This window comes from Gracilinanus agilis, chromosome 6 (assembly GCF_016433145.1).
Source record: "Gracilinanus agilis isolate LMUSP501 chromosome 6, AgileGrace, whole genome shotgun sequence".
NCBI classification, from domain to species: domain Eukaryota; kingdom Metazoa; phylum Chordata; class Mammalia; order Didelphimorphia; family Didelphidae; genus Gracilinanus; species Gracilinanus agilis.
Genome location: NC_058135.1, coordinates 231,182,617 through 231,253,426, shown reverse-complemented (window position 1 = coordinate 231,253,426; position 70,810 = coordinate 231,182,617). Strand labels below are relative to the sequence as shown.

At 43.5% G+C, this 70,810-nt stretch overlaps 3 protein-coding genes across 3 annotated transcripts in view; 1 reads left to right on the top strand and 2 right to left on the bottom strand.

Annotated features, from left to right (window-relative positions):
• Positions 1-32,724: 32,724 nt before the first annotated feature.
• Positions 32,725-38,896, top strand: TMEM86A (transmembrane protein 86A). Its single transcript, XM_044681805.1, has 5 exons — positions 32,725-32,841; positions 32,904-32,985; positions 33,044-33,294; positions 36,592-36,856; positions 37,132-38,896. The coding sequence occupies exons 1-5, from the start codon at positions 32,725-32,727 to the stop codon at positions 37,566-37,568; spliced, it is 1,152 nt and encodes a 383-aa protein (XP_044537740.1). The 3' UTR covers positions 37,569-38,896.
• Positions 38,897-39,438: 542 nt separating this feature from the next.
• Positions 39,439-59,443, bottom strand: IGSF22 (immunoglobulin superfamily member 22). Its single transcript, XM_044680621.1, has 22 exons — positions 59,332-59,443; positions 58,229-58,360; positions 57,386-57,522; positions 56,840-56,939; positions 56,567-56,606; positions 56,188-56,365; positions 55,309-55,422; positions 54,205-54,367; positions 52,018-52,290; positions 51,070-51,354; positions 50,686-50,810; positions 50,448-50,589; positions 49,829-50,125; positions 49,025-49,327; positions 48,538-48,711; positions 48,135-48,263; positions 47,353-47,649; positions 43,132-43,220; positions 42,677-42,869; positions 41,210-41,509; positions 40,452-40,781; positions 39,439-39,874 (listed from the first exon to the last, which is right to left on the bottom strand). Exons 1-22 carry the CDS (start codon positions 59,441-59,443, stop codon positions 39,804-39,806), a joined length of 3,984 nt encoding a protein of 1,327 aa, XP_044536556.1. The 3' UTR covers positions 39,439-39,803.
• A 5,410-nt stretch (positions 59,444-64,853) lies between these two features.
• The window catches only part of PTPN5 (protein tyrosine phosphatase non-receptor type 5), a 33,486-nt gene continuing 27,529 nt past the window's right edge, over positions 64,854-70,810 (bottom strand). The window contains exons 7-12 of the mRNA XM_044680010.1: positions 70,476-70,555; positions 69,627-69,764; positions 69,405-69,515; positions 67,255-67,415; positions 67,059-67,172; positions 64,854-66,140 (exon numbers count right to left, since the gene is read on the bottom strand). Of these exons, the coding sequence (XP_044535945.1) occupies positions 66,047-66,140; positions 67,059-67,172; positions 67,255-67,415; positions 69,405-69,515; positions 69,627-69,764; positions 70,476-70,555 (698 nt within the window). The 3' untranslated portion in view covers positions 64,854-66,046. The remainder of the gene's footprint in view (positions 66,141-67,058; positions 67,173-67,254; positions 67,416-69,404; positions 69,516-69,626; positions 69,765-70,475; positions 70,556-70,810) is intronic.

The following is a 70,810-nucleotide window of genomic DNA, read 5'->3' as shown; positions in this document are numbered from 1 at the left end:
AGAAGAGCTGGAAAAGACCTAAATGAACTGATGCAGAGTGAAATAAGCAGAACCAGGAGAACATTGTACACAGTAGCAGCAATATTGTGGAATAATCAACTGTGATAAATGTAGCTACTCTTGGCAATATAAAGATCTAGGATCAATTCTGAGGGGCTTATGACAAAGAATGCCATCCACCTCGGGAGAAAAAGAAACTGTTGGAATGAGAATAAAGATGAAAGCATACAATTTTTCATTTGTTTATTTGGGTTTGGGTTTTAGAATTTTGGTTTTATATGATTATTCTCTTGCAAAAATGAATAATATAGTGGAGTGAGAGTCAGGCCTAGAGACAGGAGGTCCTAGGTTCAAACCCGGCCTCAGCCACTTCCCAGCTGGGTGACCCTGGGCAAGTCGCTTGACCCCCATCGCCCACCCTTACCAATCTTCCATCTATAAGACAATATCCCAAAGTACAAGTGTTTAAAAAAAATGAATAATATAGAGATGTATTTTGCATGATAATACCTGTCTAAACCAGATTGAATTGCTTGCCAGATCCAGGAGAGGGGAAGGAAGGGAGGGAGAGAGACAATTTGGATCATATAACTTCAGAAACCTTTTGTAGAAATTTGTTATTACATTTAATTGGTAAAATAAAATATCTTTATAATTTAAAAAATGTGTATAAGTGGAGTGAGAGTGCTTTAACGAAAAAGATGGAAAAGAAATGAGAACTATGGAAGAAAGAATTGGAAATGAATTTATTAGTTTGTCACAAGAGGAACGAAAACTTGCTAAAGCCAACAGCCTGAAAATTCAAGTGGACCAAACAGAAGCCAATGACTTGGCTTGAGATTAAAAAAATTTTGTAAATGCAATAATAGATATAACAAATATATAATAATGTATATACATAATACATAATGTGCATACATAATGTACATACATAGTAAATTAAAATAAATAGATATAATATAATAATACAAGAACCAAAAATAACTGACCTGAAAAACAGATGGATTAAAAATTTTCAAAATCCCTGGACTACCTGAATGTCATGATTAAATAAAGCTTAGATTTCCTATTTCAAGAAATCTTAAAGTTCTCCATATATCTCTTAGACCCAGAGAGTAAAGTAGAAACAGAAAGAATTAACTGGTCCTCCTGAAAGAAATCCCAAAATGTAAATGTAAACTCCTAGAAATATCATAGCCAAATTCTAAAGTTTCCAGGTTGAAAAAATACTTTAAGCAGATAAAAGAATTCAAATCCTGAGGAATGACAGTCCAAGATCATACATGATTCAGTACCCACAACTATAAAGAAACAGAGAATTTGGAATGATATTCCAGAAGTCAAAGGGTATGTGCTTATAGCCAAGAATAACTTGCCCAGTAAATGAGTATAATGCTCTGGGGAAAAATGTAACTTTAATGAAAGAAAAGATTTCCAAGTCCTCTTGATGAAAATACCAGAGCTGTGGAGAAACTTCAAAGTAGTGAAGAGAAACATAAAAAGTGAATAATGATAAAAGGACCAAATAAGGATAAATTGATAACAGTTAAATATGGGGAGATGACACATAAGTCTCTCTCCTGATTCCTGTTATGATTAGATTCATAGATAAAGTCTAATTAGACCAGATTTGGGAATGCTTTGATCCTGATGATCTAAAGAAAAGACGGGAAGGAGAGGGGAAGAGGAATACATTTGGGGGAAAAGAAAAGGAAGTGTTCATATAATAAACAAATATAATAAACAAAAAGGATAAACAAGTAAACAAATGAGAAATTGTGGAGAGCAGTTAACTTTCCTCTGAACTGATGGAAAGATGAATACATACACAGAATTAGATAAAGAAATAAATTTCATTTAACAGTGAAGGGGGTGGAGTGTGAATTAAAAAAGAGAGTAGATTAAGTGAGGGATTATTCCTAAGCAGAATAAATTTTAAGTACAATACATACAAAACTATTTATAGCTCTTTTTGAGATGTTAAAGAATGAGAATCTAAGAGAGGTGCCCATAAATTGGGGAACTGATGAATAAGTGATGTTATAAAAGAGTGATGGAATTCTGTTGTGCTCAATTCTTATTAGCATAGTGACCAATTAGGATTCCAGAGTACTCATGATGAAATATGCTATAGGCAGAGTGAAAAAATCAGATTATAGAATGAGATAAATATTTTTTAGGTCAGGGTGATTTTGGAGATTTGCTTTGGTTAATTATGTGTGTTTATAACGAATTTTATTTTTTTCTTGTTCATAGTAGGGGTTGAGGGGTTGGGGTTAGGGGTTGGTAGAAAGCCAAATCTTGGTTAATTAAAACAAAATGTACATATACATGTATAAACACATAACTGTATACATACATACAAACACATATATAAATATGTATGAAAACTTTGGAACACTGATTAACACGATGACAGAGTATAATTCCTAAAGGGTCATAATGAAACATACTGCCTCCCCCTTGACAGAAAGTTAATGAACTCAGAGTATAGATTGAGACATATTTTTTGGATGTAACCAATGAGAATTTTTGTTTTGCTTGACTATACCTGCTTGTAACAGGGATTTTATTTTTCTTGCTTTCTCAAAGAGGGAAGAGGGAAGGGAAGTGGGAAGGAGAGAAGTTTGTTTGAAAATTAGATATAATTTAATTAAAAATAATAATATAAAAGACAGGTCTAAGAATCAGGACATATTGATTCTATTTGAGGCTTCGTAGCACAATGGGGAAAAAACACTGGATTGGGAATTGGGAGGCTTCTTCTATGCTGTTCTCCACCACTAACTTGCTGGATGTTCAGTACTCGCCTTTCTCTGGGCCTCTTTTTTTTTATCTGTCAAATGAAGATAACATTTATTTCATTTTCCTCCCAGTATTATTTGGGTCAGACGAGGATAAAAATAATGATAGCAAAGATTTATATAATTCTTTAAAGGTTTACAAAATGCTTGATAAATAACTCATTTATCTTCACAATAATCTTGGAAGGTAGGTGCCATTATATTCCCATTTTACAGGTGAGCAGACTGAGACAGAGATTTAACGTGATTTGCCCAGTGCCACACTGCTGATAAAAAGTCAGAGGTCAGAATTCCAGTCTTCTTAGTCCGGGTTCAGCACTATCCACTGTGGCACTTAACTGCTGAGATCATGGATGTGAAAATACTTGAGCGTTTCAAATATTCTATGAGTTCATCAACGTGGATTCTCCTTCTTCCAGTGTACATTACAACTCCCCTGTGTCATAGTAGGTGGCCTTTATTGTCATGGACAAAAAATTTATTTCCCTGTGATATGAAAAATACAAATTGGTGGCTAGAATAGTCCTGCTAGTGTCATATCTTGTACTTAACTATTTTGTGTTTATTTTATTTATTCTGAGCAAACAGATATGTACATATTGTCTCTCATAATAGATTGTAAAAGTACTTGAGGGCAGAGATTGTTGTTTTTAATTTCTATCTCTAGCATCTAGCACACTGTGTGGCATATAGGAGGTTGCTTAAGAAATACTTATTGGTTGTTTGGTTGAATGATTAATTATTCAAAGTCTTTTTGACTGGAGATAGGCCCTCTCAGAGCTTGTAGTTCTCTTACAGAGCTTTCAAGAATCTTCAACCCTTTACCATCCAAGGAGGGCATTAATGGAAGTTATGATCATAAAGCCCTCTACAAATACGAGAGATTATTTATATTACATTATGATACTTAAAAAAACATGTATTAAACAATAACCAAAGTACAAATTTGCCAATAGACAAGCCGGCTCTGCTCAAGTCTAGAGAATGCCTCCTTGTGCACTTGCATTTACAAATGAGCTTGAGACTTGTCTAAATTAAGACCTTTTCTGTCATCTTTATTAGGAATTTTACTTTTTTTAGATGATTAGTTTAAAAAGAAAAAAGTGCTTACTTTTTTAAATACTAGGAAAGGTTTTCAAACTTTTAATCAAAGCTTTATATTTGTGTTTTGTCCCTTTTTTGGGAAATTGGGGGTGAGAAGGAAGATGAGTTAATGAGAGAGGGGAGAGAAGACAGGATGTTTACTTAATAACTTGGAAAAAAGTCTTTGTTTTTTGAGATGTAGAAGTGTGTAAATAGAACCCCCTCCTCCCCAGAGTTGTAGACTTCCTTCCCATCGGATCCAGCTCATCCCATTTGAGTGTCTATGCTGTGTGACTGGATGTTACCACACAGGTAATGCATGTGGGATAATAAAGGAGGAGGTGTGGGAGAGTCTCTATTCCCTTGGACAGTGGTGTGGGAGGCTGGCTGAGTACCATGTGGGAGGAGCAACACTTGGTCATACTTAGAGTAGAAAATAGGCTTTAATATCTATCTGCTTTCTTTATTCAAGTAATTAATGAATTCTATGGAAACTAAGAACCTGGAGTTTGTAATTTAATTGTAACAAATGACGATCACAAAGGGACCGCTAACATGTTATTTTTGTGGAAAAGTGGGTCACATATTATGAATTGTAGGAAGATGAATCAGGAAAATAGAAATAGAAGTTTGAGGAATAATAACAATAATAGAAACTCAAATAGGAATAGTAATTTGAATGAGGCAAATCATAACTCACACCAAAACATCCAATGTAGGGTTTGTCCTCACTGTCCTCAGTGCAGCACTCCTCCTCAGTGTGGGGGACCCCAAAGGTGTGACCAAAGTAATTTAGATGAATGATAGTATTCAGGAAGGGAAGGGACCTCAAAGAGTTTGGAGGTGAATTTTAAGCCTTTTCAGACCCCATTACCTTATTAATGTTAAATGTATCAGTTTGTTCCCCTCCCCATAGTGCCAAGTTAAAAAGGAAATAGATCTCAATTTTGAGTGAGAAACCTTTATGTTGTGTCTCTGCTTGGTTGGCACATTTTTATCACATGGAATGTGAACTATGAATTCTTGATTTTTACAATTTTTATTATTGTTTTTTTATTTGCAATAGGACATTTGATTTTTTCTTTCTTTTTTTTTTGTACTTGAAGTACATGGAATCAGTATTAATGTTTTTGATTTTGAAAGATAAGTTTACAATATCTATTAGTTCCAATACCAATGCATATCCAAAAGCTTTAGACTATGGAAACCTGCCATTGACTGTTAAGTATTATGGGACTTTAACTAATAATTGTGTCTGATTTCAGAAGAAGGGATCACAAAAGAGGCACTGCACAGTGCCAAGAAGCACAAGGTCAAGGAGACCAACAGTCCCTGTGGATTGATGAGGATCTGAGCCAAGACAGAGGACTTGTTTTGAGGTTTGAGGAAGCAGCTGTTTGACAATTTCAGATGCTGGACTTCCCTATGCTAGATGCCCACAAGTACCTTAGTTTGGCTTTCATTTGGTTTCCCTATCCCTGAGATTGAAGGTAAAATCAGACCAGGGAATCAAATACTTCCCTTTTACCTCAGAATCTAGTTCCTTTGCATTTATAGAATGACAATTTTCTGTAGTCCTGGATGCCAATGAGTAAGTGCTATATTGCTACAATTGTCCTTTAGGCTTATAGGACATAAATCGCTTTAATTGGGCCTTGCTGGTGATTTAAGGATCTGTTATGAGTTTATTCTTTTTCATTCATAATTTTACACACTAACATTTTGATATTTTATTTTTTATCCAGAATTTAATTTTTGTTCTTTTATTTGTTTTTGTTTTTAGATTTTGATTTTCTTTTGACAATTGATTCTGTGAGGGTGAAGGGAGGAAGAATGGATGGAAGAGAGGAGAAAGGAAGGTAGAGGAAGGGAAAGGAAGGTAGTGGTCCCCAGCCCCGGCAGGGGGAAATTGACCAGAGCCCTTCAGGGCTCAAATAAAAGATCAGATAGCAACTTAGGGTTTAGAATAGCTAGGTTTCATTTAAATTAGGAAAGGAAAGGTCTAGGGAAAACTAGGAGGTAGAAAGAATGGAGAAAAGGTGCCGAGAGAGCTACTAGCCGAGAGCTCTGCAGGGTTTAGAGCATCAGCCAGCCTCCGGGCTCAAGCGAGAGAAAAGGTGCCAAAACCCTCTCTTTTATATTTTCTCTGACACCTCTCACAAAGGAAGTGGGAGGTATTGGGGGAAGTTGTAGCAGGGATCCGTGGGACAGGGCTTAGAGTAATTTTAAATGACATAATTCATATACTTCATAACTCAGCCATGTATCCTGGGGTGATTCTGATGTTGATCAAAACCCTCCTCAAAGAGGTTTGTATAATTATCCTAAAATTCAAGGTTTAAAATCTTTTGGAGAAATTTTAGGAAAAAAAAAAACTCTCCAACACCCCGAATCAAGAAAGCGGATCTTTTGGAGAAGGTGCCATAAGGATGTCTGCAGAAACCATACACTGCATCAAAAGATCCAGAGTGAACTTTGGGATATGTTATATTGAATCTCTGGGAGCTTGAAGTTCACTGTTGATTGACAGGTGAATCAGTTGGATGGAATGTTCCCAGAGAGGCATGCGGACTCAGGAGAGAGCAGTTGAGAACCATGACAGAGGTTCTGAGGTCTTTACCTGCCCCTGAGGCTGGAGATCAGGGTGTGGATCCTGGTCTTTGGGGAAAGAGAGACTTGCATGCTTGCAGGATTGAGTTTGGAACATTTGCCTCCTTATTATATTATAATTATTTTTATTTATTTTATATTATTATATTATAAACTTTATTATATTATATATATTATATTATATATACCTATATATAAATATGATTATATTATAAGCTGGTTGTAGTTGGTGAGGGAGAAAGCTCACTCTCCTCTCATAGGCCTCTGCACAATTGTTGTTGGTATAATCTATGCCTCTCCTCCCTGACAGGCTTGCTTGATTAAGCTTGTCAGTTATTCCATTCTAACAGTTTGCCCAGGCAGGGAACCCCTGAGAGGCTGTGTGAATGGTTAACCTCTCTAGGTCCCAAACTGAGGTTGGAATATTTGTTGATGAGGGCTATTGATTAGCTATTGGATAACGGTATAATCTGACTGTGTATTGATCTCCCCTTCCCAAGGGCTTTGGTATAATCACCACCCAGGAAAGGTACTTGATGGTAAACGCTGTATTTGAATCTATTGATTGGGTTAGGAAACAAGGGAATGGGAATGAGGATTTAGGAACCCTATTGCTAATTATTTAGGCTAGTAATCTAGGCTATTGATCAAGGCCTGAAGATTGCTAGGTTTGGTAGAAACTGGAGGTTCTTCACCTCACTAACTCTGACCTGACTTGGTGACAGCCAACCCAGAGACTAGGGAAGGCTATTTGATGATGTTGATTGATGAATCAGTAAATTCTCTCAGCTCTAATAACAATGATATTGATTGTTCTCTAGCTCTCTCAGTAGGATCACAGGTCACAGGTTTCAGGCCTACCCTTTTACCCTTCACCTCCCACCTTCCCAAATCCCTGCTCCAATCTGAGTTCCCTTGTCTTTGTCACTTGGGGGTATTTATAGGGCTGAGACCAACTGCTTTTTGCCCTTGGCTCACAGCACCTGGGGACATTCCAGGAGTCTCAACTGCTGGTCCTGTCATTCAAAGTGGCATCCCAGATAATGGGATAATATCTTGTCCCAGATAATGATTTTAACACTAGGTAGATGTTATTTCTTAGCTCCATACAAAATGCATGTTTCTTTATGTTTTATTTTCAATTCATTTGCATCTATTTATGCACTTATATGCATGCGTTTATTAAACCTTTACAGTGTTTAAGAGAGATAACTAGAGGGGCAAATGAATTGAATATTTGTTATATATATTTGTATATTTTATGTTTTCAGATGTTTCTCTCTCACATACTTTGGAGGTAGTAGAGATGAGTTCCAAAGTGGGAATATGGAAGAATGGAAACTTCTAAGGGCTGGTTTTGGTTTTCTAAGCTTTAAGAAACTCATTTACAATCTTGGATTGGTAGAGGATTTTTTTTTGCCTTTCCTTTATGAGAAAGCAGAATGTTTCTGAGGCACAATTTTAGGGTTCCCTAGATAACTCAGTAGTTCCATATGCCTGCCCTCTCCAGATGCCACAGGATCTGAATTTCTGGAATGGAAGATAAAGAGTTAAGATCCTTTACTATTTTATATTGTAGATATCCCTGGGAGTTTACACATGAAGCTAATTTTCATAAGGTGTTGGCCTTCATGGCAACTTTAATGCTAGTTTTTATTAGCTTTCCTGACTTAAAGATCAGTAGGTGTGAATTGGCAAGCAAAAAGCCTTTGGGACTTTGAGGTGTATTAAGAAAATTGTACTATTCAAAAGCTCTTCAGTGTTGAATTTTTTGGCCAAGAAAGTATTAAAGTCCAGTGTCTTAAAGAGATATAATGGGTTGAGATCTACTTATGTAAAAAAATATACCTATTCAATTACAAATGCTTGACATATAGGAGAAGTGTCCAAAATGATGGAGATGACAACATGAAAAAAATACAGATGTGTGGAGTAGAAATTGAGGGGACCTTGAACATTTCAAAGTATACCTTTTTAAACCAGTATAAAAAATATGACTAGGGGAAACCATCAGTTAAAAATAATGCTTTATTAAGAGAGAGAGAGAGAGATTGAGAGAGAGAGAGAAATGGTGGGGCATTATCTCAAGTCATTGACCTAAGACAAATAATCAAAAATTCACAGAAAATCCCTTATTTATAGGAGAATCCTGATGCAATCAATACTTCCTGAAGGGATTATAATATTTTTACAATGGTTGGAGACAGAATGTTAAATAGATTTACAATGTACACATTCCAGCTAATTAACATCTTCAAGAAATTGGAGAATGGCATTACAGTGGGTACATTCAAGCATTTCAACATTTTAAGGAAATGATAAGGAAGTTGGAGACAAATACAAAGAGAAGAGTTCAGGACTGGTTTATCTGAGAGGGGCTAATATGAGAATCAGTCCAGCCTTTGGGCTGGACCTCCTGAAAGAAGCTTCAGATATAATAAGAGAGACTTCTAAGACAAAAGGGTACTCAAGATCGACACTTAATATTTGTTCATGGGTACTTCAGGGTCTAAGAACAGTCCAGCCTGGGACTCCTGCCTCAAGCAAATCCCTCCCCCCCCCCAAATCCAAAAGACCCAACCCAAATTTGTCCTGCTTGAAGGAGGGGGCAGGGTAACTTTGAAAGAGAAATGGATGGGGGGTGGCACACACCAGCTTTTAGTTATTAATAACTGTAAAAGGGAATTCTTAATCCCTTGCTCTAATTTAACTGGGGAAAGAGCTGGCTGGTTCAGAGGACAGAGAGCCAGGCCCAAAGAGAAGTTCTCTTACCATGGAGACCAGCCCACGTTTTTCCCCAGTTAAATTAGAACAAGGGATTAAGAATTCCCTTTTACATAACTCTTAATAACTTGAGAATAACTCTAATTTCTCACTCCACACACAGAACTACAATATATATATCAGGCCTTTAATTGGGGAAAAGAAGTTATAATTGAGAAAACCACACAAAGTCAAAACCCTGGGATTATAACCTGGAGAACCACACAGGGTCTCAGTGTTAGGACTTCCAGAACTACAAAAAAAGTGCTTAAATAGTTTTATGAAAAGGGGGAGAGCAATAGCCAGGTTACTTGAGTTCACAAAAGTTTAGGAAAGGGGGCGGCTGGGTAGCTCAGTGGATTGAGAGCTTCCTAGAGGAGGTCCTGGGTTCAAATCTGACCTCAGACACTTCCTAGCTGTGTGACCCTGGGCAAGTCACTTAACCCACCTTGCCTACCTTTACCACTCTTCTGCCTTGGAGCCAATACACAGTACTGACTCCAAAATGAAAGGTAAAGGTTTAAAAACAACAACAACAAAAGTATAGGAAAGAAGATGGCCAGAGGCTAGTGTGTCTGGCAATGGTTCTCTGGTTCTTCAGATCTGATTGTCTTCTTTCAAATTCAGCACTCTGGGCAGAGGGGTATTTTCTGGAAACTAGGCAAGGACTAATTCACAGTCAATTCAGTGTCATTATCTGCCTTTTGAGTTCTTTGTTTTAAGACTCTGGGAGTCCTAGTCAGGAGATTCTGAAAATAATTTTGTTAGAGGTGTTAGTCCGATGATCCTTTGTCCTGGTTAGACACATCTAGAACACTTTGACAAAGATCATTGATGAACTGGAGTGATTACAGAAGGCAGGCTTTCAAGATGGTGTGAGAACTAGAAACTAGCTGAAGGAATCAAGGATGTTTAGCCTGGATAAGAGAGAATTTGAGAGAGACATGATCATCATCTTGGTGGTTGTTTAGAGGGTAGGTATGATTTACAATAAAGTTTGGATGAATGAGATCTCTTACAATCATTAAATCTAAAATGTTATCATATCTCTTTTCTCTCTGGAAAAGAACAGAAGATAGGAAAGAGTTGAACTCTTAGGAGGGTCTAGGAAAAGAACTGCTTAAAAGATGTGAGAATGATAGAGAGTGTCTGAATATGATCACCACTACGTCACACATTCAGGAAGTCTTGGCATTTCTACCCAAGGTAATCCAAATATCTTATAGCCCCACCTTGGGTTCCCAGCCATGCCTGAGGGGATGTTGGCTCAAGTTGTCTGGAGAAATCAATAAATATGTTTCTGTCTTAGAATCAACATACTGGAGACAGTCTTCTACCCTTCACAGACTTGGATTTTTCTTTAGGTTTTTAATGAAATGTAATGAGAGGCAAGAGAAGGGTAAAGGATTAGAGAGCTGACCTGAGCTTCAGAAAGACCTGCAGTCACATCCCTTCTCTGACACTGGCCAGGTCTTTAATGTCCCAGTGTTCCAAGACAACTAAAACTCTAAATGGCATCTTATTGGTAAAAGAATTTTCCTTAAATGAGAGTTTCCTATACCTAATGATTAGGGAATTGCTTAAGGCAGTGATGAGCAAACTATGGCCTGGAAGGTTTGCCCATCACTGTCCTATACCATTAGTGATGAAGGAATAGGTCTAATAAGAAATCGGTGAAGTTTAGATAAAACTTGTTCAAAGGAGGAATTTTTGGATAGGAGAGAACAGCACAGCTAGGCTGTGAGCTGAATACCCTTACACTCATGTAATCAGTTTGCTTACACCTTGGATCCAGGCTTATTGAACAATTCTGTATCTTTATCCTAGAAATCTCCAGTTGTTCACATTTTGTTCTCCTATTGTCAGAAACAAATTTCTCTCCCCATTGTGTTGCTTTTTTAATGTCATCTCTCAGTGACCTGAAGGTCAAATACTACTGAGTAAATTCAGGTATAGATTAGTCCTCAGAAAGAGGAAGTTAAAGAACCAAGGAATCAACAAGACAGGAAACTGATTCCATAGGCACTGCCCCCTGGGTGACCCAGGCAAATTAAGAAACTATGATTGGTTCCTGAGATGTACCATGTGAGAGTTAATGCGTAGAGAAAAGAGTTTATAAGGTTAGACTAGGGGCCTAGCAATGAAGTCATGAAGAGTTGGATGCCATTGAAATGATGCAACAACAACAATAATACTTCCTGTTCCCTAAAGTGCTATGACAAAGATAGGTTGATTCATTTATCCTAGAGCTACTACTCCTATTTTCCTTGCCCTTTCCAGTGCTCATTGCTCCTCTTGTATCTTTACCTTTCTTTCTCCCATCACTAACCAGGTTAAGAAAAATTTTTTCTAAATTAAACAAAAAATATTATCTCAGGGTGTGAAACTAAAAAAAAAAATCACAATTACCAGAATAGTCTTTAGAACAGCTCTTTTAAACAAGATAAGGAAGACAAATCTACAGATCTAAGATATCATGCTGGGAGACCTCTCAGGAAATACTGACAATAATATAATTACTGAGAATTTCCATTGAACTGTGGCAAGATCCTTATATAATTTTAGGGAGAGAAAGGGAGGGATGTTATATGAGTTTACAAACCCCTGGGAACTAAGGGTAAGCCAGTTACAGATGCTTGGGAAAGATGCATTAGCCTAGTCTTAGGTGTTTTGGTGATTGAGAGGTGATTATAGGTGCTTAAGGGGTCACTGTAATTTTTTAAACTAAGTCCTTGGGAAAGAAGTAAACCTGAGTTGTAATCTTTGTCTGTCTTGTCAAGTGCTACAATGGCTGGGAGTGTATCTCTGGTTCTTCATATTCGATCATCCTCTTTCAGATTCAGTCTCCCAGTTTCTGGGGAATGGGTAAGGCTGACTCAGTCAGTTTACTCCATCAAATCCTTTGGTTCAGCTTCTGGGCAAGTCAGGAATGGAATTAACTAAAATAACACTGACAAAAGTCACTACCTGGGAAAAAGAATGGAATTAGTAGGTATTCAGTTAGAAGGTTCCCACTTAGAAGCAAGGTACCAATTGTTATTTTAAGCCATAGATCTTATTACCTATCTTAAATGGTTTCTTAAATTGTATTTAGATTTTTCACCCCAATCCCATGACAATTCCCTCAGTCAATCTCATTCTATATACTGCCTGTGACCTAAATATTCACCATTAAGAAGAAAGAAACCTCATAAAATTGCTTTATCCCAATCACTCCACTTTTGTTCCTCAGTTCCCTAGTTTCCTTTGGCTCCTCAGTCAGGAACCATAAGTTCTTAGAGCTTTCTAAATGTTTATAAATTCAAGAAAACTATTTTTCTTTTTTGAAGCCTTATTCTTGTAAAAGTGAAATTTGGGAGATGCCATCTTTAAGTATATATATATATATATACATATATATATATATATATATATATATATATATATGTATTTTCTGGACACAGGGAAATTATCGAACTACATTTCCCGTGGTCCAATGAGTTTCCAGTTCCGGTTCTTTGGGCGTGGGGACACCTACGTCTTGACGCAGAGAAGAGTTTATAATCTCCTGGGTTAGGGGAGAGTGGTCTCTTGGCCAGCAGACTCGGGAGGAGACAGGAGATAGTAATGGCGAGGGCGGCGGTTTTGAATTCTAACAAGCGTGTGGTCCAATGATAAAGGCTGCTATAATAATATATATTAGTATTTTAATTAAAGCCATGCTGATAGATAAAGTTATTAGACCACGCGCTTGTAAGAATTCAAAACCGCCACCCTTGCCATTACTGTCTCCTGTCTCCTCCCGAGTCTGCTGGCCAAGAGACCACTCTCCCCTAACCCAGGAGATTATAAACTCTTCTCTGCGTCAAGACGTAGGTGTCCCCACGCCCAAAGAACTGGAACCGGAAACCCGTTGGACCACGGGAAATGTAGTTCGATAATTTCCCCGTGTCCAGAAAATACATATATATATATATATATATATATATATATATATACTTAAAGATGGCATCTCCCAAATTTCACTTTTACATTCTCTAACCTAGCCAAATGGTTCATGAAATCCAAGATGGGAATCTTTTGTTAGTTCTGATAATGGGCTGCAAGAAGAGATATGAATAAGATAAACTTGTACATTTACCTTCCCTGTTTAGATTAGTGAATCTTTTTAGATTAGGGAGGGTGCTGGTAGGGGAGGAGGAGAAGGAGAGAATAAACAGGAAAGAGAGGGAGAGGAGAGAAGACTGAAGACAGCTCTGGTATTCTGAAATTAGATATCTCAAGGGAGTCTTAGGGTCTTTCTGATCCATTGGCCTTTATGGTTGCAGATCTTGGGGCTCTCCTGATATAGGAACAGTCTTCCTTTGATTCAGTTTGATTCAACAGTTATGCTTAGCTAGGGAATAGAGAAACTAAATAAGACACAATTGGATTTGAGATTTTTAGTGTTTCTGTAGAACTTAAGATTCCCAGGTAAGGTCAGAATACTTGTGGGTTCTAGATATTCTCTTTACACAATTTCTTGAGTATTTTATTAGACAGAAATTAGAAGTTACAAAATCATAGATTAGTCTGCCATTCACCTAACTTCCCAATATTAGCATCTATTATTATTTTTGTCTCCATCTCTCATATCCAATCTACCCAAAGGAAGGCAAGTTCATCCCTTGTTAAGGAAATATCATTAATGCTAGAACAAAGGGAGGAGTTAATGGGGCATTCAGTATCCAAGTCAAAACAATTTCAAGCCTAGTCAAAGAGTAGATCTTATCCTGGGAACTTCAAATCTTATTTGGCTGACAGGGAGGGAAGGGGCATACCTGGATACTCTTCAAAATGGGCTGGACAGACACTGCAGATGGACCATTAATTTGTCCCAGAATTGAAAAGAAAGAATATCCAGCCGGATTGCATTTGCAAAATTGTGTAGTTCTTTCAATGGCATTAAGTGTCAACATAAAACAAAATAAAAATCTCTTTTTAGTGTCAGGATTCTTCCAGTGATGGTAGTGGGTTGTAAATCATGGAATATCACAATGTCTAAGGAATTAAAATTGCAGGTCACCTAAAAAGGCAATATAAAATGCACAGTGGACATAAATAGGCTGCAGCTGCATGTTACTAATGGATTGTGTATAAAAAGAGACCTAAAATATCAACAGCACGTGGGACAGTCATGTAATCAGATCAAGAGAAAACAGATGGATGGTCCACGTGCTGCCTTGGAACCCAAAGGAATAAAATCAAGAGACCTGGGGAAATCTGTTAACAGGTGGATCTCCAGTGGATAATTTAGTAGAGGTCTTGGGCAAGAGTTATTGGACCTTTATAACTAGCAACCTGGAGCAAATGCCCTCTAATCAACTTGATAATTCATGTTGTGAAAATATATAAAAAATAATATTAACTCAAATGCTAGGGAAGAGGAATTAGTTACTATTGACTTTAATATTGACTTTATTGACTAATGAGTTAATATTGACTGTTAACCACTAGAACTAGGCTCTCACAAGTCTATTATTAAAAATGATAGCTTCTCATTTTGACTGATGACTCTTGCTAAGTAGTGTTATTTTTACCATATTGTTTTTGGCTCTCCTAAAAGCTACTCTTTTACCCCGGATTGTCCACTAGGACACAGTTTCTCAGGTAGGAAGGAGCCTTTCTTGGACTCCTGAAATCCCCATTTTTTGGGTGATATCTTTGTGGGTCCTCTTTCCACTCTCTCCCATCGGCTCCAAAAGTCAGTCCAGCCTGGCCACTGGTTTTGGGGTCTATTGTTTCCCCATTTCAATACCAGAAGACATTCTAGTTTGGGGGAGTCTCTTGCCTCAGTATTACACTGAGTGATCTAAGTCAGGTAGCCACTGTGGATGTACAGTTGTTGACCCTCTGGTGTGGAATTGGCCATTATGCATCAAAATGGGGCAGAGACAGAGTGTACCTCGAGGTTCCCCTTTGGGGTATATACTTGAAAAATTGGTAAAAATTGGCTCTATACAACTTGAACAAAAAGAAATGAATTTCTTTTTGTATGTTGAATGGCCACATTACACCTTTGATAAGTAAGAGACATGGCCTATCCATGACACCCTAAATTTTAATACCATTCTCTACTTACAAATTTAACAATTTTTTTTAATTGGGCCTAGACAGTTTGTATGCTCCTTTGGGTAGTGGCTGTGATAGACTTTCTCCCTTTTTGGTGTGGGAAACCTCAGGTGTGGAGTGGCTACCAAGCTTGAGGTTGGAGCCAGAAAGGGACTAGCCAACCCAATTAAAACAAAGGGAAAAGCATCCTCGCAGGTCCCTTTTGTTGGGATGAGATCAAGTCTAGGCAGCCTGAGAGAAATTTCAATTTTTTTTCCCTCATGTTGCATAGATAAGGAACATCATGGAAAAATGAGCAAATTGGTTTTTTTTTTTAATTCCCTAAATTCTAACACCAGGTGACAATTGGACGTATTTTGCAGGAAAGAGGACATATGGACAGAAGCCCCTTATGTTTTAGCTTTATCCCCTCACTAGGTTCTCAGTTCTTCAAACTCTACTCTTTACTTGGATTTTAAGGCAAGGGCCTGCCCAGAATTCCAGGCTAAGATAGAAAAGAAGGAAACTGGGCAGCTCTCAGTTCACTGTTCAGATCTACCTTCCTCTTCTGCTGCAGAGAGGAAGAGGGTTGATTTTGAACAGAAAGACAATTAGATTTGGTGAAACACCCCTACTTTTGGGATTTTTAAATGTCTTACACTTTTAAAACTAAGGTTTTTTTTCCAACTCATGGAACAATCTATTCTCAATTATCCTCTGTTTTTGGATAAACAGAGATAGATAAGAAATTCTGATAAATCTCCTTCCCTTGTCTGCTAGCCAGAAGGAAGCAATGCTTAAATCTCTCTATTAGAGTTCTTTATTGGTATTTTATTTCAAAATTGTCATCAGGTATATATGCGGGTTTAGAAAATAATATCCTAATTTTAAGGTTTATAGTGCTTAAAAGGTTTCAAATCTCTAAATTTAAAATAGACCCTATAATACTAAATGCTTTATGAAATTGTTATTTTGAAATATGCTACGTGAATTGCTGCTAAAATATGTGTTTTAAGTATTGTTTGGATGTAAGCAAAAAGCTCATCGTAAACCTGACTGTATCATAGATTTTGTTCAATTCTCAGTGGTTACCTCAGTTTACCAATTTATACTATGACCTGAAATTTATAACTGATGAGTACTATGCTAAAGATACAGTGTTTCAATGACGTAATCCTTTAAATCAGGATTCTTTTGGGTTACCGATTATCAATTGAAGTGATACCGAATGGAATATTTATTTGACTTATAATGGTAAAAGCAAGTCAAAGAAAGTGAAAAGGGATGTTGGGTTTGAAGATGGAAGACAGAGAGACTTTGACCTAAAGTCCATAAAGCTTGAATATGCAGATCTGTGAAGGGAGAATGGAAGTTCTGTTCTGCTTTTTAAGCAGAGGGTTTTGAAGGAAAAGAAAGAGAGAGAGAGAAGGTGAAAGAGAATAGATAGATGTTCTGCTCTCATAATTGAATCTTTAACTTAGGGATAATTTCTAGAATTGATGTATGTGGTTTTGGAAAATCACAAATGATTCTTGAATTTCTCTGGAAAGTTACCCTAGTAAGATTGATGACTGACCTTGTCTTAGTCCATTGTATTTATTGTGGAGCTAATCAATTCAACACTCCTGATCATTATTTCAGGTTTTGTGACTAAATTGTGATAAATTAATTATTGCCAAAATATGTAAGAATAGGGGCAGCTAGGATAGCTCAGTGGATTGAGAGCCAGGCCTAGAGATGGGAGGTCCTTGGTTCAAATATGACCTCAGACACTTCCCAGCTGTGTGATCCTGGACAAGTCACTTGACCCCCATTGCCTACCCTTACCACTCGTCTGTCCTGGAGCCAATACACAGTAGTGACTCCAAGACAGAAGGTAGAGGTTTAAAAAAAAAAAGTAAAAATAACTGCTATAATATAGACTTGTAGACTTAAGGAATCTTTAGAGTGGGCAAGTGATCACCCCAGTAGCAGGAGAAAGGTTTGTTTGAGGTATATGGAAATTTTTTTTATCTGCTGATAAGCAGTACTCCTCTCAGCTGAAATGGGTAAAACTTGTCTTTTAAGGCAAAAAGGTCTGGGATCCAATGGCAACAAAGTACTCTAAGGAGAGAGAAAGTCCTGAGATGGTTAAGAAGGGCAATTCAGGGCTCAACTTGGATTGGACCTTTTAAGACCATTTAGGCTGCTGATCCTTGAGTGATACAACAATGGCATGAGCCAGTGACAGCTTTGGCTTGTACATGAAGCCACTCACTGTGTCCTTTGGGATGTGAGGAAATATTTTCCCTGTCTGCCTTTTCTTTTGTGAAGAATTCCCATAATCAGCACAGAATGCAAATTGTAAAATTAAAGTTTCCATTTCCCCAAACAACCTATGTAAGGATGGGGGATAGGACAAAAAGAGCCAGAAGAAGGCCATTGGTGACAGTTGCTGACAGTTGGGACCAGAGAGATTCTGGGAGGCTCCGGAGGAGGAAGGACGTGTATAATTCTCAGGAAGAAATGTATGTTTTATAATCTTTAATGTAAAGTTTAAATTCTTTTGAGAGTGATTTCAGGATAAGAAATTTGCCATCTTCCCAGAATCCAGACAAAGAACCTGTTTGGAGAAGGCACCATGAAGATGCCTCCATCTTGGAGCCAGACCACCCACTGTGAAGTTGACTGATCTTGGGTGAGGCTTGTGTGAACCCCACTCTCATTCAGAATCAGATTGGGGTACCCAATACCTCATCTTATAGAGAAGCCTCGTCCCCAACTCCTGTGGGGTGGCATGACCATCCAGGTCACCCAGTTTTGAGGTAAAGCCCCTCGAAGTCTCCCAGAGTGTATATATGGCTTGAGGGGAGAGCTAGAAGAGAGTCTTACCATATAGACTTTCTCTCTCTCCCATTCTATTATAACATTTGGGTACTGGCTCTCATAATTATTATACTTATTAGGTTAATAATTAAAAATTATCAAATTGTTAGGGAACATACTTTGAGAAGTAGGTGAAGTTTATTAATAAATGACTTGTATCTGCAGCCTTAATTTACCACAATTGAAGTTTGCATCTTGAGCTTGGAAACATAACCCAAAGCTTTCTGGATTTCCTCCAGAATCTGGAGTAAAGAAATTCATCTGTAAAATATTGTTACTCAAGTGTTTATAGATGCCTTATTATTGTAGACTTTGCAAAAGGATATTCTTTAACAGAAACATCACATAACAACTCAGGAATCACATTTCCTGTCAGAAGATGACTTCTGAAGATGGAGTCTGTTGACTAAGATACTCAAATGCTAATGTTTAATATCAATTTCTATTTGAAAAATTTTTATTTTGAATATTTTCCCCTAGTTACATATTTCATGTTCTTTCCCTCTCCTCCAAACTCCACTAATTCCCCTTAGCTGATGCACAATTCCACTGGGTTTTACATGTATCATTGATCAAGACCTAATTCCATATTATTGATATTTGGACTAGAGTTATTGTTTAGTATCGACATTCTCAATAATATCCCCATCAGCCCATGTGTTCAAGCAGTTGTTTTTCTTCTGTGTTTCTCCTCCCACATTTCTTCCTCTGAACATGGTTAGTGTGGTGCAGAAGGTGCAAATCAACCTTGCAAAGCCTTACTGCAGAATTTCTGACAGTTGAAAAAGGTTTAGAACCCTGACTAGGGGCAGTTGATCCTGGAGTCTCGGTCAGAGCAGGAGGATCAACTGAGCTTGATCTTTGGGGCTGAAAAACCTGGCCTTGATTCTGAAGCTTTTCTCTTAAGATTTGTAGCTTAGTTAATTCATCTGGATATCCCTGACCTTCCCTATCCCAATCATCATTTCCCTTCCTGAATTTCCTGTGGGTTTTGGAAGAAGGGTGGATCTGGGTGGTAGCATTCAAACTTTGTAGACTTAGTTTACCTATTGTCAAGTAGGCTTACCCTTGATACAAATTATCTCCTGAATCATTTATTGCAACTTTCCTAACCTTAAAGGCAACAAAACCTCCTGGGACTGAGTTAGGCAGGCCCTTTCTTAGTCTCTCATTCCTGTGTCCCTCCCCCACCTGAAGCTCTCCCTAAGTGGTTGTTAGAGATACCTTGTATCCCTCCGTCCTTTACAGTCAACCCTGAAACTCAATAAACCCTGTTGTTATTTAATCAAACCTTTGGCTAAATCATTGATTGAATAATAAAAGAGGGATAAAGAGAGAGAAAGGAATAGTTTCTCTCTGGGTCCTGAGGGGAGTTGGAGGCGTTCATCTTGGAGGAAGTGTAATCTCAATACTTCCTCTGGACTCTTCCTTTGTGAACCTGAGAAACTGACTAGAAAGCCCTCTAGTCAGTTTCAAGCCATTTCTGACTGGCCCTAACCTTTGTCTGTAGAAGTGCCCTTCCTACCTGGAGGGCTCAGTCTGTTTCTCTTCAGTGTCTCTGTCTCAAACCTGTGTATCCAGTCTATGTTTCCCTGCTGCAGCTGCCTGCCCAATTACCTCATCCTCTCCCTTTGCTACTCTTTATACTTCAGTGTTTTATATTTCCCTAAACTCAGTCATTCCCTTACACCTCCTACTACCTCAATTTAATACCTCCATCATTGTACCTTCCTTTCCCACCTACTGACTTAGGGACTCACAGACCCATCCACTTGCCTTATCCCCTTATTACAACTACCTTATCACCCTACCTGCTTTAGTCCCTTATTATCTCTCTACCTGTTTAATCCCCTTATTACAACTTAACCTGTCTAATCCCCCATTACACTAGTTTTCTTTCTTATAAGTCCCTCAGTTTTGCTCTGGATTTACATTGCTGCTAGTAGAGAAATCCATTACATTGGATTGTACCACAGTGCATCAGTCTCTGTATACAATGTTCTCCTGGGTCTGCTCCTTTCACTCTGCATCAATTCCTGGAGGTCCTTCCAGATCACATGGAATTCCTCCAGTTCTTTATTCCTTTGAGCACAATAGTATTCCATCACCAACAGATACTACAATTTGTTTAGCCATTCCCCAATTGAAAGACATTTTCTCATTTTCCAATTTTTTGCCACCACAAAGAGTGCGGCTGTAAATATTTTTGTACAAGTCTTTATCCTTATTATTTCTTTGGGGTACAATCCAAGAAGTGCTATGGCTGGATCAAAAGGCAAATAGTCTTTTAAAGCCCTTTGAGCATAGTTCCAAATTGCCATCCAGAATAGTTGGATCAGTTCACAATTCCACCAGCAATGCATCAATGTCCCAATTTTGCCACATCCCCTCCAACATTCATTACTCTCCCTTGTTGTAATTTTAGTCAATCTGTTAGGTGTGAGGTGATACCACAGAGTTGTTTTGATTTGCATTTCTCTAATTATTAGAGATTTAGAACACTTTTTTACGTGTTTATTGATAGTTTTGATTTCTTTATCTGAAAATTGCCTATTCATGTCCTTTGCCCATTTATTGATAGGGAAATGGCTTGATTTTTTGTACAATTGATTTAGCTCCTTGTAAATTTGAGTAATTAGACCTTTATCTGAATTTGTTATAAAGTTGTTATAAAGATTTTTTCCCAATTTGTTGCTTCCCTTCTAATTTTGGTAGCATTGGTTTTCTCTGTACAAAAATTTTTTAGTTTAATGTGGTTAAAATTATTCATTTTACATTTTGTGATTTTTTTTCTAACTCTTGCTTGGTTTTAAAATCTTTCCCTTTCCATAGATCTGACAAGTATACTATTCTCTGCTCACCCAATTTACCTATAGTTTCCTTCTTTATATTCAAGTCATTCACCCATTCTGAGTTTATCTTGGTATAGGGTGTGAGATGTTGATCTAGGCCCAATCTCTCCCATATTGTTTTCCAATTTTCCCAGCAGTTTTTCTCAAATAGTGGGCTTTTCTCCCAAAAGCTGGGTTCTTTGGGTTTATCAAAAACTGTCTTGCTGAGGTCACTTACCATCAGTTTTTTCCATTGATCCTCCCTTCTGTCTCTTTGCCAGTATCATATTGTTTTGATGACTACTGCTTTATAGTAAAGTTTAAGATCTGGTACTGCTAGGCCACCTTCCTTCATATTTTTTTTTCATTATTTCCCTTGATATCCTTGGTCTTTTGTTCTTCCAAATGAACTTTGTTATAGTTTTTTCTAATTCAGTAAAAAAGTTTTTTGGTAGTTTGATAGGTACAGCACTAAATAGGTAAATTAATTTGGATAGGATGGTCATTTTTATTATGTTAGCTCATCCTACCCATGAGCACTCAATGTTTTTCCAATTGGTTAGATCTACTTTTAATTGTGTGAAAAGTGTTTTGGAGTGGTGTTAGTATAATTCCTATGTTTGTCTTGGCATATGGATTAGTAAGTATTTTATATTGTCTAGGTTTTTATTTATTTATTTTTTTGACATGTTTCTATGCCCTATTACATGGTCAATCTTTGTGAATGTACCATGCACAGCTGAAAAGAAGGTGTATTCCTTTTTGTCCCTATTTATTTTTCTCCACATATCTTTTAACTCTAATTTTTCTAGGATTTCATTCACCTCTCTTATCTCTTTCTTATTTAGTTTTTGGTTTGATTCATTTAGATCTGATAGAGGAATATTTAGATCTCCCACTAGTATGCTTTTACTATCTATTTCCTCCTTGAGCTCTGCCAGTTTCTCCTTTAGAAATTTGGATGCTATACCATTTGGTGCGTACATGTTGAGTACTGTTATTTCCTCATTATCTATACTGCCTTTTATCAGGATGTAATTACCTTCCCTATCTCTTTTAATCAGATCTATTTTTACTTTGGCTTTACCAGAAATCATGATTGCCACTCCTGCCTTCTTTTTCTCAGTTGAAGCCCAAAAGATTTTACTCCAGCCATTGACCTTAACCCTGTGTATGTCCACCTGCCTCTCATCTGTGTTTCTTGTAGACAACATATGGTAGGATTTTGTTTTCTACTCAACTCTGCTATTTGCTTCTGTTTTCATGAGTGAGTTCATCCCATTCACATTCAGAGTTATAATTTTCAGCTGTGTATTCCCTAACATTTTGGTATCCTCTCCTAGTTCTACCCCTTCTTCTTATGCTATTTCCTTTTAAACCAGTGGTTTGTTTTAAATCAGTCTCCCTTGTCCCCTCCCTTGGTTTACTACCCTTTCCACCCACTCCCTTCCCCTCTTATTATTTTTTAAGGCTTAATTAATTCCCTCCTCACTCTCTTCCCTCACTTTAAGAACTCCCCACCCTACTGCCCCCTTGGTTTATCCCTTTTGACTTTATCCATAGTGTTAGATAGAATTTGATATTCCAAAGGATCTAGCTACTCTTCTTTCTCAGGATTAATTCTGCTGATGGTATAAATCATCCTATTTTTTCTTATTCCTTCAAGTTAGTCTTTGTGCCATCTTCTATTCCCTCCCAACACACTTTTCCCCCCATATCATCTTAGACCACTTACTACTCTAACCTCTCCTTATTAATTTTTCTAATTACTATAATAGCGGGTACAATTTTTTAGAATTACACATAATATTTCTCCATATAGAAATACAAGTTTGATCTTATTGAAGCCCTTGAAGAAGGAAATTTAAAGATAAGAGTTTTCTTTCTTTCCCCTCTTTCTTATTTACCTTTTCATGTTTCTCTTGGTTTTTGTGGTTGGATATCAAACTTTCCATTTAGTCCTGGTCTTTTCTGTGCAAATACTTGGAAATCTTCTATCTTATTGAAGGTCCATACTTTCCCCTGGATATGTATATAGTCAGTTTTGATGGGTAGGTGATCCTTGGTTGTAGACCCAATTCTCTTGCCTTTCTGAATATCATGTTCCAAGCCTTGTGATCTTGTAGTGTGGAGGCTGCCAGACTCTGTGTAATCCTGATTGGTGTTCCTTGATATCTGAATTGTCTCTTTCTGGCTTCCTGTAATATTTTCTCCCTAACTTCGAAGCTTTTGAATTTGGCTATTACATTCTTGGGAGTTGTCTTTTGAGGATTTAGTGTAGAGGGTGTTATGGGTTCTTTCAATATCTATTTTGCCCTCTTGTTCAAGTATATGAGGGCAGTTTTGTTGGATAATTTCTTATATTATGATATCTAGATTTCTATTTGTCTCTGATTTTTCTGGAAGACCAATAATTCTCAAGTTGTCTCTTCTAGACCTGTTTTCTTGATCTATTATCTTCTCATTTAGATATTTTATGTTTCCTTCTATTTTGTCAGTCTTTTGACTTTACTTTATTAATTCTTGCTGTCTTGTAAGATCATTGGCTTTGACTTGCCCAATTCTAGCCTTTAAAAACTGGCTTTCAGCTATAATCTTTTGGTTTTCCTTTTCAATCTGGTCTATCTGGCTCTTCAAGGCTTCCAGATGGTCATTTCTGGTCTTCAGTTTGCTTATCATTTCATTTGATTTCTGAGTCTCACTTTCCAATTGCAAAATTCTGCCTTTTAAATTGGTATTTTCTTTTTTCTTCTTTTTTTTTCTTTTAATTTTTTAAAACAATTTTACCTTTCATCTTGGAGTCAATAGTTTGTATTGGCTCCAAGGCAGAAGAATGGTAAGGGTAGGCAATGGGGGTCAAGTGACTTGCCCAGGGTCACACAGCTGGGAAGTGTCTGAGGTCAGATTTGAACCTAGGACCTCCCGTCTCTAGGCCTGGTTCTCAATCCACTGAGCTACCCAGCTGCCCTCTAAACTGTTATTTTCTTGCCAGTTCTTTCTCATGATCTCAGATTTGAATTCTTCACGAGCTTATGACCAATTTTCATTTTTTTAGGAAGGTTTGGATATCTTTAGTTGTTTGTCCTCCTCTGTTTTCTGTTTTTTTTTTCTGTAAAGAAGTTATCAAGTATTAGAGCTTTTTTTTTTGGTCTTCTTGTTTATTTTTTGTGCCTTGCTTGGCATCATTATGCTTTCTCAGCCAGAAGTCTGAGTAAGGCAAGCCGACTCTCTTTGTACGGAGCTAGGAAGCAGTTTTTGCCTCAGGCTACTTTGTGAATCTTCTGGCTTCCACTGTCTGCTAGGCCTTTGCTGTTTGAGGCCCTACTCAGCCTCACTCCTGTGCGCAAGGTCTATGGTCCCTAGCCTCATGCGGTCTCTGGTCTAGCTGTTTTCAGGGTCAAGCCCCTGTGGTCCTAGTTGGCTGCCCAGAGCCCAGAAATTGGCCCATGCTTGCTCCTGCACCTGAGGTTTTCACCTGAGTCTCAGCACACTGGGCTGCTTCCACTGTCCGCTGCCTCTCTCAGCCCCACTTCTGTGTCCAAGGTCTGCATTCTCCAGCCTCCTGGGGACTCAGGTCTTGCTGCTCTCAGGGACAAGCTCCTAGTGGTGCCAGTTAGCTGCCAAGGAGCTAGATTTTGTGCCCCCTGTTCACTTTAACTCTGGTGCCCAGCCTCTGCCTCTGGTACTATAGGTGTGGTAGGGGAGGGTTGATCAGCTCGTATTTTGATGGGAGATATTTCTCCCCCTTATAGCGTGGAAGTGCCCAAATTCCATGTACCTTCAATACTGCACTCTATTGTGGTGTCCCTTCTTTCATCTGGATTTGGTTTTTTTGTCCTTTGGAGGTATGCTGGTGGTTGGAAGTGAGGAGAGTAAAAGCGCCCTGCTACTACTCTGTAGCCATCTTAATCTGGAAGTCAATATCAATTTCTATTGCACTAATCTCTGTTTATATCTGTTGCTCCAGTTTTTGGCCCAGTCCTGGTTTCTACACTTTTGCCTTAGGGACTGACTCTCCCCCTTGTGACCTGTCTGTCAATCAGGGGAAGTGGTCGCTGGACACATCCTTCAGATCTCCAAGCAGGTCCCCAGCTACTAGGACCCAGGCATTCACTGAGGACACACCCCTAAAGACCCTGTGCCTCTCTCCCTGTTATTTTAAGCACCCCCCCCCCTTGCTTTTGCCTGACTCATATGTATTCCTTTCCTTACTTTCTGGGGCTTCTCCTATGTTTTAAATCATGCATGCCCAGCCAGCTGGACAGATTATTCTCTGATCCAGCTTGGGGAAGTAGTACCTAAGGCAGGTCCCCCTAACTATGTATGAAATACCCCCAAAGCAGAGAATCCCAAGCCTCTAGCCCAGTAGTTCCCAAAGTTTTTTGGCCTGTTGCCCCCTTTCCAGAAAAAATATTACTTAGCGCCCCCTGTCACATGCTATCACCACCCCCTTACAGTTATTCACCCCCCCCCGATCACTCTGCAGCACCCACCAGGGACCAGCGGCGCCCACTTTGGGAATCACTACTTTAGATGGACAGAGAGATATATCTCCTTGATATCATTAAGTTGTATCTCAGACATCTATCTGTCCCCTAAACTATGAGGGTCACCCCCTATGTCTTCAGGCAGACCCAGTCAGATGACCAAACCCCCCCACCGAATACCTGAGTGTTCACCACACTAGAATCATGTCTTCACTGTTATAAAAAGTATAAAATGCCCAGAACTGATGTCGGAGGGACATCTTTTCCATCCATGCTGTCCTCCCAAGGAGCAGCAACTCATCTTGCTCTTCCACCTTGCTATCCTCCTGGTCATATTCAACATTACTTTCCAAATGTGCAGTGAAAGCGAAGGGAGGAAGGTAGGAAGGTTTGGAGGAATGGGAGAAAGGAGAGAGGAAGGTATAGGAAAGGAAAGGAAGGTAGCGGTCCCAGCCCCACTAGGGGAAAATTCACCAGAGCTCTTCAGGGGCTCAATAATGATCAGAGAGCAACTTTAGGGTTTGAATAGCTAGGTTTTATTTTAATTATGAAGGGAAGGTCTAGGGAAAACTAGGAGGTAGGAAGAAAGGGAAAAAGGCACCAAGAGAGAGATCAGGGTCTCAGGGTAGAGAGCAGAGCTTCCAGGGTAGAGAGAGCAAAAAGGCACCAAACTTTCCCATTTATACTTTCCCTGACACCTCCCACAAAGGAAGTGGGAGTTATCAGGGGAAGTTGTAGCAGAGAGAGTCCTGGGAGTTGAGGTCTCCCAGGGCTTAGGATAATCCCAAATGACACAAATTAATAAATTTCTCTTTTTTACTTTTAAGCTAAGATTTGCAGTCTTGCATTCTTGCAAAATGTATCCTTCCCGAACCCAGGGGCTCACCATTATACCCCACAACATTATGAAGGTAAAAATGTCTTTATGTCAACAAGGAAATATAACACATTAAACAGTTGCATAATCTTTTAAATTCTCCTATAATTTAATACCCAGATGGCAGAGTTTTATCCTAGTTATAGCTCTAAAAGGACACAGTCAATCAATAATAAGAGAGCAGGTAGCACAGTGGGTGGAGAGCTGGGCCTGGAGTTGGGAGACACTGGATTTAAACTGGTCTCAGACACTTTCTGTGTGACCATAGGCAAGTCACACTTAACCCTAGTTGCCTAGGCCTTGAGGCTCTCTTGTCTTAGAACTGGTACTAAGACAGAAGTTAAGAGTTTAAAAAAATTAATAGTAAGCATTTATTAAGTGGATTCAAAGACAAAAGTGCCCTCAAAGTAACATGTTCAATTGGTGGGGATCACAGTATATTTGCCTTCTTCACAGAGTTATTGTAAAGAGCTCCAATGGAAAATAGCATGTGAAAACCTTTTATAAACATTATAAAACAGTGTACAAAGGCTTTATTATGACCCTTGATACCTGAAATCTTGTGTCAGTGTTGTGGGGGGCCTGAGGTAAAACCCCGGGGGTTTGGGAAGGGTACCTTTTGCAAGAATGCAAGACTCCAAAACTTAGCTTAAAAATAGAAAAAAAGAAATTTATTAATTTAGAAGATAATGTTGAATCTGGCCAGGAGGACAGCATAGGTGGAAGACTGCCTCCTAGGGGGAATGGCATAAGTGAAAAGCTGCTCCCAGATGACATGATTTCTGGGGTCTTTATACTCTTTATGACAGTGAAGATGTGACTTTGTGCCATGCTGAAGATGTGACTCTAGAGTCATATGCACTGTAATAAATGAGTCAGGGGCCTTATTCTGGTAATAAGGCCAGCAGGAGGATGGTGCTAGCTGAAAGGATGGAATGAGCAGTACCCGGGCTGGGCTTGAAACTTGTTATAAATGTATCAAGGATCCAACCCAGGTAACTGAGCATCAAGTGAAACTCACTGCTAGACACCAGGCTCCTTTAAGATGTCAGGTTACCAGCCCTTCCCTGCTGAGGAAGCAGCTTCCTGCAGGATTGGTTTAAACTCTATTCTAGGTCTAAGCTACCCACATTCTCACTCCCACCGCCCGGACCCCAGGGGGTAAGGGATAAGTGAGTGATCAGGGGAGAAGTCAGGGAAGAACTGAACCAGCCCTGGGTCTCCAGAGCTTTATATACTCTTGGCCCAACTAGCAGTTAGTGCTTTGCACTATGTCTCATGCCACCTTCAACATTCCGACCAGGGCAACTGACAGGTTGCCCCAGGCCAACATGGCAAAGTTATTAATCCTATATTACAGCACTGAGGCATAGGCAGGGGGGAGGTTTGCCTGAATACATAGGAGGTGACCTTCATAGTTTAAAGGACAGATGGGTGTCTAAGATACACCTCCTTGATATCATCAAGTTGTATGTCTCTGTCCATCTAAAGGATGATCCAAGGAGGATAATTCTCTCAGGGTCTTATAGAAGTTATCAGACGTTTTGGGTTAGGAGTCACAAGAATATAAGGGAGCAAAGGAATTTTCCTGCTTACAGTTTGCCTGAAACACTTCTATTGTTTTGGGGGTACAATGCCTGTGCATTCATGATGGCTCAGAGCTGACTGTGGGTTCATAAAAGCTAAAGCAGTGGGGCATGAGTTCCATCATGCCCTTACCAAAACTGGAAAGGCTTCAAGTATAGGCCTGGTGACAGATGAGGAATCTGCTGATTGAAGTCCAGTCTGGCTCTCAAGTTTAGAAAGACTCTTCACAGCTGGGCTGACCGAGAAGTCATGAACTTTTTTCTGCTAAAGTAACTCATAAAGGTGATGTACTGAGGCATAGAAAAAAAGTTACCGTGTCCTGAACGAGGAAAGGGGGGACCACACTAATGAAATATTAAATGTTTGTGTAGCTGTGAATCTTTGTATATATTGTGAACTTTTCATAGTCATTGAACATTTATTAAACACCTGTTATGCTGGATACTACTAAGTTCAGAGCTATAAAAAGAGTAAGGATGAAAAAGGGGTTTTATGGGTTCAATATATTAAAGATGGTCACCAGAGGATTGAACTATTATCAATCCTCAATTAAGAATAATCTCAAATCAAAATTGACTTTTATGGAAGTTTATTTACATGAGAGAAGAGAGAGAGGAATAAAATAAGAATCTATCTCACTGATTAATCCAGTTGATCTTAACCCTCAGCCAAGGGTTAAAGGGCCTGAGGCCTGGAGGTGAATGGAGCAAACTTCATTCACAGAGTCTATAAAAAGAAGTTTCTTAATAGAAGTTCAGGAAGATTCAGTCTTTAAACTCACCAGGTGGAACTGTCTCAGTCACAAACTAGGAAAGCTCCCTCAGGTCCCCTTCACCAAACCAGCAGCTTCACTCACTCAACTCCCTCTTTTAAAGGGGTCACATATGCGTCACTTCTAGCGCCTTCCCCTAGCCTGTGTGTCCAATCACAATAGATGCTTTGGGGGCGGTTGGTTGATTCTGATTCGTTACTCACTCTAGCATACGTGGGTTAGGATCTCCCAGAATTGGAAGGGGCTCTCACCTTTGGTGATTAAATCTAAAGATGGGAACTGTAGACTTAATCTAATTATCACAAAAGGGAGGCAAGAGACAGTCCCAGGGATAGCTGGAAAGCACAGTGGATAGAGTGCCAGGCCTGGAATTGGGAGTACCTGAGTTCAAATGTAGCCTCAGATACTTCCTAGTGGAACCTAAACAAGTCACTTAATCATCTCTGCACCTCCAACATCACCTCCTTGCCTAGCACTTACTGCTCTTCTGTCTTAGAATTGATATTAAGACAGAAGGTAAGAGTTTAAAAAGACAAAACAGTCTTGCTCTCCAGGAGCTCACTGTCTAAAAACTCAAACAAGCTATATACAGGATAAATAAGAAATAGTCAACAAAAAGGAGGCCTAGAAATAAGGGGGATCTGGAAGGCTTCCTGTGGGAAGTAAGACTTTAGCGGATACTTAGAAGTGCCAGGGGATATGAATTCTGTTTATTTCATAGTTCAGGATCAGTAAATCCATCATGCTGTGTTTACAGGCCTTTGTTCCCTGGGGCAGGTCGCTCTCCTTGATCCAGGTCTTCTCCTTCCTTGTGATTCCTGTCCATGTCTTTCTGCAGGCCCTCTAGTGAGGCTCTAACTCAGGTGCTGGACATCTTTTCACATTTTGGAGTTACCACAGAAGCACCTGGCTGTCCACTTGTTAACCTTCTTTCTCACATGATCAGATTATTTTTAGGCATATATGTCATTAAATATGTCTTCATTCATGCTAGTCATGATGGGTAATTGTGTCTACCTACTTATGCCCACAGTGCATCATTCCATTAACCTTTGAGTCACCTGCAGTTTTGATTCCTCTGAGATCATGCTGTGGCATGCTTTAATGATGGAAGGTCACTGGAAGAATATGGATGGTATAGAGATAGGCATTTAGATCAGTGAATAGCTTGGAATCACTAAATGTATTGCAGTTAGTTTTTCATATGTAAACCAGATTGATCTCCTTGTATTTAATTCTGGGCCTACTTCATCATCTATATGCAGTTATATGTACTGATGGATGTCTATAGGCTATCTCTGGAACTGCATGGAATAATTTGGGGAGATATGTGTTCATTTATTTTATTTTTCCTATAAATATGGTTAAAACACTCCCTCCAAGGATCTCATCAAGGAAGGCACTATAGTGACTTGGAGCTTGATGTAATCCACACAAAGTCCCAAAAGGCTTAAGCTAAAGTTTAAAACTACCCTAAGATTTTTGAGACATCCTTTATATAGTGTAGTTTACAATGAAGTTCTTAATTCACAACAATCCTGTATAGGGATTATTCTTATTTTAGAGATGGGGAAATTGGAATTCAGGTTAAATGATTTATTCAAGATCACAAAGACAGAGGAAGAAGTAGAAATCAAACTTAGTCTTTCAGGTTTCAAGTTAAATGCTTTTTCTACTATGCCACTGTCTAAAAGACATTTATTCATCTCCCCCAGCTTTGTTGAAGAATAGCAATCTAGAATGTGACTCTGTCTTTAAACAAAACTCAAAGCCTAAACAGGCAGAGCCTGAGAAAGTTGTTCCTGGGTGTGACTGGGGCTAGGATGTGACTCTGTCCAGGATGTGTGGCTCTGGTCCCCAGGGACCTGATTTTAACTCCTTCCTCTTGCTTCTGGGGTTGGAATGAATACACTGGTTGTTTTGAGACTATTGATGTTAATCCTGACCTTAGAAGAGGATTGGCCTTTCCTACTTTTTAAGATGGAATTAGAAGGCAGGAAGGGGTTTGGGCCATCTCTAGGAGCAATAGCCTAGGCTGTGAGAAAAAGGGACATAGTCTCATTTAGTCTACACCAAATAGTCTGCTGCCTACAGAAGTTTGGGGTAGATTCCAAGAAAAGACAGGTTCTCTGCTCCCCACCTCCCAAGATTTTACAATCTAGCAATGGGTTAAACTAGCATGTATACATAAAGAAATACTACTTATATAAGTTTAGATCCATGTCTACCCATTAAGCCACTTGACTTTCACATTAGAGAGTACTCTTTGGGGAAAGGGAAAAAAAAATCTCTTTTTTTTGTTCATCATCCCTCCCTTCTCAACTTTTCTCTTTTTTATCCAGTGTCTAGCATATGGTAGGTGTTTAATAAATGGTTAGTGATTTCCTTTCAGTAGATATCTTTATACACTTTTCTCAGGCTGGGTCAGTGTCAGACTTGGAGTCAAGAAGATCTAAGTTTGAGTCTTACCTCAAATTCTTACTAGCTATAGGATGTTGGAAAAGTCACTTAACCTCTCTGCCTCAATTTCATCACCTGTAAAATGGGGATAATATTTATCTCAAAGGGTTGTTGTGAAGACTAATTGAGATAACCCATGTAATTTGCAAACATTAAAGCACACTACACAAATGTGATTACCCCAAGTCCAACCTGATAGACCCATGCAACCCTTTTATTCAAGCAATTTTTGAAATTCTTCCCACAAAGACTTTAGGAACCCACATATTGAGGGGATGAATTCTCTCATCTCACCTTGGAATTAGAGAAGGCTAGTGCTTGAGGTACCCTGGAGACCATTTGGCTCCTTCATTCATGAAATAATGTACATAGAGTGCTTTTCAAACCCCTAAATGACTACTACATAAATGTCCATTATCATTATCATTATCATTACAGATAGGGAAACTGAGGCTTAGAAAGGAGAAGTGACTTTCTCAAGTTCATTTGGCTGGGATTTGTAGTACTTACCTCACAGATGTTAACTTGGAAATAACAGAACTACTAAAGTAGTCAGCAAAAACCATGTCTTTAATCAGGAAAGAGGTCCAATAATCACAGAGCCAGGCTCCAAGATACTACACAGAGTTGGAACCCTGGGGCTCTGGGGACATTATCTCTGGGATGATCACCAGCAAGATGATTCTTCAAAGAATAATAGAATTTGGGGATCTTTTATACCTTTTGGGGAACTTGGTACAGCAAACATACATTAACACGGCAGGCATGGGCATTGTATCCCCCAAGTTTTAAAGTGTTTCAGGCAAACTGTAAGCAGGAAAATTCCTTTGCTCCCTTACATCCTGGTGACTCCTAATCCCAAACATTTTATAACTCCTATAAGACAATGGGAGAAGCTACTAAGAGACATAAGGGTACTTAACTTTTGACTATATCCATTAGTCCCACCCAAACTGGGACCACCAAGCACTTCAAGGTTTATTGTTCAGTCTGAAACAGGTGAGTCCGGGACTTTCCTAGGGGGTGAGTTCTCAGATGGCAGGGACAAACTTGAACTTGCAGAAAAAACCCAGCTGACACAGGCTACTTTTGGGGGGGAAATGCTGTAAGGTATTTAAGCATACTGATGCTTGCCTTTTCATTGAGTAGGGGAAGGGTTGGAGGGAGGGAGGGAATTTGGAACTCAAAATTCTTAAAAAATAAATGTTTAAATAAGGTACATGAAAAATAAATATAAATGAGGGAAAATGTAATTGGGAAGCGTTTAACAAAAAAATAAAAAGCCAACACAACATAAACAAGTATGTACCTAAAGTATGTGGCCAGTCTTAAAGGGTTACATAAATATTAGCTCTAATTATCACTGTCAGGTCTCTCTTTGGTTCACACTTTAGCAGCCTGTCTTCACCATAGTTTCCATCGCAAAACTGCGTGTCAGTCTGCAGCTTCGGGTTAGGTCCCCAAGCAGACCTTGTTTGGGGCTCGTAGGTTCCTGGCACTCACAGCCCTTTGCCAGATGCCATTGAAGGTGTCTGGACTTGTGGATGTTATTCGTGTAGCATGTCCAGAATATGAGTTCCCTTTCATGCCGCTGGTTTTGCGCTTAGTGAGACTCACCTGCACGCTTAGTGCAGTGTGTGTGACTGTGTACACACCTTTGGCCCCTACTTGACCTGGCATTTCCTTTCTGGACAGCTGGCCAGCAGCTTAATCCGCTGTCCCTCCGCCCCCAGGGCCTGGAAGGAGGTCCTAGGGGCGGTTCCAGGAGCTAGAGAAGGCAAGGGGGCGGGGTTAGGACCAGCTCCAGGCCCCGCCCCGCGGGGCTGCTGCCCTAGCATTGGCTACCGCCTCCGTGACGTCACGGGGCTCTCTGAGAGAACCCCGAGCCCCGGCGGCGCGGGCTGCATTGTCCCTCACGTTGCTTCAGGCTTACGTTGTTGCCTTGTTACCTGGCTCCGTGTCACGTCGGGGTCAGGGCCAGAGCCGGAGTCGAGGCCGGGCCAGGGCGCAGCCGCAGCCGACATTGGGGGCCGTTGCCCCCTCTGGGCCTGCTGCCGCCGCCAACATGGTGTCCCCGGTCACTGTGGTGAGTGTCCGGCTTTCCTTGGAGACCTGGCCCGGGTCTGGACCCCTCTTGGTGGGGAGGAGAAGCCTCGTCTTGGCGGGGGTGCCCAACTCCCACCGTCCTCTCCCTCTAATTACCCTCCTCCGTGGCCGCCGCGTTTGGGGCCGGGGGAGGGAGAGAGGAGGGCTCGGTTGGGCCCCGGTTCTCCCCTTGCCGACCCCCCCCCCCCACGCCCCCTGGAAAAGTCAGCGGGAGGAAAACAGCAGGCACGTGACTCGGGAGCGTGACTTTGTTGATTTCGTGTTTTGGCATTTTTTTCTCTGGCTCCTTCAGGTCGGGGTCTGGAGAGGGGGGCGGGAAAGGGAGGCGAGCTCCCAGACTGCCGGCGCCGTCCAGTATCGCTGGGTGTCGGGCTTCCTGTCAGGGACAGGTCTGGGCTGGGGTGGGAAAAGGTAAACGGGAATGAGAGAGTGTGTATGTGTTTGTGTGTGACACTGAGACAGTGGGATGTTTGTCCGAGATTATCGGGAGGTGGGATGGATGCAACGAGAGATCACTTGTACCATGAAGACTTGCTCTATAACGGGGCGTTGTAGGGATGCTACAGGCTCTGTCCAGGTGTGTTTGTGGAACGTATGTGTAACAAGAGGAGGAGGAATATTTCTCAGGTATCTCCCCGTTCCCCTCCCGAGGTACTTTCAGAGAAGCTATCTCTTTGGGCGGAGCTCACATACCCTTTCCTGGGACTCGGGTCCCAAATTCTCCTCTTTCTCTTCCTTTTCCTTTCCCCAGGGATGGTAGGGTCCTGGACACGGTCAGCGTCTAGGGGATGTCGGATTCCTGCCTTCTGGGTTTTTTTCCCCTTTGCAGGAAATAGGAAGGGGAATAAGTGGCCAAGGGAAACCTTTAAAATTCCCAGAGTCAGGGAGTGGTTGGTTGTTGTTGTTTTAAAGAAACCACAATCATGGATCCCATGGAAGTCTGAGCTGAGCTGTGGGTTGGACAGCTCCTTTGACCCTGGAGAAGGACAGTTGGATTTATCCTCTTAGTGGCTTGTCCTGAGACACATACAAGTTCTGGTGGGGATGGTCCCCCTCTCTCCATTGACAATCATCGGAGGTGACAGTTACTTCTTTCCCTAGTCATAACCTTTCTCAGAAGCAAGGTGGAGTGGGTGGGTGGCGGTGGCGGTGGCAGCAGAGGCATTCTGTCTGATCCATGCCTCTCCCTTTCCTTGCACTGTGATTATATGTTCTGATTGGTGGGAGGGTGCTTGGAATTAGATGAACCTGGGATTATTAGGTGACCCAGGAGGCTGGAGGCCAGGCAGTTCTACCAGTCAAGGGTATCACCAAACCAGAACAGTTCATGCAGTTACACAGGGCATCTGGGGAGACATAGGAGCAGACAGCTGCAGCTCTGCAGTAGGGGCATGAGCTATGCCAGGCTTCTCTCTCTCGGCTGCCAGCCCTGAAGTCTCCCTAGTTCAGAGTATAAGCCAGAGCCGATCTCTCCAGCCTCTTCATAAATCAGCAGGTGTTTCAAGTGCCAACTATTTGCAAAGCATTATGTATGCCACATTCTAGAGGCAAAAATTATTTCTTCTCATTCTCTCTTCTCCTCTGTGCTATCCCCAGGGCTTGGGGTTCTCCCAGAAGTGTGGCCTTGGCTACAACCTCTCCTTCCTCTCTGCTGCCACTGCTGGGTGGCTGCTCAGCTGCTCTAACTTCCCTCTCTCAGTTCCTTGTCTCTGACTTTTAGTGACCCCTAGCATACAGACCTGTATGTCTGTAGAGCTTCTAGGACACGAGAGAGGCCTTTCCTTATCTAGGTTTTGTCAGTGACTCCTCAGATGCAATCTCATTCTTGCTTTTTGGATCCTGATCCATGTGACACTACCTTCCTCCTACTCTCCAATAGTTAGAAAGCATTTTCTGCAGTTGCTTTAGATAAAATCTGATATTTATCACCTTTAAGGTTTAGAAATCACTTTGCATACATTATCTCATTTACTCTTCACAACAATCCTGTAAGACAGGTACTGTACGGATGTTGTTTGTTATTCCCTCATTTTAACCAGGAAAAATTTAGATTTAGAGAGAGTTGCTTGCTCAAGTTATACCCTGCTGGTCAGCATCACATGTAGGATTTAAACTGCTGAGCTCTTCTCTGTCTCCAAGCAGGGTATTCATTCATTACCCTGAGGTCACAGTTCCCTTCAGTTCCCCTTGAAAGAGGAATTCCCAGAAGCACCTTGTGAATGAGATTCAGACTGGTTCTTTGTTCATACTTTGTGCTGCCAGGTTGATCCATCCTTGATACCCTTGGGAAGGAGCAACTTTTCCTGGGTGTGAGCCTGGGAATGAGAATCTACTGTAGGTAGGCACATGACTGTGGTGGCACAGAGGGAAAGAGCCAGCTGACAATGTACATGCACATAAATACAAGGATTCCTGGGACTCACCTAGTACTGCCAGGGCCCCAAAGCTCTCTCTGGCTTAGCTGTTGCTGATCATGAGATGGCTATGGCTTATGGGTGGTTTCCCTGCTGACTCTGCTCTGTTCCAAACAGCTGATGTCTCAATCCTCCCTTCCTCTAACACTGTGAGCTAAAGGACACTTTGGGAAAAGGGGTAAGGGGGGGAAAGAGGGTTCCTGGGGAATAAGATGGAAGAAAGGACATTGGGGGAGAGTAAATGAGAGCCATTGGTGGATAATGGAGAAGAGACACTGGAAAATGTCCTAAGGCCTTCAGGTAAGTTCTTGCTTGTTCCTACAACCAAGGACAAAGCTTCCTGAGGCCTAGACTTGAACTGATGGGGTTTTTCTTCCCTTCCCCTTTGTACTCCCATAAAATAAGCTGCCTGGAGTTGCTGTTACTTGGCAAGGTAAGGAAGCAGCCAGGTGGAGTAGACTCAAGTCATGAGTTTGAACTGTGTCTCTGACACTGACAAGTCATTTAACCTTGTTAAGCCTTAGTTTCGTCATCTATAAAAGGAGGGTAGTACCAAGAAGACTTACTTTACAGGATGGTGGAGGGGATCAAATGAGATAATGTTTATAAAGCACTATATAAATATTGGTGGTAATTGTCATCATCAAGTGGTCTGAGTCCTAGGCAGAGTAGTGGTTGGGTCAGGTCCCTTCTTTCAGTCTTAACATTTCCTTTCAGGGTGTTCAGGGAGGTTTCCCTCAAAGTAGCATGTGGTCCCCAAGAGTGACCTCAAGAGGGGATACCCTATTCTAGGCCGCTTCTGCCCTTTCCTTTAATCCCCTCTTTCTCCAATACTGACCAGGTGTCCTTGGGTCCATCTCCAGGTCAAGAGTGAAGGGCCCAAACTGGTCCCTTTCTTCAAGGCCACTTGCATCTACTTTGTGCTGTGGCTGCCAGCCTCCAACCCCTCCTGGTTCAGCGCTCTCATCAAATGCTTGCCTATCTTCTGCCTCTGGCTGTTCCTGCTGGCCCATGGATTTGGCTTCCTGCTCGCCAACCCCAGCGCCACCCGAATCTTCGCAGGGCTCGTCTTCTCTTCAGTGGGTGATGCCTTCCTCATCTGGCAGGACCAGGGCTACTTCGTGCATGGTCAGTAGATGGAAAAGCCTCCTGGGGGGAGGTGTCTGGTGAAGGGATGATTGATCAAAGGGCTAGGGATCAGCCAGGGATCTGGCCAGAGTCCTTCTGGAGTCATATGTGGGTCTATTCAAGTATGTACTCATGCTTGAACATGCATCTGTTTGTGTGTGCATTGTGTGCCCTGGTACACAGCGGCTCATTTATCCTCGCCCTCTCCCTGAGTGACTCCTTCTGGCCCCCTGCTCCATGGCCCTTCTCCTCAGTGGCCCTTTCTTTCTCTCCAGGACTGCTGATGTTTGCAGTGACCCACATACTGTATGCTTCAGCCTTTGGCATGCAGCCCCTGGCCCTGCGGAAAGGCCTAGTGATGGCAGTGCTGTCCGGACTCTGCTATGCCCTCCTCTACCCCCATCTGTCAGGCCCTTACATCTACCTAGTGGGAGCCTACGTGGCCCTCATTGGCTTCATGGGCTGGAGGGCCGTGGCAGGCCTGCAACTGGTCGGGGCACACTGGCGCTGGACAGAGCTGGCTGCAGGCAGTGGAGCCCTTTTCTTCATCATCTCTGACTTGACCATTGCCATCAACAAGTTCTGCTTCCCTGTCCCCTACTCCCGAGCCATCATCATGGCCACATATTATGCTGCCCAGATGCTCATCGCACTTTCTGTTGTAGAGAGCCGAGACCTGGCTGGGGACTTGGGAATGAGCAAGGTGGACTGAGCTGGGTGGGGGGCCAGGGTCTGTGCTAACCCAAAGCCCTTCTGCCCTCTTTCCCCCTCTTCCCAGCAGTGGGTCCCAGGCCTCAGGGGTTTTCAGGAATGGGGCAGAATATATGGAGTTCCATCCCTGGACTGTGACGAGTGCTGAAATGGGCTTTGATTCTGGGTATCACCAGGGAAGGTGATCTTTGCCAGCTTAAGCTTTGGAGATGAGGCCCAGAATCGGGTCAGAAGAGAAAAATGGCCCTAGGTGCTTTGGAGTGGGATGGAAATGGAGATTTCTCTCCTCCTCAGGCCTCTGTGGGTCTTAGCTCTTTTTTTTTCCCCCTCTGGCATGGGGCAGGAAGAATGGTAAGCTTACAACTCTGTCCCCTACCCAGCATAGATGACTTGGGAACATGTGGAGACTCCCCACCTCTTCTGACACTTCCTGGAATCCAGCATGAATAGAGAAGAGGAATTCTGTGGGGAGAGAAAGTCTGGGGATGGTGCTAACCTCCTCCTAGTTTAGGTCACTCTTGAGGAGGTGGTAGGCTTGTCTTAATGCTGGCGGCCCTCAGGCTGCATCCTTTATACTTGAACAAGTTATTGGGGGAAGACCCTCGGTCTAGGGAAGGAGTTTGCTCTGGTCTGAATTCTTCCTGGTGCTCTTTCAAGGCTGTTTTCCCTGTTGCCACCAGAGGCAGGATTTGAACTCATGACTCGGTGATTCCACTCCACCTGGCTTGCCTCTTTCCCTAGCCAGGTAGCAGCTCATTTTATGGGGGAGTAGGATGGGGCAGGGAGGAGGCACCCCAACAATTTCATGGCCTTAGCAGTAGGGAGAGCAGTCCGGCTCTCCCAACCTCAAGCCATCTTCTCCTCTGCTGGAGAAACTGAGGGTTCCCTGCCTTCTCAGGTGGGACCCAGAAGCAGGGCTTGGGCTTCCCTTTCTACTGCTGTCAGGAGCAGAGTGGCTTGTGTGTGCTGGCGCAGGACAGACAGCAGTCAAAGGAAGGGATTTCTATCCTCCCTGAGTTCCCTCTGACAGCACCCTGTTTCTGGGGCAGCAACATTACCAGTTACCTTTCTCCAGGGCTTGTCCAAGCTGTAATCTGGAGCAGAGTGCTTGGGACTCCCCTTTCCGCTTCTTGTTTCCCTGCCCTGTCCCCAATAGGCTTTCCTTCCTGCCTCTCTTGTGGGCAGATGGGGAACTAAGCCCCAGTGACCCAAAGGAATCCATTTACTGAGGCACATTCAATGCAAATGGGTAGGGGAAGGGTGGAACCGCTGCTGTCTCCATTGTATGGAAAACAATAAAACCAGGGGCCTTGTGTCCATCCTGCTCTGCGTGCTGTGTCCTGTGCTATCCCTGGGGACCTGACTGGGAGGAAAAGGGTTGAGAGAGGCTTCTTCCCTGTCTTCTCTCAGGTCCACTTCTCTGCAGATTTCTACTTGGAATGGGCTGGGCTTCTAGCTCCCTGGAGGCCAGGGCCAGTCTGGTTTGGGGTATATATTAGAACATGGTGTGCCCTGTACCATCCACAGACCTGGAGCAGACCCTTAGCAAACTGGGCAGGTTCTCACTGATGACTCATCTTCCCTCTGATGTGGCCAGTGCCCTGATGCGACTGCTCAGAGCCCTTTACTGCCTTCCCATCTAGACCCACCCTTTGCCTGAACTGTGCTAAGTGTTCTCATCCCCAACTCCATAGACCACACGACTCACAAAAAGCGAAATTCACTCGGGCCTTGTCTCTGCCAACTTGGAGAAGAGGGATCCGGCCAATCAATGAAAGTAATGGGGCAGCTTATCCAAGCCTAGTAATAGCATTTTAATAGAATAATGCTTCAGCCTAAAAGAATGGGTTCTGTATGCTGAGAATTCCAGGTCCCATTCTGGGTGTAGGAGAGACACGGTTTAATCTACATGGATACTTAAAATTGACCCTTTCTAGATAACGGGGTAGAGGAGGACAAGGGTGGGGGGTGTTTAATTCAAGTGTGGGCTGCAAAGGCTGCCATAGAAGCAAGGCCAGAGAGAAGCTTTCCTTACTGTGCTGCATGGGGCAGGGGTTAAATACATCTTCACTATTTTTCCCTCTCTTGAACTTTAGAATCAGGCTGGAGGTGAAGTCAGAGGGGCTCTTGTTGATTGCTTCAGAGTTACCCCTAACGGAGTGTGCACTTTCCTTTGAAGGGGCAGGCTGTCCAACTCCAACGTGTTATCTTGGCTACAGAGCACTTGGACTAGGCTTCACATGAGATGCTTTGATTTTTTCTGTAGACTCTCAGTTACAGATGCCAGGATGGTTTTGTCATCTTTATCTGAAAGGCCAAGAGCAAGGTTGGCTAGGTCAGCATAATAATTGGCAAATCATTGAGCCTTTCAGAGCTTCTGTGCCCCTCAGGCCAAGGAGGTAGTATCTCTGGGATGCCGGGGCAGCAGGGAAACATGGCTTCTGCTGACTACTAGACCTTCATAAGTTTTCTAAGTTTTCTCTCACAAGTGCCCTGAGTGGTTATATAGGGCTTAAGTCCTCCCTGGATCTCAAGAACATCAAGGTGTGGGGAAACCAAGTAATGTGTGCACAGATGTTTGTGTGTGTGAGTGAGAGAAAAGGGGGGAAATAAGGGGGTAGAAAGAGGAAAAATGAGGGAACCAGGGAGAGAGAGAGAGAGAGGAAGCTGGGAGAAAGAGGGAAACAGAAAAGGAGAAAGAAAGGAGAGAAGAAAGGGAAAGAGAGAGAATAGGAATGTGAGTTAGTCATCACATTGTTATGTCACAGCAGGATGTGTGTGGGTAGCCCTACTTGACTGGGAGGGCATTTCCCTATTCATGTAAGACCCAGTACCGCCATGCTATAACAGACAGAGCCTATCCCTCCCCAGGACAGTTGCTCACCATAGACAGTCAGTGTGCAGCTGCTTTTGTCCTTGCCCAACTCATTTTCAATGAGCACGCTATAGTCACCGCTGTCCTTGAGGGTGCAGGTGGGGATGACAAGAGTGCAAACTCCACTGGTGGAGTTATACCAGAACTTGGAGTTAGCAGTGATGTTGACATCCCCCTTGTACAGAGTTACTGTGGGGCGTGGGTTCCCCAGAAAAGCGCAGCTCATGGTGCAGTCATGTCCTCGTAGCACAGTATGGGGTTTCAGTGGTGTGATGAAGCGAGGGGCATGGCGCCAGTCCTTGTGCTCATATGGGCGCAGTTTGGCACTGAGGTCCTCAACTAGTAGGGGAAAAGAGGGTTTAGGGAGCCAGAGAGACTCATGGACCCTGGACATCAGAGCACTGGACAGCTGGGGCCAGTGAACTAGAGAGGAGGTGGCATTCTCTGTGCTTCCTAGTTTCTCCGATGTTTTAATTCTTCGCCATTTTCCCAGTCCTCCAACTTTCCCTTCATACATTCTCTGGTCTCCTCATAAAGTTCTCTGATATTCTTCATACTCCCTGGGCTCCCCATCGTTGCCCAAACTTCTCCTGGTTTTCTGCCATTCTCTATCCCATTGGCACTGCTTCCTGCACGCCTCAGGGTCTCTCTGTGCCACCTGTAATATTCTCCAAATTCCCTCCAGTGTTCTTCCTACCCCCTGGGTGGTTTGACACTTCCCTCCCTGATGTTTGTAATGCTTTTTTGGGTTCTCTGACCACACTTACTCTCATCCTTGTTGACCAGCCAGGTATCCTTTGAGTCAAGTGGGTCACTGTCCCCAATCTCATTCCGGGCCAGGACTCGGAAATAGTATTTTCTCCCTGGCAGGAGCCCTGTGACAGTGTACTTGTTGCTGAAGACTCGATCGGCGGCCGTGAACCAGGTAGCGGTGCTGGCATCCCTCTTCATGATGACATAGTGTGCCTCACCATCTTCTTTTACGTCTGGACTGTGGTCCCAGCCCAGGGTCACTGTGTTTGGCACTTCCTCAAACAACTTCAGGTTTGTTGGTGGCCGTGGGAAATCTGAAGACACAAGCCTATGTCAGCCTGGACCCTATCCCCACCTCCTCTTGCCCCCAGTAGGTAATTGGGGCACTCTGGAATTCATGGGCCTCCTACTAGGGCTTTGTCTTAGGCTACAGCCCAGTGTGTGTGTGTGTGTGTGTGTGTGTGTGTGTGTGTGTGTGTGTGTGTGTGTGTGTGTTCATTTGGGGCATCTCTCCAATGGAGAAACTTCTAGCAGACGCCCTAGCCTTCCCTGGCAACTTCAGTTCATTGTCATGGCCCAGGTTGGAAGTTCTTCCTCTGTCTAGCCTAAAGGCCTCTATCATAAGGGAACTACTTTCCCCTCCTTTAGAGGTCTGTTACCTAATCATCATCCTTGTCATCCCCATCCTCTCCCAGCATATTCCCTTCGAAGATGAATTAGTTCACTTCCCCATCCCTTCCCCATTTAGCTTTCCAAGGCCTCCTTAGCCCTCAGAACTATGGGCTCTTATCATAGTGTGGGCCAGACAAGTAACCCTCTGCTGGGCTGGCCTTTCCTGTGTACCCCCAAAGTCTGCTCCTTGGCCAAACAGTGTAGCAGTTGGGGTTTATTTTTGCCATCCCTCTTCCCATGTCCTAATAGCCCTGATGGAAGACCTTCCCAGGACTTCTCCTGAGTTCCATTCCTGAATTACCCTCTTAGAACCTTCCCCTGCTGGAAATAATCCAATAAACATCGAGTTTCTACTGTGGTATCAATGAATAAAGTCTTAATGTAAGACATCTTCCCAGAGATATGTACATATTTACTAGTAGCACCAAAGCCTTCAAGACCCAAAGGAATTAATTTCTAATGGGGGAATTTCAGGCAAAATTATAGCTGCCATATCTATCCTACCTTACAGTTTGTAAAACACTTTATGTACTTTATCTCATACGAACTTCAGCCAGCCAGCCTTATTCAGGTGGATGCTACATGCATCAAGCACATTTTACAGATGAAGAAATAGTTCAGAGATGGAGTTACTCTTGGTCCCATCACTAGTAAGTGGCAGAATCTCTGAAATTGGAGTTCTTTTATATTCCCTCTCAAAACACTATTAGGATGAAGTCAGCAGGAAAACTTTCCCTCAAGGCATACCAAGAAGGTGGCTGCTTATTCTAGTGGGTCACCTGCCTCTTCTCTGGCTCCTGAATGCATACCTGCAACACGGACATGGATATCATAGTGGGCCTCTCCGTACTCATTCCGGAGCAAGATGCGGTAAACCCCGGAGTCTGAGCGCTTGGTGCTATTGATGAGGAACTGGGAGTGATTCTTGCCCTTGGTGATGGTTTCTCGGCCCTTGGTGGGGATTCCATCCTTTTGCCAGATCACAGTGGGTGGAGGGGAGCCCTAGGTGGCAAGAACCATGGATGAGCCTAGAGTTACCCCTCTCAGCCTCAGGCACACCTTCCCCTCCTCCCTAATGCTACTTGGCAATTTCCAACTGATCTGTATTCCTGATTTCCAACATTTGATTGGGGTGAGGAGGGAGGAAGGGAGATGCCCTCTTTGGGGAGCTCTCAGGGAGGAAAAGAGCTTATCATGGCCACAACTGGGGAGAAGAGTTTTCTTCCTAATAAGCTTAGAATGGGGCTGAGCTCAAGGCACTCACATAGAAGGAAGCATGGATACACAGGGCAGTCCCAGCCCGTACCACCATGTGACTCTTCAGCCGGGCACTGAGATCAAACCTGGGAGCCGCTGGAATAGAGTTGGAACAGTAAGGAGAGAGGAGGAAGAAAGAAAAGGGAGAGGATTAGAGATAAAAGCAAAAGATTAACAAGAAGGAAAGAGTGAGAATCGGGAGGGGGGAAGAGATAAGAGGGGAATAAGAGGAAAGGTTAAAAAAAAGATGACTGGAGAAATATCTATTTTTTGCTTATTGTTGGTGGAAACCTTATGTGTTTTTGACTATATGCATGACGTATGTGGGTGACTGCCAACTCATGAGGGGCTTAGGTGAACCTTTCCTTTGGGGGAAAGATATTAGCTGATGTTCATGAGTTTATCTGTAGCACTGCTAATATGGAAGACTGAAGTACTCATCCTGGGAGCTGGAGGGATGGACCAGGAGAGAACACCTGGGAATCTGAAAGGACTGGGGTTGAGGAGAGACCAGGAGAGAGTCTTTTTCTCTAAACACATCAGGGGTAAGACGGAGACTAGCAAGACTACTTAGGTGAGATTAGGGCTAGGCTGCCTTCTGTGCTTATATAGAGCTATCTCTCGCTATGGTGGCAATATTTCTGTGTTCTATACATTTGTTTTTTCATTAAGTCCTTTTGAAAACCTCAACTTCTGTTTCAGGTGCAGTAGGAAGGAAAGAGGTGGAGGGGATTGCTGAGGGTGGGAAATCCAAGGAAAATGAAGTCCCCTGACAGACTATAGAGATGCAAGGGTAGCTCAGGAGGGGGCCAGGAAAGGCAAAGTGGCAAAAGAACTCTTTAGGGGTGAGATTTTGGGTGAGCCATCCCCAAACATCAGCCCTCCATGATTGCTTTAAAATTTTGGGGTATGTTGGCTCTTTAACTTCTTTTCCTGTTTAGGTTCTGCTGACTGCAATCTTCTTTCCATTCTGGTGATATGCTGTGCTGTTCTATCTCCTATTTTACTAGTTCCCCAGTCATAGTCATCCACTGTCATTGCCTTCTCCTAAACCCGCATCCCTTTTCTGCTTAGCTCAACTTATGCTCATTACAGTTAGGTTTCACTTCTCCTAATGCATTCCAATGTGCTCTGTGAAACTCCTGCTCTATTCTCAGCAAACTCCCCTTAACACCTTGAACTTCTCCATTTAATTGCTTTCTTTAAGTAAACCCTGCCTTTCCCCAGGAAAAAAACAACATATCCCCTATAACTTTCCCCACTAAAGGCCTTCTTGCAACTCACAGGGACAGATGGAAAGGTAGGTAATTATCATCTTTGTACCCCACTACTGCTATCAGTCCATTTTCCTTTGCATACTTAAATGACCCCCTTCCCTTTGAGATTCATGCAAACATAATGCCATTGTTTCTTCCATCCACTGACCACCAGGTCACTTTCTCAATTATTTTAGCACCTGCCTCACAATCTTCTTCTCCCACCCTATGATCTATCATGCCTAGAGATACCATTATTCATATTGACCACCTATCATGCCTAGGAATACCATTACTGGTACTGACCATCCATCTGTTATCCTGAGCACATAGTTCCTCAATCTCCTAAACTCTAAGGATCTCTTCCAACTCACTTCAACCATGTGGTTAGCTTAGGAGGAGGCCACTAAAGGTGAAGTGGCAAAATAAAATCAGTCTGAAAGAGGATGGCTTTTTGCCTTCATTAGGACCTCTCATCTCTTGACATTTCCCTAGATTTCTAGTATATTCTCCACCCTTCCCCTAATCTGGCTGTACTTTTCCCCATGGCTTATTAGCTATTAGCTATTAGATTTCTTTTTCTTATATCTACCATCCCTGATCTATTCATCTTTCTTGAGTAACCCTCTACATTTTATATCTCTTCTTCTGCACTATGCTGTTGAGTATTGTTGGAGAAAGCAACTAAATTGAGTTGACTTAATCCTCCACACAACAGTGGTATCAAAGTCAAATCGAAAGGGGAGGCCACTAAACTGTATGTAAAGATCCCTGCTGCTCTCACATTGACCACATAATAACATAATCCATGTCCTATTGTGCTTTTACTTATTTTGTTAAATATTTCCAAGTTACACTTTAATCAGGTTTTGTCTGTATGGTACAAAGCCTCAGCTGGGTCCCCATGAGAGCCCAATAGTCCTTCTGCTTTATTTTTGTTGGCTCCCTATGTCATTCCCCATAGCAACTGTTTCAAGCCTTTTCTTGCCCTCAACTGTACCTTCATACTGCACACTAACAAGAGAGAACTTATTTTTCCACTTCTTAAGAAGATTGAGGCCATTGGCTACCAGCTCCTTCAACTCCCCTCCACTTTATCTCTCTTCCTTTGAAGATGTTGAGATTATAACATCCCTAGTCCTTGATAAGGTTAATCTTATCTACCTATGCTGTTGATCCTTGTCTCATTTCAGACTGATTTGCCAATTAGTAATCATTTCCTCCTTTTAGGACAGAGATTTGTGATTTCACTAATGTAGGAAATTTTATTAGTATAGGCAATTTCCCTTTTACCTATTCTGCAACTCCAGGAGCTTTGTGAGGCACTGAGATGTTAAGGAACTTCCCTAAGGTCACATAGCTCCAGTATATGTTAAAGGCAGAGCTTGAACAGCTCTTCCTGCCTCAGGAGCCAGCTCTCTATCTTTTATACCACAGCTCCCAGTCTCCCTTTTAAAATTACTCCCTTTCAATTGGCTTCTTTTCAAGGAATAAACATTTCCTTGACCCTACTTTATTAAGCTCTTGCCCTATCTCTACCTTCCCCATCACTACTAAACTGATATAAAATGTGATCTATATTCACTACCTCCACTTTTTCACAACCCACTCTGTCCCCAACCCCTTACCATCTGACTTCTTTCACTCTGTCCTCACTCCTCCACCTCACTGAAACTATTCTCTCCTAAACACCAGACTTGGTTCTTCAGTTGTCTATTGGCTATCTCAAACTGAATGTCCCATTGACATCTTACACTCAGTGCATCCAAAATGGAACTCATTATCTTTCCCCTCAAACTCTTCCTTTCTTCTGGACTTCCTTATGACTGTTGAGGGCATCATTATCTTCCCAGTCCCCTAAGGCTTACAACTTAGGAGTCATCTTCAGTAACTCACTCTTTCATCCCTGTATCTAATGTGTTGCCAAGTCCTACTGACTTTAACTTTACAACATCTCTCTTTTTAAAAACGCTTACTTTCTGTCTTAGAATCAATACAGAGTATTGGTTCCAAGGCAGAAGAGTGGTACAGGTTAGGCAATGGGAGTTCAGTGGCTTGCCCAGGCTCACACAGCTAGGAAGTATCTGAGGCCAGATTTGAACCCAGGACCTCTCTCTAGGCTTGGCTCTCTATCCACTGAGCCATCTACCTGCCTTGGATCATGTCTTTTTAAAATCTTTTAATCCCTCCCTCCTCCATCAAAGGCACTTAGTGCTATGATAGTAATAATTTAATAACTTGGTTGGATTGACTTATTGAATTATGCATAGTTCAGAAGCCAGCAATTCAGAAGGCATCCTGCTTAGTGGGGAAATGTTCACTAGAAGGCTCACATAGGTTTATTATATCCAAAGATCTAGCTTACATTCCCTTCCTTTGTCTTAGGAGACATTCATGCTTTCATGGCCAAAAAGCTTCCTTTCTGTGTTCAAATTTCTGCTTATGAGCCTTTGAATTTAGCTGGGCTGGTCCTTCAGCCACATGTATTCTGAACCATACCGGGATCATCTGAACTTCAATAGCATCAGTATGCCACTGGCATAATTTCAGAGAGTTCAGGGTCACCATCCACCAGTCTATGCAATATTAAACAGTCATAACTCCTTGCAATTTCCACCAACATTTGAGCAAGAGAAATGAGAAACAGTCTCTTCCCTTGAGGCTGTCCTTTCTTCCCAATTTGATTCCTTCCATAGCTCTCTAGGTCTCAGACAGCAAATTTGGGCTTTTAATGGTAGAGGGGTACAGGGAAGGGAAGAAATGGAACCATGCATGACTTCAGATCCCTTTAATTTCCTCCAGGCTGTCTTCCAGCCTGACTCTCTGTAGGAGCTCAGGCCAGGACTGACCACATGATATTCTTCCTTAGTCTGAGGGAATCTCAGTGTTCCTTGAGAGGTGATGAAAGCCCAGTGGAAGGAACTCAGAGCAATAAAGGTATAAATTAAATGTTTGAGCTCTTGTGCTCTTACCTGGTGGAGGCATGGCCCGGACACCCTCATCCAGCTCAACGGGCTCCCCAACACCACCTTCATTCACAGCTCGGATACGGAAGAAGTATTTCTGCCGCTCTGTCAGGCCACCCACAGTGTAACAGGTGCCCGAGATGGGGATCTTTGTGCACTTAGACCATTCCTTTGTGTCTTCTGCCCTCATCTCAAGGATGTAACCAGAGGGAGGGTCCCCCTCAATAGGCTCCCGCCAGGCCAACGAGATACTGGAGTTTGAAGAGTCAGCCACATGTAAACCCTGAACCAGTCCTGGGGGTTCTGAGGCAATCATAGACAACTTCCACTCAGTGATCACATGTCAGGATATCCACCTGACCCCTAACCTCAACTTCCAACAAAATCTCCACTTATCTAACCTATATATTCGTCTTTTACCCAAATCACGAAGTGTCTCCCACTGAAGTCCCATAAGTTAACCACCCTAGACCCCTGTTCAGGTCCTCCACTCATGGCATTCCCCTACCCACCTGCATACTCATTCCTTGTCTAATCCTCTAAATTTCTTGTTCTGAATCTTTGCCCAGAGCTCACTTTCAAAGCTTCATCTCCCTCCTCTAAATCATCGTGTGTATATTCTATACCCTGTTAGATTAGAAGCTCCCTGAGGATAGGGACCATGTCTTCCCAAGAGCAGAAACTTTGTTTCTGTCTTTATCCCATATAGCACCAATATAGACCATAGAATCCACCTCCCTTCATCTTTATGAGGGTAAACAGCAAGGATGTCCTCAACCTAAACTTACTGATGGGATCTTTGGCCACCACAGAAGTGGAGGGCATACTTGGTTGTCCTTGTCCTGCTCGATTCACAGCAATTACCCGGAATTCATATTCAGTGTCCTCTAGGAGACCATCCACTTTGCACTTGGTGTCTGGAATAACAGACCGAGGGAAAACTCGAAGATGGTAGTAGGCAAAGTTCATGTAGTGGAAGCATGAAATGGGCAACAAAATATGGAGTCCACATAAGCCCAGCCCATGCAGTATGGCTGAACCAAATATAGAGTCTATAACCAGCAGAACCCAATAACAGTGGAGAATAAGGAATAACTTCCAGTGTAGAATGGGGTACTATAGAGAAAAATGGGAATATTTTCAGGGTCCACCCAGACAAAACCTCTCCTAACACCTTCTTAGTATTCTCACCCTGGATGGGATCCTTGTTGACTGGTACCCATAGGTTGCTCCCCTTCTTCCTTCTTTCCACAATGTAGCCAAGCACTGGGGATCCACCATCTTGGGTTGGTGGGTTCCATGTGATGGTAACTGCTTCTTTGGTCACATCTGAAACCTGTGGCTGAGAGGACAGGCCGGGGGGCTCTGTAGGAGTCACAAGAAGTGGTAAGTCACATGGGATGTGAAGGTGGGATGAGATCAATTACCTATCCAGTGTGGACCTCTCCTTTAAGGAGAAAGCTCTTACCTTTCCACCCTACTATCTTGCTAACTCAACCCGACACTCATCAGTGGAAGCTAGGCTTCTCACTGTGGGAGGGCCAAATGGCCTACCCATCCTTCCATCTTTCTCCCAGTGACCAAAAGACCTTACATTGACCATCACCCCTTAGCAAAAACAATGGGTTTCAATCCTGAACAATTTCCTATATAGTAAGCCATGAGTCAGCATACTAACCAATGGGGTTTCCTGCAAAGACCTCTTCAGTCTCCAGTGGGTCACTCACACCTTCAGAATTAACAGCTCGGATTCGGAACTGATAAGCCTTCCCCTCTTCCACTTTGTTGGTGGAGAAGTTGGTCACTTTACCGCTGACCTCCCCAACCTTGATCCAGGATTTCTTCCCAACTGCCCTTCGTTCTATAATGAACTGTGTCACTGGCCGACCTCCATTGTCCTTTGGGGCCTTCCACTTCATATGGACACAGTTGCCAGAGAGTTCCAGGAACTCCACACGACCCTGAGGAGGCTTGGGCCGATCTGAGAAAAAACAAAGGGGAAATGAGACCCATGGGCATAAAGTCTAAGCAGTGGAGAGAGTGAGACATGTATCCTGAGAAAAAAGGGACTGTGAAGGATTCTATCATAGAGAAGACCCTGATCATCAGGGATCACCTGGGCTAGCTCAGAGCTGGAGATCTGACCTTCCTATCCTTAATAGGCTTGGACACTCTGACCCCAACTCTTAAAATCTATCATCTACCCAGAAATAGGCAAACTGCAGACTTTGGGGGCTCTATCCCTGCGGATCCTCCCTCTTTTGACCTCTTAAAATCCACTCCTCTTCACATCCTGCTGCCTGTTAGTATCATAGGGTGCTAAAAGAGATAGAAGACCCCCACAGTGAGAGAGCGAGTGAGTGTGTGTGTAGGGGATACTAACACTTAAGAGCCCTAGCCTCCTACTACCTTCCCTTCACTGAGCATTCTCTGGGCAGGTAATCCCATTTCTTCTACCCTATCTCCATCCCTGTTGCCTCACCAAGCACATTCAGATGCAGTGTGGCTGTGGCAGAACCATGGTCATTCTTGAGCTTGAGAAGGACGACACCACTATCTTCACGAACGCAATGGGAAATTGTCAGCAGTGCTTGGTCATCCCCCCTCTCCATGGTCACACGTTCCTCTTCTGTCACCTCTACCCCATCCTTGTACCACGTCGCCTTGGGCAATGGCTTGGCCCGGAATGGAACCTTGATGTTGGCTGTTTGGCCAACCTTCACAGTAACAGGATGTGCAGCCAATGCCTCCAGCACTGATGGGTCAATTGTAGGGGGGTCTGGAGGAGAGAGTGGCATCCATACTTACCATATTGGGGCAGGCCTACCTTCCTAGAGGGAAGGTCAGTGCTGCCTGTGGCCCCCTAGAAAAAGAGGTCAGTGCTACTCTTCACCATGTATCACTCAGCAGCAGATTGAATGCTTCTTATCTGGATGAGGGGTGTGTGTGTGTGTGTGTGTGTAGTTTGGGGGAATGGGAGAGAAGTATTTCTTTAGTGAGAGAATTGAGGGATAAGGTATAGAGAAATTCTCAACCTTGACTTCCTTGAGTGAAAATTTCCTTACAGAAAGGAGGAGCTATGTAGGGATGGAGGACAATACCTGCGATGAAGACAGAAGCTTCACTCTCTGCACCTTTGGCGCGGAATGTGTACTTGCCCTCGTGTTCTGGGCCCATGTTGGGGAAGATGAGTTTGTGGACCGCTCCCTGCTTCACAATCTGTACCCCACTCAAGTCTGTGATCTAGAGGCGATGGGATAGGGTGTCAAGGCCTTTTAGAAGTCCCCAAACTGACTCCTACCTCTTGTCCTCACCCTCCTTTAGTCCCCTGTTTTCTACCTCTTTGCCATCCTTTAGCCAAACTCCTTCCACTTTTTCATCGTTCAGCACCACACACAGCTCTGCTGGGCTCCCGGTGGCTGCATGCACATCTGACATCCCACTCTTCACTGTAGCCAAACGCTCTGAGAACAACAGGGAATTAGACAGGACCAGAAGGAGCCAGTGGCTTCTGCACGCCTGCAGGGACAGGCATGACTCTAGCTATGTGCATGAGTTGAGTAATAGGAAGATAGGTAAGGAATGAGGAATATGGGACAGTCTATGTGAGAGAGATGGTTGGGGCTTAGCGTATGTTTGGCAGAAGAGTCGGTGTGGATTGGTCACTATAGGAAGTTGAGTAGAGTTAGGAGGGGGAGTGGTTGGAGGGTTAAAGGGTCATACCCTCCACAGTCAGGATGGCAGTGCTGTAGTACTCTGTGGGGTCCCCATCCTGCATAGCCACCACGGTGTACTCGCCCCCGTCGCTGAGCTGTGCATCCTCGATCACTAGCTCTGCCCTTTTGCCTTCGTGGCTCATATTGTACTTAGTCCCACGCTCTAGCAGCTTCCCATCCTTCTTCCAGCGCAAGGTCACATCCTTGGATGTCAGCTCACACTCGAGGCAGGCCCGACTTCTTTCCTTCACACGAGCATTCTTTAGGGTGCTCACAAACTTGATGGGAATGCCTGCAATGACAGACACACCCGCTGGGCTGTTTTTCCTTCCTTCCTTCCTAGGGGCCCCAACAGCCCGATTGGCAGAGTTCTTTGGAACTACCTGCCTATCCCCAGAGGTCTAGGAGAGAAGTGCCTGTGTATATGTGCACACCAGCCCATCTGTCTTCTATTTCTGTGTTTCTCTGTGTGCAACCTTTCTCACCACTGATGTTTTCATATATGCCCACTTGTTCCAGTATTTCCCTGAGGGCAAATACCCGCCACCAGGTGACTCCACAGGATGTACACATGTACTGAGTGGAGACTGGGCTAGAGGGAATGGAGAGAGAAGTGGATTCCTGCCTTTTAATATTCATAGACCACTGGACCTCCAACAAGTTAAGTCCAATGAGAAATGCTAGCTCTGAATTATAGTAGCAACCTCTCCTTCAAGAGTTTGAGGTCTACCCCAGTGCAACTATCAATAATATGGAAATAGGTCTTGATCAATGACACATGTAAAAAACCCAGTGGAAATGCACGTCAGCTATGGGGGGGGGTGTGACTTGGTGGGGGAAGAGAAAGAACATGAATCATGGAACCATGGAAAATTTTTCTAAAAAATAAAAAAATGAATTAAAAAAAGAAGAGTTTGAGGTCTCAGGAGAACACAAGAATATTGTGGCCACTCACGGTCAATGGTGAGAGGGGCCTTCTGAACCAGGTCCCCAGCCTCGACAGAGAATTCTCCACTGTCACTGAGCCTTGCATCCTTGATCTTGAGTGTGTGGGTCAGCCCATCCTCTGACACAGAGATCTCATATTTGTCATCCCGTTTCAGCTCCTTCCCATTGAACTTCCATACAAAGTTGGGCACCTTCTTGGACAGGCGGATCTCGAACACTGCTGTCTGGCGTTCTGTGACTTTCAGTGGCTTCATCTCTCCTATGAACTTCAGGGGCTCATCTGGAAAGACATGTGGGCAATGTGGAAACAGCAAGAAATGGAAAGGAAGTTACAGCAGTCATGATTCCTACTAGAATCTTCATCCCTACTTCTACAAGCCATACTCTATCACTTGAAAGAAACAGCTGGCTGCAGCCAGGCGATTCAGTGGATTGAGGGTCAGGCCTAGAGATTGGAGGTCCTGGGTTCAAATATGACCTCAGACACTTTCTTGCTGTGTGACCCTGGGCAAGTCACTTAACCCCCATTGCCTAGCCCTTACCACTCTTTTGCCTTGGAGCTAATACAAAGTATTGATTCTAAGAGGGAAGGTAAGAGTTTAAAAAAAGACAAAAGAAACAGCCCAGGCAGGATGGGGATGGATTTCCAGCTAAGTCTCAGGTCCCTGTCTCCCTGACTGGTCACTAACCTAATACCAAGGGGGCAGCTGGGTAGCTCAGTGGATTGAGAGCGGGACCTAGAGATGGGGAGTCTTAGGTTCAGATGTGGCCCCAGATACTTCCTAGCTGTGTGACTCTGGACAAGTCATTTAACCCCCATTGCCTAGCCCTTACTGTTCTTCTACTTTGGAACCAATACACAGTATTGATTCTAAGGCGGAAGGTAAGGGTTTGGGGGTGGGGGGGAAGAAAAGAAAAGAAACTAATACCAGAGGAGCACCACCTAGTGATCAGTTCCTGCTTCTGGGATAGCCTTTCATTACTCACTCACCAATGGACCCTGAACTAATTAAACAGGAGAAAGAGTAACTCTGAATTATAACAGCAGCTTTTTTCCTCAAGAGTCTGGAGATCCAGATGGAATTCAACAATACTGTGTTTGGTATAGATTACAAGGGCTCTTTGCTATAGACTTGGGTTAAAAATAAAGTCATTTATTTCACTGGGTAAAAATTGGGAGGGGCAGTATAAAGGAAAAACATTTCTCTTGCTGTTTTTCTCTTCTGTAGCTCCTTCCCTTAAATGTGGTGCTGAAGTATTTTTCTGCATCATGCCCTAAGAGACATGGTCTTTCCTGGCCTACGATGCCTACCAGCACCCCAAGGTGAGGATTCTTTGAACTGGCCTATCTGAATACAGGATTATAAATTTAGAGCTGACCCAGCAATGATCTTGGATAATCCTGAAAGACTTATGATGGGGAATGCTATCCATCTCCAGAGGAAGAACTGTTGGAGTTGGATGGATACGGATCAAAGCATACCATCTTTCACATCAGTGTATTTATGGTTTTATTTTGGGATTTTGGTTTTGTATAAGCGTGCTATTATAATAATGACCAATATGGAAATGTGTTTTGCATAATAATAAAAATAAAGTAAAATTAAAATCAATTTAGAGTTGGAAGTGTCCTTAAAGGTCATCAAATCCAATCTCCTTATTTTACGGAGGAGGAAACTGAGGACTCTAAAGAGATTTGCCCAGCATTACCAAGTTACGTTAGTGTCTGAGATGTCTTCCTGATTTAAATCCAGTGTTGAGGACCTGAATTGCTCTGATTTCTTCTCTCCTTCTCCATTAGTTTGGGAAGGGGGAGAGGAAGGCATCAGAGTTGAAAGAAAGGGATCTTAGCCCAGCTGAATGAGGTCAGAGATTGTTAAATCAAAGAACAACTCTAAACTTGTGGAAGGACACATCATACAGCCAAGATAAACATAGATTCTACTTTGGTGAGGATCCCAAGGAACAAAGGGGAAGGAGAAGGATCTAAAAGAAGGAAAGTCAGTCAGTGCCCCCCACTACTTTCTGATTTCCTTCCTTTCCTCTGCTTAGCTTTCCTCTCTTGGCCAACTGTACCCAACACAGCTGAGTGTCTATCTCTAAAATCCAGAGTGTGAGTTACTTCCTCCAACTCTATATTCTCCTCTCCCCCTTCTTCCTCGCCTTCTCTTCCCTTCCTCCAGGTCCCCCATACCCAGAACAATGAGCTCAGCGCTTAGCCGCTTGTCTCCCACAGCCAGTGTGTAGATGCCAGCGTCGTTCATGTTCACGTTGGTGATGATCAGCATGTACTTGGTACCCACCTGCTTCACGTCATACTTGCCCAGGGAGTACTGGATCCTCAGAGGTTCCATTCCCTACAGAGTGGTGTAAGAGAAAATGGCAGAAGCTCAAGACCCTCTTTGGAAAACCTCTACTGTGCCCCAGAACACATCCAGAGGCTCTGGTGGGTTGGCCTGATAGAGAATTGACCTTTAAGATGCTGACCCATCAACTGAGTCTATTTGGACATGACTTCTTCTGGTCTTCTCTCTCTCTGTCCCCTGTTAGTTTGGAAAGGGGTAAAGGGAGAAGCCAGAGAGGTTGAAGAAGGGAAAATCCTGACATCTATGCCTATGATGCTTCATTACAGGGAGTGTTTCTTCAAGGGCCTTTGTCATAAGTAGGGTCTAGGAAACATCTCCAGCATACAGTGCATTCCACTCCTCCATCAAGATCTTACAAATAGATGCTAGAAATTCTTCCATTTGTGCTTTATTCTTTTGGATTAAACATTACTCCTTTCGTGTATCTTCATTTACAATGCCACCTCTCCTTAGAGGGAGACAACCAAAATCTGTTTGCCTCAGAGAGAAGGAGTCTACCAGATTCTTCTCAGAAAGAAGATATAGAGAGGCAGGCAGGACAGTATAGTGGTGAGAGTCAGGTTCAGAGTTAAACAGACTTAGCTTTAATCCTCTCTCTAACACACCAGGGCTATGTGATCCTGGCCAAGTCCTATATCCTCCTGGTGCCCCAAGGTAAGTCTCTGACCCTACTTGAGCTGCCAAGCCCATCCTCATCATTGGTGGTGGGTTTCCCCCATATCAATGACATTGGAGATATGGTTCAGAAGGTACATGTCCTTAATGGGGAAGGGTGTAGAACAGAGCAGAAAGGGCAAAGAAGGAACACGCAGACCCCTATTTGACAGTGGCCATACATACTATGACAGATCTAAAAGAAGAAGAGTCCCTTCAAGTGGTGGTGTCTCAGAAGAAGGGGGGGAGGGGAAAACATACTCTGGGATGAGGCAAACCTTGATCCAGATCATCTTCATGTTGGGGTCCTTCAATTCCATTATGCAATCAAAGGTCACTGTGCTATCCACTTTGGCTTCCACATCTTCCAGGGGTTTTATGATTCGGATGGCCTAAGAGTTTTCAATGATAAAATAGGTCCATGGGGTCCTCCTGAAGCTTTCCAAGGTCATCAGTGCCCTGTGGATAGCTCCTAGAAAAGCCTTTTTATTGTTCTGGATGAGCATGGGACTTAGAGTCAGGAAGAGGGAGTCAGAGACTAGCTGTGTGACCCTGGGCAAGTTATTCATTCACCTCTACTTGTCTGTTTCCTCACCTGAAAAATGAGGATGATAATAACACCCACCTCCCAGGGTTGTTGTGAGGATCAAATGAGAAAATATTTGTGAAATGCTTTGCAAACTTAGAAATGCTACATAAATTTGAGCTATTGTCATGAAGAACCAGACTCAGATGTTACCAACTCATGCTATAGTAATATTCCATCTTTTCTCACCAAGCCCCTTCTACCACCAACTGATGAGGTTAGGTAAGAGGAGACTGAATTACTCTGTGCAAGGAACTTATCTCTACCAATCAGCAAATAATTCAAAGTTTCTGCAAAGTTTTTAGATCTTTCTATGGGCTGTCATGATCCCTATAATATACAGCACCTCTCCCAATCCCACTCTCAGAGTTGGGGAAATCCCATATCTGAATGTCACTGTCATAATCTGAATGTTACATCATAGACCATGTATATGGGTCCCAGCACCCTACCTATCTTCCCCAATCTCCCTGCCTCCTGGGTGTCCTAATACCATCTACGTCTTTAACCTCCATGTTTCCCCATCCCTCATCCATTCTACCTTCTTGGCCCCTAGGCCTTCCACACTAACCTCCACTTCCACCTTCTTTTTCATCTCCTTGAGCTTTTTGAGCAGACCTCGGAAGTCTCTGAATCCATATTCCATGCAGACCTTCTCAAAATCCTTCTTAGGCACCTTTGACAAGATCTCCAACATTTCTTTCTCATCTGTCACTTTCTTCTGCTGCTTCTTGGGAGCAGGGGGTCCCCTGAGAGTGGCCAGGACTAGTTCAGTCACTCTTTCCTCCCTTTTGAAACTTAACCCACTCTTTCCCCTCTTCTTCGCTGAGACTCTGGGATTCAGGGGAGCTTAGCTCTCTCTATAGGAATCAAGGAGTCTCTGGGCCAAATGGTCCTCCACTGAAATAACATTTATGAAGAAGGGCAGTCTACCAAGGGTCTGCTCTCACCTCTTCTTCAGCATCTTTTTGAAATCCATCTTTTCTTGGCCTGGGGACCAAGAGAAAGATTTGATGAGTAATTCCAATGAAGACTGAGTATATGAACCCCCCCTCCCCCCCAAAAATAAGGGAGGGGGCTTGGTTTGACCCAGTTAATGAGAGTGTGGGCAAGTATGAATTCATGACATTCATGACCCATCACACCCTCTCATGAGGGTAGAATGGGTCACCTCTCTAATAGGGATAGTGGTTACAGGATTATAAAGACAGTATGGAACTCACTTTCTGTCACTGTTAGGGACACGGTGTAGATGGCATCAGCGTGTTCATTGCTTGCAATGCACTTATAGTTGTCTGCATCATCAGATGATAGTGGCTCTAGCTGGATAGGTAGCAAAGGGGAATAGTCAGTTTGTGTGCGAAGAGCTGGTCAATGAGAGAATGAATGCTCAGAAAGAAGAGAATCCAGTGGACTCAAGCTGCAGGGTTCATCAACTGTCTCTTCCTCCCTCCTCCCTTCTTCCTTTCATAATAATAATTTATTATTATAATAATAAATAAATAGCAGTTACTGTATGCCAGGCACTATGGTAAGTACTTTATAAGTATCTTATTTTAACTCTTGGAGATAGGTGCTATTATTGTCCCCATTTTAAAGATGGGGAAACTGAGGCAGGCAGAAGCGAAGTGACTTGCCTAGGATCTCACAAAGAGTATCTTATACCATTTTTTGAACTCCAGGCCTTCCAGGGTTCTATCTACTTAACATCCAATTGGTCCCAGGTCAGTGACATTTAAACTCTTGAGAAAGTGGGGGCCTGCCTGTACCTTTAGCACATACTCCTTGTTGATGCTGTCATAGAATATTTTGGCACTTTCCTTGATGGGAATACCACTCTCCCTTTTCCAGGAGACATTGGGCTTGGGATTGCCCTGCACTCGGGCTCGGAATACAGCCTTGTCACCTAAGGGATTATAGAATCATAGATTTAGAGCTGGAAGAATAAGAAATTAGAAACTCTTTAAGTTCAACCCCTCTTTTTTTTTCTTTTTTAAAATAAATGAATGAACTGAGACTCCATAGAGAGTTTTAGTGACTTTCTGAAAGTCACACAGGTAGTAAGTGGGAGAGCTGGGATTCAAACCAATGTCTTCTGGCTCCAAATTAAGTGCTATTTTCACCACCCCATGATGCATGGCCATGGTTTGTTCTGATGCACCTCAGCACATCACCTTGCTTCTTTAGAGGCCTTTTGGAAACTCTCCTGCTATGGAGAAGACAAAGAATTCAGTTTGGGACATTTATAATTCCCCCATCTATCATAGTTATTGGGTTATCTGTCTCATTCCTCTTCCCACAGTCCTGACCTGTTTCACTGTGAGCCTCTTTCCAACAGATCAATGTCATATCTGGTTTTTTTTTACATTAGTGGCCAGCACATGGTAGCTATTTAATAAATGTTTGCAGAATTCATGGAGAATCATACCTTCCTAAGCCCCAATCTGTCTTCTCAGACTGAGCTGAGATCTTATCTTATTAATCCAGCCCTCCCCAAACTTGCCTCCCATGACCTTGGTGGCTAAACTCAGGGTCAGATGAATGCCCCAGGGAGGTCCCAGGTCCTAGGAACCATCTAAATTATTCCCAGAGAGGATGGGGGAAAGGTTTACCCTCTGGTGATGTAACAGGGCTAGGCTTCTCCACAAACTCAGGGACGCTTTCACCTGCAGGGACTTCTGAGCTTCGTGTAACCATACTAAAGAATTCTGTATGGCTGGACGACTTCTGAGATGTAATTTGCTCTGTGGGAGGAAGGATGAGGGTCACTTGGGGAGGGAAGGAGGGTGTGTGTGTGTGTGTGTGTGTGTGTGTGTCTGTGTGTGTGTGTGTTTGTGTGTGTATGCTGGGCCTATGGGTGGTAGATGATGGATGGGACAACTTTTTGGGCCTTTTAGGGACCTGTCTAGAGCTGTAAGCTCATTACTCAGCTATCCCCTGGATTACAGGATCCTAGGTTGGATTCTTTGTCCTCCCTTTGGGTAATTTTCTGTGCATCTGTTTCCAGTCTGAGTAATGATTCCTTTATGCTGTTTTTTACCTGATCTTTAGAAGCAGCATCAGGATTTCCCTCCATTCTAGGTGTTTGTAGTCAGAATAAGGGTAGGGAATGGGGTTCCTCATATAATGAAAGTTAAGAAGCTTCAAAAAGTCTTTCCTGCCCAAAGCAACCCTATTCTCACTCCTTAGAGCCTCTGGGAACAGCTCCAAAGTTGATGGTTAAGTTTTCAATATTGACACCTTGGAAATCACTACAAGTCAGGGTTTGGTTTATTGTTTTGTTAATTGTCTACACTTAAGAAATTAATGGAGAAAATATTATAATGCAGATTAAACTTAAAAGTACGTCTGTCTATCCTCCCACCCCTGGAGATCTGGTTGTTAAAATGTCAGAACTTTAGAACCACTATTGGAACTCCATTCCTTTGAACTCTGACTCTTATTGTGGAAATCACGAAGGGGTTGCTATTAAAACCTCATTAGTCATTGTTTTCTAGAAGGAGAGTCTTGAGCACACACAGCAGGCCTTGGAAGAAAGGGTTGGCTTTTGGAGGAATGAAATGGGGATGGATGGAAGCAGGATTTGGCATCTTTGGCCCTCCTGAAGGCTCTTCTTCAGAAAGTTCAGTTTCTCTGGTTCTAATAGGAGACAGGCTACTACTTGGAATCTGTTGTCTGACCTCCACTTGCCTAATCCACCCCTGCCCAAACTTGCCTCCCATGACCTTGGTGGTTTGAGAGAAAGTCTGTACACTGGTGGTGGAGCTGGAGAACTCCATGGATACATGCTCCTTCACCATCTGCTGCCGGTGTATTGTCGTCGTCATGGTAACAAGGAGTAAAGCTCTGTGGGAACAAGGGGAGGGGAGTTAGGTTTGGAAAAGAGGGACAGATAAGAAAAGGGGCCTCTAAGTAAAAAATGATAGGCCATAGCTGGGGTAAGGAGAACATGGATGGAGGAGGCAAGATAGGGGGATACATGTTAGTGGTTTGTGTAAAGAACCACTTGGCAGATCAGGAAGGCCAGGTCTGGCCCCTTGGCTCTAGCCCCTCCCTGGTTCCTCTTTTCTGACCCAGGACATGGCCCATTTCCTCCATTGACCCATGAATTCATTTTGGGGGCTTCTGTTTGTTCAGGGTAGGAATTAGCAGGAGCTCCAAGTTCTCCAATTATATAACTTTAGTGGGGATACAAATCTTGCCTAAGAGGAGATGTAGAAGGTGCTAGGGGCAGCCCACTGCTTCTCTTCCTTTCTTTGGAGATAGGAGAGGATTAGAGGAGTGGTGGGGTAATGTGGCCCACTTACCAAGGAGGAAGACAAGAAACAGGCAAATGGAAATGGGGTGCAGGTGCCTTTCTTTGGCCCAAATGATTTAAGGTGGAAGGTGTCAACTTATGGGAAGTACACTTGGCATTAGCAAAAGGAAGAGAAAAAAGTTTACCTTATTGGACAAAAGTGGAGATAGAAATTTTTGGTCGAAAAGAGCAAAAAGAGAGGTTCCCTAGTCCTCTGAGGAGACCCCAGAGTAAGATCCAGGACAGAGATCTCAAAGTGCTAAGTAGCTCTGAGTCTTTCTAATTCCAGAGCTGAAAATGTTCAACAGAGACATTTGACTTATAGCTTTTTCCTTCAAAAAAACCTGAAACTGGAATTAAATTGAAAGTGTAATCCTACTTGGGCCCCAGATGGCTATGGGAATTTAGGTGTACTCACCTCGCTCACCTCTACATCCCCACTTCCCACTAAGGAAAAGACTAAAGGGGAGACATCCCACTCATCTCTGTGCCTGGGCGTCTGCTCCTTGCTGGAGGAGCACCTCCTTCAAATCCTTTGGGTACTGGAAAACCTAGTTGAGTTGCCTCTTGCTTCTTGGCAGCTGTATTAGATTATATTACCTATGGGCTTCTCTCCACCCCTCAGAATATCTCAGAAGGCAGGAGCAGAGCTGCCAGCTGACTGTATCCTCACCCTCGCCTTCCTTTCAACTTCTATGACTCAGAGGGGTCAGGGCAACTCTGCTGAACTGGCAATACCCCTTTTGTTCCCAGGGACAGTCTGATGAGTCTTTATATAGTTTTATTCACTATATAGTTTTAGAACTACAAGAATCCATTAGAACTACAAGAACCATTAGAGTCCAACCATCTTTGTTTCAGAGATAAGGAAACTGAGGTCCAGTTAATTTAACTGGTTTGTCCAAGGTCATGTAGGTATTAAATTGGGACTTGATCTCAGGTCCCCTGGGGTAGAAGAGTGCACTGAGACGGGCTCATTAACAGCTATGGCCATTGGGCTGTAGCCATTAAGTCATAGATTGGGAAATGGCTTGGCCCCAAAGCAGCAGGAAAGAAAGAAAGAAAGACCTTCTTGGGAGGCAAACTGGATCAGGTACTGAAGAAAGGCTATGGCAGATCCTTCCTGCCCTCAAGTCTTAATTTTAAGAATAATAAAAATAATCTACATGTATATTATGTTTAAAAAGTCTACAAAGCATTATAACCTACACAGTTCATTGAAGTCTCATTAACAGCCTTGTGAAGCTGGGATTTTGATGTCTATTTTACAGAAGGCAAAAGTAAAGCTCAAACAGGTGACTTTACTGTCCACTTTAGTAGCTTTATCTTGAGTCCTGTGTAGTTCATCTGCCTAGGCTCTGACCTCAGGATCTAGGTATCTCCATCTCCCTCCCATTCTCATGACTTGCCCAAGGTCACTTAGTCAATGAAGAAGCCATCTTTAGAACCCAGGTCTCCTCACTCCCAGCACAGGACTTTTTTCCCCTCTCTTTTCCCCTTACTTTTTTTTGAAAATTAAAACATTTTTTTTCAATTACACGTAGAAACAATTGTTTTTGGACATTTTGTGAATCAGATTCTCTCCCTCCCTCCCTCCTCCTCTCCTTGAGGTGGTAAATAGTCTGACATAGGTTATACAGTGTTTTCATATAATACGTATTTCCATAATCCCCATGACATGACTGAAGACACATATCACATATAAATAAAAAACTCATGCGGGAAAAAAAGTGGAAGATGGCATGTTTTGATCTGTGATTGGATTCCAATGGTTCCTTCTTTGGCTGGGGAGAGCAATTTTTTAAAAATTATGAGTCCTTTGGGGTTATCTTGGAACCCTGTTTTGCTGATAATAGTTTAGTGCATAGAATTTTTTCCAAAGGGTAACCATGACCTTGTTGTGAGCTAGGAAAGTCGGCTCACCAGATGTGAAGGTTGTTGCTGAAGCCTGCCAGCCCTCGGATAATACTCTTGTGTGTGTCTTAAAATTGCCTTCCCTTCTTACCTGTTTTCAGTACCCAAGTCGACAGTTAAGCACCTCCTTTCTAACCCACTCCCCATCTTCTGTCTCTTCTTTTATCTTTTTCTTCTGTTCCCCACTTCCTCCCTTTATTACCCACCCTGAGGAAGGTGGTGATGAATAGGTCAGCCTCATCCCAGTGGAAATATAAACTCTAGCTTTTTGGACACTTTACCTTTTGAGCTGCTTCCCAGTGACTTAGGACTCTGACTTGTACCTGGAGGTTCCACACTTGGGTCCTCTGGATCTTCAGCTCCCAGACTCACACCTCACACTTCCCTATGGTGATGGCTGCCTCTTCACTTAGCACTGGACAGACAGGGAGTGCAGTCAGCAGCAGTTTAAATATTTCTTCCCATGGGACCCATTCCTTGCCAAGACCAGCAGCTGCAGGGGGGCCGGGAATGACCCCTTCCCCAAACGGATAGCAGGGACATCTTTGGAGGTTGACATGCACAATATTTTTTGGATGGCTTACTGAAAGCCATTGGACTCTGTGTGATTTTGCCTTCTTACAATAATGATATTTATTTAGCCCTTCAATGTTTATGAAATCTTTTTTCCATAACAGTTTGGTGAGATAAGTATCACAAGTCCTACTGTGCCCATTTTATAGGTGAGGAAAATGAGGTTTGGTGAGATCTCAAGGCACAGAATCTCAACTTTGAAAGAGACCCTCTACAATATATTGTACAAGACATCTTCTCACCTCTGCTTAGACATGTGGTGGGGCAAACCCACTCTCTCCCAAGATAACATTTCATTTTTTGTCTTGATAGTTCTAATTGCTAGGAAGTGTTTTCTTACCTCAAGCAGCTTTTTAGTTCTGCCCCCTGGAGCCAGGAAAAGACAGACTTTGCTTCCATATGTACTTGGGGACAGCTTTCACAATTGCCCCTCTAAGCTTCCTTTTCTTTAGACTAAACTTGCCCAGGCAAAGAGCTAGTAAATGTTTTAATTCTCATTTGAACCCAAGTCTCCTGAACCCTACATCTAGAACTTTCCACTGGAATGCAGGACTGTTCTGAAGGACTTCTCAACTTCTTCAGATTCTGGTTGTTTGCTGATGTGCTAGGTTTGTGCTGAAGGGTGCTAGGTGAGGTAGAGAAGGGTAGGAGGTAATGAAGATCCTGGCAGGGACTGAGGATCAGAGCAATAGATGGAATGATCTCATTCTTTTCCTTCTTTCCTTCTTTCCTTCTTTCCTTCTTTCTTTCTTTCTTTCTTTCTTTCTTTCTTTCTTTCTTTCTTTCTTTCTTTCTTTCTCTTTCTCTCTCCTTCCCTCCCCCCCCCTCTTTCCTCTTACCTCATGTCTTAGAATCAATACTGTGTATTGGTTCCAAGGCAGAAGAGCAGTAAGGGTTAGGCAAAGGGGGTTAAGTGACTTGCTCAGGGTTACAAAGCTAGGAGTGTCTGAATCTAGATTTGAACCCAGGACCTCCTGTCTCCAAGCTTGGTTCTCAATCCACTGGGCTACCTCACTGCCTTCTTATCCATTTCTAATTTTTTATTTTAATAATAAATTTCTGCATACATTTTCTGAGGTTATATGGTCCCTATTGTCTCCCTCCCTTTTTTCCTCCCCACTCCTGGAGCTGACAAAGCAATTCACTCTGGGTTCCACATGTATTATCACACAAAACACATTCTTATTCATTTCTAGAAAGGATTAGGGCCCCAGGCCTGCCTCTGAAATAGGAAAAGATAGGGCACCTCTAATTTGGCCAAGGGAGCCAACTTGAGATAAGAATGTTATTCCGATAAGGGCAATGTATCCCAAGCCATCCATCCAGTTCTCCAAGACAAGCTACCTCCCCTCTGAGGATGGTACCTTTGCTGGGCTTCATCATTAGGCAAATGACCTGTGTTCAGAACATCTGGAAGATGACTCAGTGGCCTTTGCCTTCCCCCACTGGACCCCTCCCTGTGAGTCAGAGGAGGTTTGGCTGTCACTAGACTTCCTCAATTTTGACTTCCTTGGACGATTTGGGATTTATGTGAAGTCAGGGAAAAGTTGGCCAAAGCGTGTGCTTCCCCCCATGTCCGAGCCCCCTCCCGCCCCCTCCTCAATGTCCCGGCCTTAGCTCTAGTCCAAGGCTGATGCTCCCCACCGCCTCATCCTTCTCTTATTGGCATCTCCCTCCCCTCCTCCCCATCCTTCCGGGCACATCTGATCTCAGTCATCAGAGCCTGTCTTTAGACCTGTCCTTTGGGGATGTCGTGGGTTAGAATAGCTCTCGGAGCTGGGATCTAAGCCGTGTGGATTCCCCCAGGCCTTAGGGGGTGACATTTGACATTCTGATCCAGGTCCTTAAAAGGGAAAAAACCCGGAGGCTGCAGCTGCTCTGGGGTCCTGGGGGAGGACATGGGATAGGGGTGGAGAGCTCCGAGAAGATGCCTGCGAAGCTCTGGGAGAGAATCCAGAAGCAGCTCCGGAGAGGCTGCTGAAGAGGGCTTGACACTGATGTCTCTGGGTCTTTGTGAGCCTTCTCTCGGCTGGACCTTCTGGGCCCGAGGTCAGGCTTTTGGAGCAAGAGAACCCATCTCCCCCCCTGCTCCCCAGGCTGCACAAGGCTCCTTCTTTCCTAAGCCCCGCAGGAATAAGAGGCCTGGTCAGGGGGACAAGGTGGACGTTGGCCTGGCTCAGAGGGATGAGGCCCCCTCTGATGCCTTGGAGTAAGTTTTCCGGATTTCCAGGCTTGGGCAGAAATGGGGGAAAGACTGCTTTGTGAGGAATTTCTCTTGGGGCACTAGGGAGCCAAGGGGGAACACTTCCTTCCTTGAAGGATGATGGTGGCCAGCCAAGGAATGGCCTTGCCATCCACGGGGACCAGGGTGAAGGGATGGGGGGAGTCCCAAAGAAGGGGCAGAGCTGTGGGGAGGCCGTGATGTAAGTCACACAGAGCAAGGCCCATTTTGCTCCAAATGCGGTGTTTATTGCTCTATTCAGTGACCACGAGCGGAGTTAGAAAAAGACGCCTCTGTCTGCCATAGCTTAAATACTTAAAAGTCAGCGATAAAACCACACGGCTCCGGGATAGCACAGGTTGCCAAGATCATGCACACCCTGCTGAGGGGTTCTCTACACACTCACGGACACGGAACAGACCCACGGATACACGGGTTGGGAGAACGTCCCCACATGACACGGGAAAATGCTCTGCACAGACCTGGGGCCCTCCCCGTCCCCCTCCCCATTCTTTTCTCTCCTGGGGAGGGAGATGGCACTGACTGGAAGGAAGCACCCCTTCTCAGGGTGCTGGGGGGGGGGGACAATGAAAATGTGTGATTGTTCTTCCGCAGGGGCAGCTGTGGGGAGGAGTGATGGGGAGCCCAAGGAAGAGGGTGAGGAGGGTGCAGCGGGTTCCGGCTGAGAATGGGAGAAGAGAGCCATTTGTAGAGGAGGGATGCTGGTTACACTGGGATTGGGAAGAAGGACAGTCTCGGCTCAGGGGTGGGTTAGGGCAGCTAAGGGGGCAGGCAGCTGGAGACTGGGGGAGGGGAAGCTAAGGCTGGGGTTAGGTGGAGCAGGCAGAGGGTCCGGCCAGGGGGCAGACTCTGGCCCCATCCCCTCTCTCCCAGACTCAGGGGATCCCCCTGAGTTCGCTCCTTACCTGGTTCCCATTTGTTAGCCAGGTTCCAAGGCTCCCCCTCCCTCCCTAGAATGAGCTGCTCCCCAGAATGGGCTCTTAGCCCAGGCAGAGGAGACACAGTGTCCGGTTAAAACATCAGAAACACATGGACAGACAGTATACATTGCAGTGGGATACACGGAGCCCAGCACACACAGTATTTGGATCAAGTTAAAAAACGGGCCTGGGGGCTGCCGGGTGAGCCAGGGCTGGGGCAGGGCTCAGCAGGGGCGGGGAGGGGGGGCTGGGCCGGCCTCCTGGCCCCAGGCCCCCCCTTCTGGTATTTACAGTGGCGAAAGCTGCAGTTGGAGGGGGTTCTCATGGCTGGGGCAGACAGCAGAGCAGATGAAGCAGCGATGACCAAAACAAAGCTAAGGGAGGAGCTTCCGATGCTCTCGGGCCCTGGGGAGGGGGGGGGGGGGCCTGGTCTCGGCCTCGGTGGGTCTCGGGCCAGGGCTGTGCTCTCCGGCCCGAGGAGCGGTCACTCCTTGGCTTGGGAAGAAAGCTGCTTCTCATACAGGCTCATGACATGGTGTACAAACTGGTACTGCTCACACGTCTGGATCATCCCGCCCCTGGCAGGACAGAAGAGGAAGAGATGGAAGGGGGGCAGGATGTGAGGGGCAAAGGGGCAAGGGAGGAGAGGAACAGGCGGCTTCTCCAGGGGGTGCTGCTCACTAAGGCTAGAGCCACGACAGTCCTTGGGTTCTGGTCCTACGATGGGCCTGCAGAGTGTTAGGAGTAGGTGAAGCCCTGCAGGAGAGGGCCTTTAACTGCCCGGGGCGGGGGCAGAAAGGGGGCATCCTCTGGGGATGCCAGTCTGTTCTCCATTTAGTCTTCACTGCTACAGGCAGTTGGCCACCAGCCACACCATGGACCATTCTTGGAAGGAAGCTTCCTCAGGTTCTGAGTTCTCCACATTCCCCACCAATTCCTCACAGTTAGTAACTCTGCTCCTCCTTCCTGCAGGAAGCTCTTTGAAGGCAGAGCTCCTTTTATTCTATTTTTAAACCCTGACCTACTGTCTTAGAATCAATGCTGTTTATTGGTTCCAAGGCCGAAGGCAAGGCAAGGAGGCTTAAGTGATTTACCCAGGAGTCATGCCATTAAGAAATGTCTGAGGGGGCAGCTGGGTGGATTGAGAGCCAGGCCTAGAGACAGGATATCCTAGGTTCAAATCCAGCCTCAGACACTTCCCAGCTGTGTGACCCTGGGCAAGTCACTTGACCCCCATTGCCTAGCCCTGTAACAAATAAAATTAATATAGAATGATATATATAAAGATATTAGGGTTTAAAAAATGAATAAAAAATCTTAAAAAAATGTCTGAGGCCACTCTTGATGTTTGATGAATTGGGGAGCTGATTTTCATTGGCCCAAGTGGTGCCTATCCCTCAATTCTCCACTCCCCCACTGGCCTGAGTACAAGTTGGAAAGGTCAGAGCTGCCGGACTTCTCCCCGTTGCCCTCCCCAGCCCGCCCTCGGTGCTCACCTATCTTGCCGGAGCTGACAGGTGGTCTTCAGGATGTCCACCACACCTTCTCGTTGCAGCTGCTTGCAGCAGATGCTGGTGGCAATGAAGCAGCCAGTCCTCCCGATCCCAGCACTGGGGGCAGAGAGAGGCTAACGAGTTAGCTTGGGCCTGGGAGAAGGATGCTAAGGAAACGCCAAGTACTCAAGGTACCCACCTGCAGTGAACGATGATTGGGGCAAAGCTCTGCCCCTCCCAGCCAGCCGCTTCCTCCACCTCCAGGACCAGCTGCAGCAGCGGGGGGGCCCGATCGGGGGTCTTCTGGTCTGGCCATGAAGTGAACCAGTAATGCTTCAGGCCACGCTCCTCAGACCCACTCTATAAGAGGGCCAGATATGGGGGAATGAGACGTCCTGGCTTGAATTCAGTCCATCCACTTACCTGGGTCCCCAGGATGAAGCCAGGTGAGAAGTCCTGCTGCGAAGCTCCCATTCTTTATCTTTCCCCTCCCGGGGGCGAGCATTAGTCTGTACATTAGCTACCCTGTCTATCCTCCCTGGGAAGGGTCAGCCTGTTCATTGGCAGCCTCTGCCCAGTCTCCCACCTCAGCCAGACTGTGTCTGGGCACCGTGCCGTGTGCTAACTTCATGGTTGGGAGCTTCTCTGCAGGTTCAAAGGGTGTCCCGAGACAAAGGTTAGATATACAGCTGTGTCACTGCCCCACTCATCCTGGGCCCGATTCCTGCCTGTCTCAGAAGAGCTGGAAGAGGAGCCAGACCAATCTCTATCCTGGGACTTTGGAGATTCTGATATTGATGGATAACTCGGGCTACTTCTGGACAGAGTGAAGCTCCCCTCAATTTAAGATCAAATGACTGAAAACTGAAGAGGACATCGTCTATCATTTAGTCCAGGGACATTAAACCTAGAAATGAAGGTCACTAATCCATACCTAAGGATCCCTGCTGTTCACATATTAATTTAGGCTAAAAATATATTATCTATGTTTTATTGTATTTTTATTTATTTTTAAAAATATTTTCCGTTTACATTTTAATCTGGTTTGGCCACATTCAGAAGTATCTGACAAAGGGACAGTGACATAGCTCAGTGGATAGAGAGCCAGGTCTGGAGACAGGAGGCCCTGGGTTCAAATCTGATCTCTGACACTTTCTAGCTGTGTGACTCTGGGCAAGTCACTTAAACCCAGTTGCCTAGCCCTTACTGCTCTTCTGCCTTGGAACTGATACTTAGTATGGATTCTAAGATAAAAGGTGAGAGTTTAAAGAGAGAGAGAAAGAGAGAGAGAGAGTTTGACACTTTAGATTTGGTTCAATCACCTTATTTTACAAAAACAAAAACAAAAACAACAAAAACCAGGTCTTAGGGAAGTTAAGTGAATTACTAAAAGGCACACAAGTGGCAATTAGTAGAGTTGGAATTTAAACATGGATCCTTTGACTCCAATTCTCAGAATCTTTCCACTCCATCATAATTAACTTCCCTTTGATTCTGCCTGTCCAGCCTCTACAGGATTGAGAACTATCTGCCTTTTCTTTGTTTTTTAAAAAAATAGAAGCTCATTCCAGGTTCCCCTTTGTGGTACTGGAGCTTCCAGAAAGGGAAGGATTTGAGCAGGATTCACTGAAGTGCCCCTCCCACTCTACTCTCTTTGGGGCCATCTTGTTTGTTTAATGATACAGGGCTACTGATTACTGGAGTCTCCCCACCCCATTAGGTCTACCTTCCCCTTAGGATGTCAAATGATACGTGTCTGGAAGGAAAAAGAGGCAATAGTAAAGGAGTAGCAAAAAGAGATTAGATGAAGTCAGGAGGCCTGGAGTCCAGTCCCAGCCTGCAATCAAATTACTTTATGACCCTTATTTCCTCATCTATAAAATGGAGATAATAATTTCTCGCCTTACCCAACTCAGAGACATGTTTGTTGTTTTCATCTGCTAAGATAATGTCTGTGAATGACCTTTCTGAGTTTATAAGACATTGTATACATGGGAGGAGTGAACAACAACATAGAAGCCGGGTTGACCTGTTCAGATGTGAGAGGAACTGGGATTCCTGCTGTGGGGGAGGGAATTAAATAGCACCTTCCATACCTGCCAGAGTATCTTGGATACTTTTCTCTAGAGCTCCTGGCTAGGCCTGGGAGTCCCATTTAGAAGGTCTTCTTCTCCTCCCCACCCCAAAAGAAAAGAAAACCTTTCCCCAGGAATGGTACCTGGGACCCTGTTCTGTGTGGGTGGGTTAAGAGAGATTGCTGCCTATTCCCTGTTCCCTCAGGCTGGTCCATCTTTTTCTTCTTCACCACTCACTCTGGCTCCCTGTACCCTCCCCAGCCCAAGGTCTCACCCTCAGGGTGATAAGTCGAAGTCGGTAATCATCAGCCTGGATGACCTGCTTCACGATGATCTCCACCCCGTCATATATGACCTGCTCCTCTGGCCAGTATTCTGTGCATTTCTGTAAATATATAAGGCACACGTGGTGGACTAGCCCTTCAGGTGGGAACCTTCTTGCCCAACCCTTAATCTCCCCCCATCTCCTCCCAGTCACGGATACTCTTACTTCTACCTCATTCATCTCTTCGATGTTGGTGATCATCACAATAATGGGGGCGTGCTCCTGCCATACCATCCGCCAGAAGTCACTCACGGTGTTGACGATAGGCCCTTGAGTGGCAATATACACCTTCTCCTCCCCTCCATAGCCCTGACAGGTTGAGGAAGGGAGGCTTGTATCATCATCACATAAGGCCCTCTTTCTCCTTCCTTACAGTTATCTTTCATTGACTGACATAGCTCGGGCAAGACAGAACAATAATTAGAAAAAGACTAACAAAGAGTTGTCTAGTAAAAGTCCTTCATGGTCCTACTTTAATCTTAAAGACTGTTTTGTAATTAGAATTTAAATAAATATTTTTGGTATAAGTGCCTCTATATGGAAATTTCCCCAGAAATCTAACTAATGTTCTCAGCCATTTGTTAAATTCTTTTCTATAAACAAGGGGGAAAAGAAGACAGAAATTTCATCCCAGAAATGCACCTTCCTGTAAATATAACTATACAACCTGGATAAACCAAATTCAAATAACTAAATTTGACTACAGTGGTCGTCTGTCTCTTTTCCCATTGCCTCAAGGCTGAGGAGCAGCTCCTTCCATGATCTTTTTACCCCAGTTCTAGGGATATTCTAGGTGTAGGAAGCCCTTCCATATCTCTCTCAATATATGTCCCTGAAACAAGGATGAATTAATAATCTTGTCCTCTTGAGCCATTCTAAATTTCTCTTTCTTGCCATATACTGGGGGGAAAGATTTACTCTACTGGTTCTTCTCCCTATGGATGATGTACTAGCTGGACTGCAGCAGTCTGAGGCAAGGGTGCCTTTGAACAAGAGACTGTAGAGGTAGGGGGTACTCACTCTTATGTAGTTGGCATTGATATATGAGCTCAGGGGGTCACCTTGGTCCAGCGAGGTAAGGCATACCCTGCTATGGGGGTCTAGAAAAGAGAGAAGAGAAGTCATTGGCTCATCCCTCCCTCTGAAGGGATTGTAGGGAATGCTCCTACCACCCAGGGTGACCTTAGCTACTCATATGCTCTCTTAGAACAGAGACATTTGAATCTTAGCATTCAGTGATAGAAGGACAGCCTTGCCTGCCAAAGTGATGAAAAGCGTCCTTCAGAATTCTTCTGGGATCCTTGGGACATTATGGGCCAAAAGCAGCTCAGAGGTGGAGAGTGGTAAGAACAGAG

Bases quoted from the DNA above. Each gene is read 5' to 3' on its own strand.
- TMEM86A (XM_044681805.1), top strand. From the start codon at position 32,725: ATGCCATTGAAGGTGTCTGGACTTGTGGATGTTATTCGTGTAGCATGT. The intron at 32,986-33,043 runs GCAAGGGGGCGG...CTGCTGCCCTAG, and splicing joins GGTTCCAGGAGCTAGAGAAG to CATTGGCTACCGCCTCCGTG. The intron at 33,295-36,591 runs GTGAGTGTCCGG...GTCCATCTCCAG, and splicing joins TGGTGTCCCCGGTCACTGTG to GTCAAGAGTGAAGGGCCCAA.
- IGSF22 (XM_044680621.1), bottom strand. From the start codon at position 59,443: ATGACGACGACAATACACCGGCAGCAGATGGTGAAGGAGCATGTATCC. The intron at 50,126-50,447 runs GTATTGTCCTCC...TCTCTCCTCCAG, and splicing joins AGCTTCTGTCTTCATCGCAG to ACCCCCCTACAATTGACCCA. The intron at 49,328-49,828 runs GTGAGGCAACAG...GTTTTTTCTCAG, and splicing joins ACTGCATCTGAATGTGCTTG to ATCGGCCCAAGCCTCCTCAG.